Below are 72,089 nucleotides of genomic sequence, written 5' to 3' on the forward strand. Positions count from 1 at the left end.
ACTAGACCATGTTACTATATATAATGATCAACCTGTCTACCTAGAGACTAGACCATGTTACTATATATAATGATCAACCTGTCTACCTAGAGAGACTAGACCATGTTACTATATATAATGATCAACCTGTCTACCTAGAGAGACTAGACCATGTTACTATATATAATGATCAACCTGTCTACCTAGAGAGACTAGACCATGTTACTATAGATAATGATCAACCTGTCTACCTAGAGACTAGACCATGTTACTTCTCTGTAGCTCAGCTGGTGTAGAGCACGGCGCTTGTAACGCCAAGGTAGTGGGTTCGATCCCCGGGACCACCCATACACAAAAAAATAAAAATGTATGCACGCATGACTAAGTCGCTTTGGATAAAAGCGTCTGCTAAATGGCATATTATTACTATATATAATGATGATCAAAAGACTGGGTACAGTAGGCCTATAACTAAGTACTATAACTAAGCCCACAATAACTAAGTCTACTTTAACTAAGTACTATAACTAAGCCTACTATAACTAAGTACTATAACTAAGCCTACTATAACTAAGTACTATAACTAAGCCTACTATAACTAAGTACTATAACTAAGCCTACTATAACTAAGTACTATAACTAAGCCTACTATAACTAAGTACTATAACTAAGCCTACTATAACTAAGTACTATAACTAAGCCTACTATAACTAAGTACTATAACTAAGCCTACTATAACTAAGCCTACTTTAACTAAGTACTATAACTAAGCCCACAATAACTAAGTCTACTATAACTAAGTACTATAACTAAGCCTACTTTAACTAAGTACTATAACTAAGCCCACAATAACTAAGTCTACTATAACTAAGTACTATAACTAAGCCTACTTTAACTAAGCCCACAATAACTAAGCCCACAATAACTAAGTACTATAACTAAGTACTATAACTAAGTACTATAACTAAGCCTACTATAACTAAGCCTACTATAACTAAGCCTACTATAACTAAGCCTACTATAACTAAGCCTACTATAACTAAGTACTATAACTAAGCCTACTTTATAGCCTATAAGGGAGACAGTATTTTCTGTTTGTCGAGATTGACATTAGCTTGGTCAATTTGAATATTGAAAACGCAAACCATGATGTTGGTCGGTAAACGGTTATGCTTTGGTTATCGGTTCCGTGGTGCATTGGCACCTGCTGATGGAAGAGTATTTGTACATACTGTATTTTATACAAATATTTATCATGAAAATGAGTACCCCCCCTTGTCATGCGCCGGCTCTGCCTACATGACAGGAAAACAATAGACACACTAAAAAGAGAAGAACACAGAACTAAGAGAAAAGACAGAAAAAAAGGTATTCCATGAGAAACAATAACAGAGAGAGAAATAGAAGGAAGATGGAAGCCCTACTGACCCAGAGCAGCACAGCTTCCTGTTTGGGAGGAACTGGAGCAGTGCTGGACTTGGATGGGCCAACACACACACACACACACAAAGGGTAAAAGCCTGGATACAACCAAGTCTGACGGTACTACAGACATGAAAGCCTGCCCTGGATGCATTTGGTTTGCTAATTTAGTAGCTAGCCATCTAGTTTAGTGGTTAGCTTCTTGCAATCGAGCAACACTTGGTAAAAGCAGAGAATTCCCTCTTGGATCAAGAGCCTTGCCGTTAAATTTTTGTTTTGTGCGTGCAGCAAACTGCGAGAAGCATTGTTTTAGTTACTTGTAGAACATGATGAGCTGAGATGCCTGTCCTGCAAATAGTGTCAGAGACTATAAAAGTTTGCATGCGTTCGTTAGCATTTAGCTAGGATTCGCTATGGGACTTTACATGTAGTTGATACAATTGCTAACCTTCGGATTGAAAATAGCACCCCTTGTGTTCAGTGCTGGTATGACAATCTGGATACCACCCAAGCCTAAAGTTCAGCCAGGGAACCTCTCGCTCCCATCAGTGTTCTAGCAGTAGTGTAGCATAGTCACAGAGTTTCTAAACCCAGAGGTGCAACATCGCGGGACATCCGGGAACAGACGAGGCCAGGGTTTGGGATTTAGAGAAGTCAATGAGAGAAGTGAAAAATCCTTCCTTAGTTGTTAATTCTCTCAAAATCTAAAAGGCACAACCTGGATTAGAGCCAATGTCTTAAGTAGTTAAACATGGTTTTACTCCAACTTCGTGAAAGTGACAAACGTTTTATTGGAGAAGCAGTTTTTCCCCCCATCTTCATACTGTACTGTCTTTGGTGTAGAGTAGAGTAGGGCAGGGCTGGGCAATACGGCCAGAATATCATATCACAGTATTTTTCTAATTTGGCGGTATGACTATTTTGAGTTTTCTACATTCTAAGTGATTTCAATGTCTCTTTCTCCATTCGGATTGTTTTATACAATCCAACCAAAAATGATTTCATGCATTTCCATCAATTTCTGCATTCCCTCATTTGAGATCATTTCCACACTGCTACGTAGGGCTGTACGATATGGGCAAAGAACAGACGCCTTATTTTTAACCAAATGTGGCAATTGCGATTTGACTTCGGATTTACATCAAAACACTTCGGTGAACTGTTGGAATCATGGAAACAGAATGATGGATAAACCTGGCGCCCTCGCGACTAGCTCTTAGGAAACTTTGTGGTATTTTGTTTTTTTATGTTTTATTTTTTGCATTATTAGCTCAGAAAGTGTTTTGTATCATTACATACAGCCGGGAAACACTATTGGATATCAGAGCGGCGGTAACTCACCAGCATTACGACCAGGAATACGACTTTCCCGAAGCAGATCCTTTGTTTGCTCTCCCCAGGGCAACTGAACTGATTCCAGCGGCTGACCCAAAACATCGCCGGCGGAGGAGAGGCACTCGGAGCGGCCTGCTGGTTCGACTTAGGAGGCGCGCACACCACCCACCGCTTCCAAGTATACTACTCACTAATGTTCAGTCTCTGGTTAACAAGGTCGACGAGCTCCGGGCAAGGATTTCTTTCCAGAGAGACATCAAGGCCTGTAACACACTTTGTTTCACGGAAACATGGCGCTCTGGGGATACTGTTGAAATTGGTCCAGCCAGATGGGTTCTCAGTTCATCGCGCAGACAGAATTAAATCTCTCTCTGGGAAGCAGAAGGGCAGAGGTGTGTGTTTCATGATTAACGACTCATGGTGTAATTGTAGTAACATACAGGAAATCTGACTCCATTTTGCTCCTCCCTTCCTATAGGCAGAAACTCAAATAGGAAGTACCCGTACTAAGGACTATTCAACGCTGGTCTGACCAATCGGAATCCACACTTCAAGATTGTTTTGATCACGCGGACTGGGATATGTTCCGGGTAGCTTGCGAAAATAATTTTGACGAATACACTGAAAAGGTGACCATTTATCAGGAAGTGTTTAGGAGATGTTGTGCTGTGACTATTAAAACCTACCCTAACAAGAAACCGTGGATAGATGGCAGCATTTGTGCAAAATTGAAAGCGCGAACCACCGCATTTAACCATGGCAAGGTGACTGGGAATGTCTGAATACAACCAGTGTAGCTACTCACTCCGCAAGGCAATTAAACTGGCAAAACATCAGTATAGAAACAAAGTGGAGTCGCAATTCAACGGCTCAGACACGAAACGTATGTGGCAGGGTCTACAGACAATCACGGACTACAAAAGGAAAACCAGCCACGTCGCCGACACCAATGTCTCGCTTCCAGACAAGCTAAACACCTTCTTCGCCCGCTTTGAGGAGAACACAGTGCCGCCGACGCGGCCCACTACCAAGGACTGTGGCCTCTCCTTCTCTGTAGCCAACGTGAGGAAGACATTTAAGCACGTTAACCCCCGCAAGGCTGCCAGCCCAGACGGCATCCCTAGCCGCGTCCTCAGAGCATGCGCAGACCAGCTGGCTGGAGTGTTTACGGACATATTCAATCTCTCCCTTTCCCAGTCTGCTGTCCCCACATGCTTCAAGACGGCCACCATTGTTCCTGTCCCCAAGAAAGCAAAGGTAACTGAACTAACTGACTATCGCCCCGTAGCACTCACAACTGTCATCATGAAGTGCTTTGAGAGACTAGTCAAGGATCATATCACCTCTACCTTACCTGTCACCCTAGACCCACTTTAATTTGCTTACCGCACCAATAGATCCACAGACGATGCAATCGCCATCACACTGCACACTGCCCTATCCCATCTGGACAAGAGGAATACCTATGTAAGAATGCAGTTCATTGACTACAGCTCAGCATTCAACACCATAGTACCCTCCAAGCTCATCATTAAGCTCGAGGCCCTGGGTCTGAACCCTGCCCTGTGCAACTGGGTCCTGGACTTCCTGACGGGCCGCCCCCAGGTGGGGAATGTAGGAAACAACATCTCCACTTCGCTGTTCCTCAACACTTGGGCCCCACAAGGGTGTGTGCTCAGCCCCCTCCTGTACTCCCTGTTCACCCATGACTGCGTGGCCAAGCACGCCTCCAACTCAATCATCAGGTTTGCAGACAACACAACAGTAGTAGGCTTGATTACCAACAATGATGAGACAGCCTACAGGGAGGAGGTGAGGGCTCCGGGAGTGTGGTGTCAGGAAAATAACCTCTCACTCAACGTCTACAAAACAAAGAAGATGATCGTGGACTTCAGGAAACAGCAGCGGGTGCACCCCCCTATCCACATCGACGGGACAGCAGTGGAGAAGGTGGAAAGCTTCAAGTTCCTTGGCGTACACATCACTGACAAACTGAAATGGTCCACCCACGCAAACAGTGTGGTGAAGAAGCTGCAACAGAGCCTCTTCAACCTCAGGAGGCTGAAGAAATTTGGCTTGGCACCTAAAACCCTCACAAACCTTTACAGATGCACAATTGAGAGCATCCTGTCGGGCTGTATCACCGCCTGGTACGGCAACTGCACCGCCCGCAACCGCAGGGCTCTCCAGAGGCCGGTGCGGTCTGCCCAACGCATTACCGGGGGCAAACTACCCGCCCTCCAGGACACCTACAGCACCCAATGTCACAGGAAGGCAAAACAAAATCATCAAGGACATCAACCACCCGAGCCACTGCCTGTTCACCCCACGATCATCCAGAAGGCGAGGTGAGTACAGGTGCATCAAAGCTGGGACAGAGAGAATGAAAAACAGCTTCTATCTCAAGGCCATCAGATTGTTAAATAGCCATCACTAGCACACTAGAGGCTGCTGCTGCCTATTGAAATCACTGGCCACTTTAAGAAATGAAACACTAGTCACTTTAATAATGTTTACATATCTTGCATTACTCATTAGCGCTCTGGGCTATGGGGATTCTATAATATTCTACTGTATCTTAGTCCATGCCGCTCTGTCATTGCTCGTCCATATATGTATTCTTAAATTCCATTCCTTACTTAGATGTGTGTATTGGGTATATGTTGTGAAATTGTTAGATATTACTTGTTCGACAGTGCAGTAATATCTGAGCGAGAAGCACAAGCATTTTGCTACATCCGCAATAACATCTGCTAAACACGTGTATGTGACAAATACAATTTGATTTGATTGATTTGATTATTCTAATTCTATAGTTAGAATAATAAATAACATTGGGCGTTTTGAATCCAGTGTTGTTTGACATGACAATAAATAAAAATACCAGGGGAGGAGTTACTGTGACCGAGTAGGAACAAAAAGTAATGGTCAGTGTTTCCTAGGGGACCCTATAATCTTTGACTACATTAAAATGTTTCTTCATGTACCAAAACATATTCATGCGTCGCCTAGTCCTCTCTGATTTAGAAGATACTGTTGAACAAACAACATGCTGATTTAGGCCACTGGCATTAAGCTGTGGTAGCTAGCTACGTTTGCTCTGTATTAGCGCGAGAGAGAGGGTGAGCGATAACTCAAATAGCGGTGTAAACTTTAAAAAATTGACATTACACACAGCATATCACATTTAACAAACCAAAACATTCAAATACCGTTATAGAAGGTAAAGTAAAAACCCAAAGCGGTCTGTATACTGCCCAGCCCTAGGGTAGCTCAGCCAGGGAGCCCCCCTTGAGTGGGAGTGTTCCAAAAGGTATATACATGCGAAGGGGGTGGGGCTTACAGGGGCTGCGCTCTGGGCTATGGGGCTGCGCTCTGGGCTATGGGGCTGCGCTCTGGGCTATGGGGCTGTGCTATGGGGCTGCGCTCTGGGCTATGGGGCTGCGCTCTGGGCTATGAGGCTGCGCTCTGGCTCTGGGCTATGGGGATGCGCTCTGGGCTATGAGGCTGCGCTCTGGGCTATGGGGCTGCGCTCTGGGCTATGGGGCTGCGCTCTGTCTCTGGGCTATGGGGATGCGCTCTGGGCTATGGGGATGCGCTCTGGGCTATGGGGATGCGCTCTGGGCTATGGGGATGCGCTCTGGGCTATGGGGATACGCTCTGTCTCTGGGCTATGGGGATGCGCTCTGGGCTATGGGGATGCGCTCTGGGCTATGGGGATGCGCTCTGGGCTATGGGGATGCGCTCTGGGCTATGGGGCTGCGCTCTGGGCTATGGGGATACGCTCTGGGCTATGGGGATACGCTCTGGGCTATGGGGATACGCTCTGGGCTATGGGGATGCGCTCTGGGCTATGGGGATGCGCTCTGGGCTATGGGGCTGCGCTCTGGGCTATGGGGATACGCTCTGGGCTATGGGGCTGCGCTCTGGGCTATGGGGATGCGCTCTGGGCTATGGGGATACGCTCTGGGCTATGAGGATGCGCTCTGGGCTATGGGGATGCGCTCTGGGCTATGGGGATACGCTCTGGGCTATGGGGCTGCGCTCTGGGCTATGGGGCTGCGCTCTGGGCTATGGGGCTGCGCTCTGGGCTATGGGGCTGCGCTCTGGGCTATGGGGCTGCGCTCTGGGCTATGAGGGTGCGCTCTGGGCTATGGGGCTGCGCTCTGGGCTATGGGGCTGCGCTCTGGGCTATGGGGCTGCGCTCTGGGCTATGGGGCTGCGCTCTGGGCTATGAGGGTGCACTCTGGGCTATGAGGGTGCGCTCTGGGCTATGGGGATGCGCTCTGGGCTATGGGGCTGCGCTCTGGGCTATGGGGCTGCGCTCTGGGCTATGGGGATACGCTCTGGGCTATGGGGATACGCTCTGGGCTATGAGGATGCGCTCTGGGCTATGGGGCTGTGCTCTGGGCTATGGGGATACGCTGCTGAGGTCTATTGTGGAAACAGGTCGTCTGTATTGTGTTGGGACAAAGAGGCCACAACACAGTGACATCAGCCCAGGAGGAACAAAAGCCCAGCAGGGGACATGGGGAGAAGGCCAGAGGAGCTCAGTTCACAGATTTTGCATCCCAAATGGCACCCTATTCCCTATATAGTGCACTACTTTTGACCAGAGAAATGGCACCCTATTCCCTATATAGTGCACTACTTTTGACCAGAGCCCTACTGTCCATCTTCCTCCCTCCCTTTATGTCTGCCCATGTTATAATTCCTGGTTAAAAGTAGATTATATTAATTATTTAGATGTTTTATTAGATTTAATTTTATTTAGTCACATGCACAGGGTCACAGACGTTGTTGCAGTGTACAGTGAAGTGCCATGGGTCCTGGTTAAAAGTAGATTTAGATTTTTTATTCAATTTGTTTTAATTTAGTCACATGCACAGGGTCACAGATGTACACTACCGGTCAAAAGTTTTACAACACCTACTCATTCAAGGGTTTTTCTTAATTTTTACTATTTTCTTCATTGTAGAATAATAGTGAAGACATCAAAACTATGAAATAACACATGGAATCATGTAGTAACCAAAAAAAGTGTTAAACAAAATCAAAATATATGTTATATTTGAGATTCTTCAAATAGCCACCCTTTGCCTTGATGACAGCTTTGCACACTCTTGGCATTCTCTCAACCAGCTTCATGAGGTAGTCACCTGGAATGCATTTCAATTAACAGGTGTGCCTTCTTAAAAGTTAATTTGTGGAATTTCTTTCCTTCTTAATGCGTTTGAGCCAATCAGTTGTGATGTGACAAGGTAGGGGGGTATACAGAAGATAGCCCTATTTGGTAAAAGACCAAGTCCATATTATGGCAAGAACAGCTCAAATAAGCAAAGAGAAACGACAGTCCATCATTAATTTAAGACAAGGTCAGTCAATACGGAAAACCTCAAGAACTTTGAAAGTTTCAAGGGCAGTCACAAAAACCATCAAGCGCTATGATGAAACTGGCTCTCATGAGGACCGCCATAGGAATGGAAGACCCAGGGTTACCTCTGCTGCAGAGGATAAGTTCATTAGAGTTAACAGCCTCAGAAATTGCAGCTCAAATAAATGCTTCACAGAGTTCAAGTAACAGACACATCAACAGTTCAGAGGAGACTGCGTGAATCAGGCCTTCATGGTCGAATTGCTGCAAAGAAACCACTACTAAACTTGCTTGGGCCAAGAAACACGAGCAATGGACATTAGACCGGTGGAAATTTGTCCTTTGGTCTGGAGTCCAAATTTGAGATTTTTGGTTCCAACTGCCGTGTCTTTGTGAGACGCGATGTGGGTGAACGGATGATCTCCGCATGTGTAGTTCCCACCGTAAAGCATGGAGGAGGAGGTGTGATGGTGCTTTACTGGTGACGCTGTCTGTGATTTATTTAGAATTCAAAGCACACTTAACCAGCATGGCTACCACAGCATTCTGCAGCAATACGCCATCCCATTTGGTTTGGGCTTAGTGGAACTATCTTTTGTTTTTCAACAGGACAATGACCCAACACACCTCCAGGCTGTGTAAGGGCTATTTGACCAAGAAGGAGAGTGATGGAGCGCTGCATCAGATGACCTGGCCGCCACAATCCCCCGACCTCAACCAAACTGAGATGGTGTGGAATGAGTCGGACCGCAGAGTGAAGGAAAAGCAGCCAACAAGTGCTCAGCATATGTGGGAACTCTTTCAAGACTGTTGGAAAAGCATTCCAGGTGAAGCTGGTTGAGAGAAAGCCAAGAGTGTATAAAATAGTAAAAATAAAGGCAAACCCTTGAATTAGTAGGTGTTCTAAAACTTCTGACCGGTAGAGTAGTTGCAGTGTACAGTGAAGTTCCTAAGCTCTGAACTCCAACAACGCAGGTGTGAATGAAACAAATAAAAAAGTATATACACATATATACATACAGTGGGCAGAACAAGTATTTGATACACTGCCGATTTTGCAGGTTTTCCTACTTACAAAGCATGTAGAGGTCTGTAATTTTTCAGAAAATCACATTGTATGATTTTTAAGTAATTAATTTGCATTTTATTGCATGACATACAGTGGGGGAAAAAAGTATTTAGTCAGCCACCAATTGTGCAAGTTCTCCCACTTAAAAAGATGAGAGGCCTGTAATTTTCATCATAGGTACACGTCAACTATGACAAACAAATGGAGAAAATAAAATCCAGAAAATCACATTGTAGGATTTTTAATGAATATATTTGCAAATTATGGTGGAAAATAAGTATTTGGTCACCTACAAACAAGCAAGATTTCTGGCTCTCACAGACCTGTAACTTCTTCTTTAAGAGGCTCCTCTGTCCTCCACTCGTTACCTGTATTAATGGCACCTGTTTGAACTTGTTATCAGTATAAAAGACACCTGTCCACAACCTCAAACAGTCACACTCCAAACTCCACTATGGCCAAGACCAAAGAGCTGTCAAAGGACACCAGAAACAAAATTGTAGACCTGCACCAGGCTGGGAAGACTGAATCTGCAATAGGTAAGCAGCTTGGTTTGAAAAAAATTAACTGTGGGAGCAATTATTAGGAAATGGAAGACATACAAGACCACTGATAATCTTCCTTTGATCTGGGGCTCCACGCAAGATCTCACCCCGTGGGGTCAAAATGATCACAAGAACGGTGAGCAAAAATCCCAGAACCACACGGGGGGACCTAGTGAATGACCTGCAGAGAAATGGGACCAAAGTAACAAAGCCTACCATCAGTAACACACTACGCCGCCAGGGACTCAAATCCTGCAGTGCCAGACGTGTCCCCCTGCTTAAGCCAGTACATGTCCAGGCCCATCTGAAGTTTGCTAGAGTGCATTTGGATGATCCAGAAGAGGATTGGGAGAATGTCATATGGTCAGATGAAACCAAAATAGAACTTTTTGGTAAAAACTCAACTCGTTGTGTTTGGAGGACAAAGAATGCTGAGTTGCATCCAAAGAACACCATACCTACTGTGAAGCATGAGGGTGGAAACATCATGCTTTGGGGCTGTTTTTCTGCAAAGGGACCAGGACGACTGATCCGTGTAAAGGAAAGAATGAATGGGGCCATGTATCGTGAGATTTTGAGTGAAAACCTCCTTCCATCAGCAAGGGCATTGAAGATGAAACGTGGCTGGGTCTTTCAGCATGACAATGATCCCAAACACACCGCCCGGGCAACGAAGGAGTGGCTTCGTAAGAAGCATTTCAAGGTCCTGGAGTGACCTAGCCAGTCTCCAGATCTCAACCCCATAGAAAATCTTTGGAGGGAGTTGAAAGTCTGTGTTGCCCAGCGACAGCCCCAAAACGTCACTGCTCTAGAGGAGATCTGCATGGAGGAATGGGCCAAAATACCAGCAACAGTGTGCGAAAACCTTGTGAAGACTTACAGAAAACGTTTGACCTGTGTCATTGCCAACAAAGGGTATATAACAAAGTATTGAGAAACTTTTATTGACCAAATACTTATTTTTCCCCATAATTTGCAAATAAATTCATAAAAAACCCTACAATGTGATTTTCTGGAGAAACAAATTCTCATTTTGTCTGTCATAGTTGACGTGTACCTATGATGGAAATTACAGGCCTCTCATCTTTTTAAGTGGGAGAACTTGCACAATTGGTGGCTGACTAAATACTTTTTTTCCCCACTGTATGCCATAATATATATATATATATATATATATATATATATATATATATATATATATATATATATATATATACACAGTGTGGGAAAAAAGTATTTGATCCCCTGCTGATTTTGTACGTTTGCCCACTGACAAAGAAATTATCAGTCTATAATTTTAATGGTAGGTTTATTTGAACAGTGAGAGACAGAATAACAACAACAAAATCCAGAAAATTGCATGTCAAAAATGTTATAAATGTATTTGCATTTTAATGAGGGAAATAAGTATGACCCCCTCTCAATCAGAAAGATTTCTGGCTCCCAGGTGTCTTTTATACAGGTAATGAGCTGAGATTAGGAGCACACTCTTAAAGGGAGTGCTCCTAATCTCAGCTTGTTACCTGTATAAAAGACACCTGTCCACAGAAGCAAGCAATCAATCAATCAGATTCCAAACTCTCCACCATGGCCAAGATCAAAGAGCTCTCCAAGGATGTCAGGGACAAGATTGTAGACCTACACAAGGCTGGAATGGGCTACAGGACCATCGCCAAGCAGCTTGGTGAGAAGGTGACAACAGTTGGTGCGATTATTCGCAAATGGAAGAAACACAAAATAACTGTCAATCTCCCTCGGCCTGGGGCTCCATGCAAGATCTCACCTCGTGGAGTTGCAATGATCATGAGAACGGTGAGGAATCAGCCCAGAACTACACGGGAGGATCTTGTCAATGATCTCAAGGCAGCTGGGACCATAGTCACCAAGAAAACAATTGGTAACACACTACGCCGTGAAGGACTGAAATCCTGCAGAGCTCGCAAGGTCCCCCTGCTCAAGAAAGCACATATACAGGCCCGTCTGAAGTTTGCCAATGAACATCTGAATGATTCAGAGGAGAACTGGGTGAAAGTGTTGTGGTCAGATGAGACCAAAATGGAGCTCTTTGGCATCAACTCAACTCGCTGTGTTTGGAGGAGGAGGAATGCTGCCAATGACCCCAAGAACACCATCCCCACCGTCAAACATGGAGGTGGAAACATTATGCTTTGGGGGTGTTTTTCTGCTAAGGGGACAGGACAACTTCACCGCATCAAAGGGATGATGGACGGGGCCATGTACCGTCAAATCTTGGGTGAGAACCTCCTTCCCTCAGCCAGGGTATTGAAAATGTGTCGTGGATGGGTATTCCAGCATGACAATTAACCAAAACACACGGCCAAGGCAACAAAGGAGTGGCTCAAGAAGAAGCACATTAAGGACCTGGATTGGCCTAGCCAGTCTCCAGACCTTAATCCCATAGAAAATCTGTGGAGGGAGCTGAAGGTTCGAGTTGCCAAACGTCAGCCTCAAAACCTTAATGACTTGGAGAAGGTCTGCAAAGAGGAGTGGGACAAAATCCCTCCTGAGATGTGTGCAAACCTGGTGGCCAACTACAAGAAACGTCTGACCTCTGTGATTGCCAACAAGGGTTTTGCCACCAAGTACTAAGTCATGTTTTGCAGAGGGGTCAAATACTTATTTCCGTCATTAAAATGCTAATCAATTTATAACATTTTTGACATGCGTTTTTCTGGATTATTTTGTTGTTATTCTGTCTCTCACTGTTCAAATAAACCTACCATTAAAATTATAGACTGATCATTTCTTTGTCAGTGGGCAAACGTACAAAATCAGCAGGGGATCAAATACTTTTTTTCCCTCACTGTATATATATATTCTTTTTTTGCCACTGCTCGACAAAAAAAAAAAATATTGGTCAACCAACAGCCCATCAACCAAAACAATCGACTAAATGGAGTCAGCCCTACTCCACACACAGAACAACTAGCAAGTTGCAACTGGCAAGAGAACACAGACCACCCCCCTGCAGAGGTTATTAAAATACAAATAAAATATATGACCCTGCTCTCAACAGCTCAATTAAAGCTTTTGAATGAAAGTGCATATTCTTTCTTCCTGCGTGTTGAGCTGCCGGTCTGTAATCCTAACTCTAGCCAAACTACAGGCCTGCTGAGAAGGATTTGCTTCTGCTTAATCTAGGAAGGAATTTTTCAACCAGTCAGTATTGAAGCACGATTATGTGTTGATACAGCCATGAGGAGTGACTGTAGGGTAGGACTGTGGTAGGGCTTTCACGATACAATAATTCTGACTTCAATACCGATACCAGCTTTAGTACCACGATATCACAATGATACCATGGTCAAAAAAACAAAAGTGTATTAGCCACATAATGGCCATTTTGGATATTTGTATGCATTAATGAATCAATTACACCAGTCTCAACGTCAACAGTGAAGAGGCGACTCCGGGATGCTGACCTTCTAGGCAGAGGTGCAAAGAAAAAGCCATATTTCAGACTGGCCAATAAAAAGAAAAGATTAAGATGGGCAGTCTGAAATATGGCTTTTTCTTTGCAACTCTGACTAGAAGGTCAGCATCCCGGAGTCGCCTCTTCACTGTTGATGTTGAGACTGGTGTTTTGCGGGTACTATTTAATGAAGCTGCCAGTTGAGGACCTGTGAGGAGTCTGTTTCTCAAACTAGACATCTTAATGTATTTGTCCTCTTGCTCAGTTGTGCACTGGGGCCTCCCACTCCTCTTTCTATTCTGGTTAGAGACAGTTTGCGCTGTTCTGTGAAGGGAGTAGTACACAGTGTTGTATGAGATCTTCAGTTTCTTGGCAATTTCTCACATGGAATAGCCTTCATTTCTCAGAACAAGAATAGACTGACGAGTTTTAGAAGAAAGTTATTTGTTTCTGGCCATTTTGAGCCTGTAATCGAACCCACAATTGCTGATGCCCAAGATACTCAACAAGTTTCAAGAAGGCCAGTTTTATTGCTTCTTTAAATCAGCAAAACAATTTTCAGCTGTGCTAACATTCTTGCAAAAGGGTTTTTATAATGATCAATTAGCCTTTTAAAATGATAAACTTGGATTAGCAAACACAACGTGCCATTGGAACACAGGACTGATGGTTGCTGATAATGGGCCTCTGTACGCCTATGTAGATATTCCATAAAACGAATCAGCCGTTTCCAGCTACAATAGCCATTTACAACATTAATGTCTACACTGTATTTCTGATCAATTTGATGTTATTTTAATGGACAAAGAAATTGCTTTTCTTTCGAAAACAAGGACATTTCTAAGTGACCCAAAACTTTTGAACGGTAGTATATACACATTTTAGTCATTTAGCAGACGCTCTTATCCAGAGCGACTTACAGTTAGTGAGTGCATACACATATATACATACATACATACATACATACATACATATATATACACACACACACACACACACACACACACACACACACAGTACCAGTCAAAAGTTTGGACACACCTACTGCAAAGCTGTCATCAAGGCAAAGTGTGGCTATTTGAAGAATCTCAAATATAAAATACATTTTGATTTCTTTAACATTTTTTTCATTACTACATGATTCCATATGTGTTATTTCATAGTTTCGAGGTCTTCACTATTATTCTACAATGTAGAAAATAGTAAAAATAAAGAAAAACCCTTGAATGAGTAGATGTCCAAACATTTGACTGGTACTGTATATGTACACACATATTTTTAAAATATATTTTACTTTATTATTTGCCCCTAACCCCCCCCCCCCCCCTCCCCTAATTGGCGTAAACTAATGTACAACAACACTTAGGCTTCTACTTTCAGCTTATACATACTATATAAAAAAATATATTTTACTATCGAATGCATATTCAATAGGAGTGTGCATGCATTGAGTTATTGAGCTTGTTTTGGCTGAGTTCATGTGGCTACAGATGAAAAACAATCTGTTTCCATTTTGGGCTTATTTTAACGTACTGGTCAACATTTGCATAGAAGAAGCGGGGGACACCAAGGGAATGGATAACGTTTTTGGTGACAATCAGCTTTGTAATCAGCAATACCTTGCATACAAGGGTAGTGTACCGAACCGTCTATCAGTCACCGTTATCTGACCAGAGACAGTAGCTTAGGGGCTCAAGTATATCAGTCAACGTTATCTGACCAGAGACAGTAGCTTAGGGGCTCAAGTATATCAGTCACCGTTATCTGACCAGAGACAGTAGCTTAGGGGCTCAAGTATACCAGTCACCGTTATCTGACCAGAGACAGTAGCTTAGGGGCTCAAGTATATCAGTCACCGTTATCTGAACAGAGACAGTAGCTTAGGGGCTCAAGTATATCAGTCACCATTATCTGACCAGAGACAGTAGCTTAGGGGCTCAAGTATATCAGTCACCGTTATCTGAACAGAGACAGTAGCTTAGGGGCTCAAGTATATCAGTCACCATTATCTGACCAGAGACAGTAGCTTAGGGGCTCAAGTATATCAGTCACCGTTATCTGAACAGAGACAGTAGCTTAGGGGCTCAAGTGTATCAGTCACCATTATCTGACCAGAGACAGTAGCTTAGGGGCTCAAGTATATCAGTCACCGTTATCTGAACAGAGACAGTAGCTTAGGGGCTCAAGTGTATCAGTCACCATTATCTGACCAGAGACAGTAGCTTAGGGGCTCAAGTATATCAGTCACCGTTATCTGACCAGAGACAGTAGCTTAGGGGCTCAAGTATACCAGTCACCGTTATCTGACCAGAGACAGTAGCTTAGGGGCTCAAGTATATCAGTCACCGTTATCTGAACAGAGACAGTAGCTTAGGGGCTCAAGTATATCAGTCACCGTTATCTGAACAGAGACAGTAGCTTAGGGGCTCAAGTATATCAGTCACCGTTATCTGAACAGAGACAGTAGCTTAGGGGCTCAAGTATATCAGTCACCATTATCTGACCAGAGACAGTAGCTTAGGGGCTCAAGTATATCAGTCACCGTTATCTGACCAGAGACAGTAGCTTAGGGGCTCAAGTATATCAGTCACCGTTATCTGACCAGAGACAGTAGCTTAGGGGCTCAAGTATATCAGTCACCGTTATCTGAACAGAGACAGTAGCTTAGGGGCTCAAGTATATCAGTCACCATTATCTGACCAGAGACAGTAGCTTAGGGGCTCAAGTATATCAGTCACCGTTATCTGACCAGAGACAGTAGCTTAGGGGCTCAAGTATATCAGTCACCGTTATCTGACCAGAGACAGTAGCTTAGGGGCTCAAGTATATCAGTCACCGTTATCTGACCAGAGACAGTAGCTTAGGGGCTCAAGTATACCAGTCACCATTATCTGAACAGAGACAGTAGTACACAGGTCTTCCCTGATACTGTTTTAGGAACAAACTTAAGTTTCTCATCATCCGCATGCACTAAAGACGCAGCTCTCGACAGAACATCCAAAGGCGTCTCCATTCTTCACAACAACCTGAAAAGAAAGATTGCAGTTATTTTAAAATCTATATTTTATGGACTATGAAGAAAATGGACCGTATGCTCACTATAGCGTTTCACGTATAACCATTTTTTTTTTTTTACTGGGTTATAACATGCTTCAAGCGGGATACATTATTTACTAGTGTCTCGAAGAATGTGTAATTTGTACCCACTAACAGAACTCATGCGTCGGTTGGCGACGTTGCCCCTGCCAGAACTAAACTGACGAATGAAATAGTGGATTCAATGCTCCAGTGGAGGTTCCTCTGGGGATGGGGAGGACCACCCTACTCAGTGAAAATCTGAAATTTTTTACATTATGAAACATAAAAAGTTATCCTTTATAAATAAAACTATACTAAATATATTCACGTCACCAAATACCTGATTAAAACACAATGTTTTGCAATGAAGGTCTACAGTAGTCTCAACAGCACCCTCTAGGGTAGCACCATGGTATAGCCGGAGGACAGGACTTTCACATTCTCCTCTGGCTGCGATGAATCCAATAAAGTACTACGGAGGCTGGTGGTTCTAACTCCCATAGACCCTCCTCCCCTAGTACTACGCATGTATGATTTTGAAGCGTGTTTAAGTCAAACGTGACATTACACACTTTTTGCCTGCTGACTGGCTGCCTGGCTGGCAGCGCTACCACCAGAAAAATAGGGAAGGTTGCCCATTATTTCATTTTTGAAAGGACACAATAAAAACAGGAGGCAGAACATATTCAAGTAAGTAAATACAATTTGAAAATGTTTTAAAAAACGATGTGTTATTAGCTAGTTAGCTACCTAGCTACAGTAGGCCGCTTTGCAGGCTAACTCAAATAAGCCGCTAGCTAGCTAACTTTACACACTGTTTAGCTAAGTTATTTAAATATAAAATCAGCTAGCTAATTTCCTATTAGCTAGCCATCTTGATGTAATCATTGTAAATTACAAACACAGTCTCCAAATGCATTAGTAGATAACAGCCATGGAAGAGGGTGAAATTGCAGCTCCAGCTGTCAGGGAGAGTTCTAGTCCCTAGCATGGAAAGAGATAGAACAGCAACATAATATTCAGTGCTGTCTAATTTGAGTATAATGAATCCTGTTTCTTAGATTTTTCTGTCCTCATACATGGAAAGCCTGTTTGCAGATGGAGTGAGATCCCAATGAATGTCCCAAGACTGAGACTAAGGGTATAGCCTATACCCCATGGATTATGTGTACCTATGTTAGCACACGTTGTATACAAAAATACAGTTAATCACACAATGTATAAACCTATTACAACTGGAGCTGGCCAACCCTGCTGGAGGTCTGCTGGGTGCAGGGTTCTGTTTCAGCCCAGCAATAAACACACCCGATTCAACTTATCAAACCTAAATTGATAATCATGTGTGCTATTGCTGTGCTGGAATTCAAAGTCTGCTCACCCAGTAGATCAGGGATCAGTGGAGCGAGGTTGACCAACACTGGTATTTGTCACTGAGTTTTTGTTCACCTGAAATGACGCTTTAGTAATAATAACCTGCTGGCTACTACTCAGTGATCTGTTGTTTAGACTAAGATGGCTAATCTTTACATACCAGTTAGCTTATGTACATTTTGAAGTGATGAAGTGTTGATTCTTTGAAGTTAAGTGTTTAAAAACTTGTTTTAAAATGGTTAAACTATTATTCAAAATTAACTAGGGTCTATGTTGATTAATCACATATCACAATGTGTTGGGCTGTTTGGTCTAACTGCACATCTTTATCAGTACGATCCTGTCCTGCCCTAAGTGGATGAGTTGAGCTCTTCTCCATCAGTACGATCCTGTCCTGCCCTGAGTGGATGAGTTATAATAATAATAATAATAATAATAATAATAATAATAATAATAATAAGCCATTTAGCAGACGCTTTTATCCAAAGTGACTTACAGTCATTAGAGCTCTTCTCCAACACAATACATCCATGAAGAGCCTGTCCTGCACACTGCTATTACCTAGATGGATATTTTACTATAAAATACCTTTAAGAAAAGTTTTAGGTTCAAATAATTTGTCTTAGACGTTGTTGTTTTTTTCCAAACATGCTTTGCGGTCTGAGGTCCGCGCCTATACCGTCAGTCGCCCCCCGTCCTCCTCAATTTGTCAAGTCACCAGCCTACACTGCAATGCTCTAGCACGCACTTCTCCGTCGCCGTCTCTTTCTCTCGCTTCCCACACTCAACATTCCGAAGATACCTTTCTTGCGTTCGGTTTTTATTCTTCAGGAAAACGACTTTCGAACAGGCTACGCTATCTGACATTTCTCTCATGAGATTTTCAACGTTACAACTTTATCCCATTTTCCATGTAACTGAGAATAGTTAACACAGGAGGGTACATAAAACGTGTACGACTAATTATGGCACAGTTTTCTTCAACTTCTACTAATACTAAAGAAATAATGTTACTGATCGTCGCCCAATCATGAACTCATTAGTCACAATTAATTTAGCTTGGGAAACATTTCCCCCTCTATTTTCAGTTGTAAAACAATGTCATCCAATAATTATCACGCAACGAGCATGCATTGAAGGTTACTAAAATGTTTCCCCATCTAACTAGTATTATAGTAGCCCAGTCGCTACTTTGTACATACCACCTTCCTTCGAGCGCCACTTTGGAATCTTCCGAATTATATTCGCGCCGGTAATAATGAAATGAATCCTGGCTAAGTTTGAATCCACAGAAAAAGCAACGCACCAACTAAATTATTTTGTGTCCGAGGTTGAGTGGAAAACAACGGCTAAGCGGTCGGACAAACTTGGGACTTCGTTGTAAACGAAGGGGGAAGAATGTTTGGAATGATAGAATTCTCTTCCTAGCAGGTGGTGAAAGTGGAGAGCTCTCATTGGTCGAGCTCTATGAAATTATATCAGCATAAATTATGATAATTAGATTGCATCACATCCTTTGCAGGTACAAGACAAGGAAGTCGTTGTAAATAATGTGCCGGAGGGGCGGAAGTGGAATCAAGCGGCATGTCGAGCAAATTTGGTGTAGACGAATGTTCTGAATGCACAACAGTAGTATCGAAAACTGGAACAAAAATGAAATTGTCTAAAATTGAAGTGGAGGATATGTGTGTGAATGATAATGAATCGCTTCTTGTTGAGTAAGGATGCGTATGTGGGAAACCTGTTTGATGTGTCGAAAATTGTGAAGTATGCGCTTGGAAAAGTGGAGTCTGTCAGAGTGACCAGGAGTGGTCTTATTTTGATTCATTGTATTTCTGAAGATTGCAGTGGGCCTCCAAAATAATCCGGACAACAGAAGTTTTGAACTTTGAATACCTGAAGATAATTCCTGGTGTGGTTGGTGCCCGGTGTCTGACCTGCAGGGTGAATGGAGGAAAAGAAGAAAGACTGTCGGTCCTGTTGTTTTTTAATAAAGAGCAAATACCTACTTGCATGTGAAGCTTGTTTATGTAAGATACGCCGAAAGAGCTTTCGTCCCCAAACCACTGCAGTGTAAGAATTTGGCCGTTTCAAGTGTGTGCAGACGAACAGAGTATTCTGAAGAAGGGTGTGTAGAAGGACGACGGTGTTGCAATTGTGGTGGGGCTCATGATCCCGAGTTCCTGGAGTGCCCTGTAAGAGTGAAGGAGAATGAGGTGGCAAAAGTTAGAGCGGTCATTCCAACCTCTAATCTACTTACTATGCGGAGGCGATTTAAATAATTGAGAAAACAAATGATGCTAGGGAAGATATGGTAGTGGATCAGTTTTTTGGGGAATCCTGTTTCCATCCCACAAAGTAGGTGGCACATTTAAATTGTGTGATCACCAATATACCATAGAAGAAGAAATGTGCCCTAGCAGGACAGTCCCAGAGCGAAACCTATTTTCAATGTAATAAACTATGCTTAACTCTGCATTTCAATAGCATTGTCCATGTCCTTTGGAATAAGAATGCCTTTGTCAAGTAGTCCTTTTAAAAAGACATGACATCAGTCGAAACAAGACATGGTGTCAAGAACAAGATGAAACGAGCTACAAATGACTCTCCACATGGCAGCTTGTCGTCATGGTTGCTAGCTATTTGACCGATCAGAATAACAACACACTGCATTCTGGCGCATCGTTTTAGTTGTCAGCTAACCTGTCTATGATGTGAAAAACGTTCAGTTAAGTGCAGTGGGGGTGGAGAGAGAGAACACCTGGGAAACAATGATACTGAGAAGCAAGGTGATGACACTTTTATCCGTGCTCATAAAAACTGCAATTTTACAAAGATATGAGTGACATACTGTTTAATTCATTCTCTTTTTCAGTGCAATAAAAAGTCACACCTTACATCATTGTGGGTGACACACAATGTACCATGATGTTATCCAAGGGTGTATTCAGTCTGCCAAACAAAACGTTTTAGGTGCAAAAAATATTTTGTTTTGGCGAGAGTCTCTGTTAGACAAAATTCAGGTAGGTCCCTCCTAGTGCTGAGCAATGAGTGCTTTTTGAGGTCGTTTCGGTTCGACTATTAAAAAATAATAACGGTTTTCAATTTTGGTTTCAATTATTTTTGTAGACATTAAATGCATTATGTGAGTTGAATGCTGCAACGCAGAATAAAACGATAAGTCCCGTGATGGTAGTAACTGTCCATTACTGCTCATCACTTATTAACCATAATTTATTCACATTACTTTAATAAAGTATTTCCGTTGTGTATGTTTGTTCATGCAGTTGACATGCGGATTGCAAGAATTTCCACCAGAGCTGCCTCCAATGAAATTTCAGTTAATCGTTCAGATTAAATCAATCTGCACTCAAGGTTTTGTTCTGTTTGAAGAAAACGTTTTGCAACTAAAAAGTTTGGTTTGGCGGAATGAATACACCCCAGGTAATGGCCGATTACAACTGGCAACAGACCCTATAGACACGTAGATTAAGACGGGTGCAGGAAAACAGAGCTTCATTTTAAGGACGTCTTTGTGTAACTGGGTTGTATTCAGTTAGGTGAAACATTCACAACGTTGCAGATAAAAATGTAATAAAATGAGCCGAGACAATTCCCTATTGTGCATGATAGACAATCGTATCTGTTGTACACAACACATTTATATCTTAAACTTTCTGTAATGTTCCATCCTCCTGAACAATGATCCCAAGGGATCAAGTTGGTACATTAGTTTCATCCAGGTAGAAAGGGATCAGGGCGTCTTCCTTCTCCAGCCCTTCCACATCTTCTGGAGCTTCTTGGCGCTGTAGGACACGGACTTCAGCAGACCTGCACGAGGAGAACGGTCAGGTAAACCTGTACATCTGCACTGTAGGTTTTCACACATATGGAATTAGTGTTGATATCCTCAATTAATTAAATATAAAAATCATAAAAAGGCGAACTAATAATTATTTACCGGCCGTGGCGATTCCTTTGGCAGTCTGAGTTATGCTTGAAGACTTCACTATTGATGATATTCCTGTAGAAAAGAAACAGAAGGAAAGAGATGAGTCTGGGTCAATGATTTATATATACACTAGATGACTGATAGGGGGCGCTGTGTTGAAGCCTCCACGCCTCCATCTTGACACTCCCTTTACCATCGCAAAAAAATATTTGGAAGCATGCATTTATTAAAGTAAAGATTCACCCATTTTGAATATTCTATTGTTTTTGTGCATCTCTGAGCAGATGTTCTATCGATTCCTTGGGTCCTTTCATGTGTATCTGAGCTATTGCCGTTCAAGCAGGCAGAAATTTGGCCAGTATGACGTAGCATTGTGATAAACTTCAACCGAGTGCTGACTGGAGAGCTGGATGAAAGAGTAACCTCACATTGATATCAATGCAGAACTGACAGAAAAATAGTCTTATTGAATCTCAAGTCAATAGGAATACAACTTTTAGATCGCAAATATGTAATTTAACAAAAGGGTCTAACACATTTCTCCGATTTGTCTGCCTCTTCAGTCCAGGGTGTATTTTTATTTGATTTTTTAAACCTTTAGTCAGTTAAGAACAAATTCTTATTTACAATGACGGCCTACACCGGCCAAACCCGGACGACACTGGGCCAATTGTGCGCCGCCCTATGGGACTCCCAATCACGGCCGGTTGTGATACAGCCTGGAATCGAACCAGGGGGTCTGTAGTGACGCCTCAAGCACTGAGATGCAGTGCCTTAGACCGCTGCTCCACTCGGTCTGTAGTGACGCCTCAAGCACTGAGATGCAGTGCCTTAGACCGCTGCGCCACTCGGTCTGTAGTGACGCCTCAAGCACTGAGATGCAGTGCCTTAGACCGCTGCTCCACTCGGTCTGTAGTGACGCCTCAAGCACTGAGATGCAGTGCCTTAGACCGCTGCTCCACTCGGTCTGTAGTGACGCCTCAAGCACTGAGATGCAGTGCCTTAGACCGCTGCTCCACTCAGTCTGTAGTGACGCCTCAAGCACTGAGATGCAGTGCCTTAGACCGCCGCTCCACTCAGGAGGGTGCATTGCATGGTGCCGTTGTGAATGTCAGACTCCACTCTGTGAGGCACATCGATCTGCAGGTTGAACATGGTGAGATTGTAGACTCCTAAATAGATAGTGCAGTTTGTTTATAAATAACTAGCTCCTTCACATGCTGATATTGACTTTGGTGTTGTTGTGTGTAGCTACGTTTGCTACCTAGCTAGCCAGCCCAGAGAGAGAGCATTGCATTGTGGGATTTGTAGTAGACTTGAGCTGCAACAGATTTCCACATGTTGTTACCAACCTTATTATAAACGACAAAATGTTCACAAATAATATTGTTCTCACATATTAGTGTTATGTAACACTAAATTATAGGAATTAGTGGTTTTGGGTGGATTTTTCTTTTAATGTCTAGATTAATTTATGCCATGTTTATTCTATTACAGATGCATACTTAATAATTATATTATGTGCGCTAAACATAAAAAATAAAATAATAATAATAATTGTTTTTGTGAGATTACTAATGTCATTGGCCCCACTACAACAAAAAACTATAACATGGAAATATCACATTTATTAAGTATTCAGACCCTTTACTCAGTACTTTGTTGAAGCACCTTTGGCAGCGATTACAGCCTCGAGTCTTCTTGGGTATGATGCTACAAGCTTGGCACACCTGTATTTGGGGAGTTTCTCCCATTCTTCTCTGCAGATCCTCTCAGGTTGGATGGGGAGCGTCGCTGCACAGCTATTTTCAGGTCTCTCCAGAGATGTTCGATCGGGTTTCAAGTCCGGGCTCTGGCTGGGCCACTCAAGGACATTCAGAGACTTGTCCCGAAGCCAATCCTGCGTTGTCTTGGCTGTGTGCTTAGGGTCGTTGTTCTGTTGGAAGATTAACCATCGCCCCAGTCTGAGGTCCTGAGCACATTTTCATCAAGGATCTCTCTGTACTTTGCTCCGTTCATCTTTCCCTCAATCCTGACTAGTCTCCCAGTCCATGCCGCTGAAAGAAATCCCCACAGCATGATGCTGCCACCACCATGCTTCACCGTAGGTGTGGTGCCAGGTTTCCTCCAGACGTGACGCTTGGCATTCAGGCCAGAGTTAAATCTTGGTTTCATCAGAACAGAGAATCTTGTTTCTCATGGTCTGAGTGTCTTTGGGTGCGTTTTGGCAAACTCCAAGCGGGCTGGCATGTGCCTTTAACTGAGGAGTGGCTTCCGTCTGGCCACTGTACCTTCAGGCTCTGATCAGTCCCTACACCCAAACGAGGGCATTGCGTTCATCCACCTCTGGCCTGCTGGCCCCCCTACCTCTGCGGAAGCACAATTCCCGCTCAGCCCAGTCAAAACTGTTCGCTGCTCTGGCACCCCAATGGTGGAACAAGCTCCCTCACGACGCCAGGATAGCGGAGTCACTCACCACCTTCCGGAGACACTTGAAACCCCAGCTCTTTAAGGAATACCTGGGATAGGATAAAAGTAATCCTTCTACCCACCCCCTACCCCACCCCTCCAAAAACATAAAAATAAAATAATAATAATATATATATAGAGTAAAGTGGTTATCCCACTGGCTATCATAAGGTGAATGCACCAATTTGTAAGTCGCTCTGGATAAGAGCGTCTGCTAAATGACAAAAATGTAAAATGTAAAAATGTAAGGCCTGATTGGTGGAGTGCTGCAGAGATGGTTGTCTTTCTGGAAGGTTCTCCCATCTCCACAGAGGAACTCTAGAGCTCTGTCAGAGTGACCATCAGGTTCTTGGTCACCTCCCTGACCAAGGCCCTTCCCCCCCAATTGCTCAGTTTGGCCGGGTGGCCAGCTCTAGGAAGAGTCTTGGTGGTTCCAAACTTCTTCCATTTAAGAATGGAGGCCACTGTGTTCTTGGGGAACTTCAATGCTGCAGAAATCTTTTGGTACCCTTCCCCAGATCTGTGCCTCGACACAATCCTGTCTCGGAGCTCTACGGACAATTCCTTCGACCTCATGGCTTAGTTTTTGCTCTGACATGCACTGTCAACTGTGGGACCTTATATAGACAGGTGTGTGCCTTTCTAAATCATGTCCAATCAATTGAATTTACCACAGGTGGACTCCAATCAAGTTGTAAAAACATCTCAAGGATGATCAATGGAAACAAGATGCACCTGAGCTCAATTTCAAGTCTCATAGCAAAGGGTCTGAATACTTACGTAAATAAGGTATCTGTTTTTTAAATTTTTATAAATGTGCAAAAATTTCAAAAAGCCTGTTTTCGCTTTGTCATTATGGGGTAGTGTGTGTAGATTTGAGGACATGTTTTATTTATTTAATCAATTTTAGAATAAGGCTGTAACGTAACAAAATGTGGAAAAACTAAAGGGGTCCGAATACTTTCCGAAGGCGCTGTACATCATTGGTCTGGGTCCCACAGTACCTTGCAGCACCAGCTACCAGACCGATTCACCCTTTTGTTTCATCGCCTTGCCCAGAACCGGCGACCTTTGGCTACAGGTCCACCTCCTTAGCCACTGGACTACCTACCTTGCTGCACCACAGAGCCACAGTCTGGGTCCTGGGCCACCTGTAGTAGTATCTCCTCCACGTCCCTGTTCTTCCCTGGGGGGTCCACCAGCTGTGTGATCCTCTGCTGCAGGGTTCTGGGGAGGGCCATCAGCTGGACAAACTGACCCTCGGGACTCTTATCCACCTGGGAGATTGGTTTACATTTACACACAGCGTATTATACACTAGAACACACACACACACACGTTAGGGTCCTGGAGAGGGGCCATCAGCTGGTTATGGTCCTGGGGAGGGGCCATCAGCTCCTGGGGAGGGGCCATCAGCTGGTTATGGTCCTGGGGAGGGGCCATCAGCTGGTTATGGTCCTGGGGAGGGGCCATCAGCTGGTTATGGTCCTGGGGAGGGGCCATCAGCTGGTTAGGGTCCTGGGGAGGGGCCATCAGCTGGTTATGGTCCTGGGGAGGGGCCATCAGCTGGTTATGGTCCTGGGGAGGGGCCATCAGCTGGTTATGGTCCTGGGGAGGGGCCATCAGCTGGTTATGGTCCTGGGGAGGGGCCATCAGCTGGTTATGGTCCTGGGGAGGGGCCATCAGCTGGTTATGGTCCTGGGGAGGGGCCATCAGCTGGTTAGGGTCCTGGGGAGGGGCCATCAGCTGGTTAGGGTCCTGGGGAGGGGCCATCAGCTGGTTATGGTCCTGGGGAGGGGCCATCAGCTGGTTATGGTCCTGGGGAGGGGCCATCAGCTGGTTATGGTCCTGGGGAGGGGCCATCAGCTGGTTATGGTCCTGGGGAGGGGCCATCAGCTGGTTAGGGTCCTGGGGAGGGGCCATCAGCTGGTTAGGGTCCTGGGGAGGGGCCATCAGCTGGTTATGGTCCTGGGGAGGGGCCATCAGCTGGTTATGGTCCTGGGGAGGGGCCATCAGCTGGTTATGGTCCTGGGGAGGGGCCATCAGCTGGTTATGGTCCTGGGGAGGGGCCATCAGCTGGTTAGGGTCCTGGGGAGGGGCCATCAGCTGGTTATGGTCCTGGGGAGGGGCCATCAGCTGGTTATGGTCCTGGGGAGGGGCCATCGGCTGGTTATGGTCCTGGGGAGGGGCCATCAGCTGGTTATGGTCCTGGGGAGGGACCATCAGCTGGTTATGGTCCTGGGGAGGGGCCATCAGCTGGTTAGGGTCCTGGGGAGGGGCCATCAGCTGGTTATGGTCCTGGGGAGGGGCCATCAGCTGGTTATGGTCCTGGGGAGGGGCCATCAGCTGGTTATGGTCCTGGGGAGGGGCCATCAGCTGGTTATGGTCCTGGGGAGGGGCCATCAGCTGGTTATGGTCCTGGGGAGGGGCCATCAGCTGGTTATGGTCCTGGGGAGGGGCCATCAGCTGGTTATGGTCCTGGGGAGGGGCCATCAGCTGGTTATGGTCCTGGGGAGGGGCCATCAGCTGGTTAGGGTCCTGGGGAGGGGCCATCAGCTGGTTATGGTCCTGGGGAGGGGCCATCAGCTGGTTATGGTCCTGGGGAGGGGCCATCAGCTGGTTATGGTCCTGGGGAGGGGCCATCAGCTGGTTATGGTCCTGGGGAGGGGCCATCAGCTGGTTATGGTCCTGGGGAGGGGCCATCAGCTGGTTAGGGTCCTGGGGAGGGGCCATCAGCTGGTTAGGGTCCTGGGGAGGGGCCATCAGCTGGTTATGGTCCTGGGGAGGGGCCATCAGCTGGTTATGGTCCTGGGGAGGGGCCATCAGCTGGTTATGGTCCTGGGGAGGGGCCATCAGCTGGTTATGGTCCTGGGGAGGGGCCATCAGCTGGTTATGGTCCTGGGGAGGGGCCATCAGCTGGTTAGGGTCCTGGGGAGGGGCCATCAGCTGGTTAGGGTCCTGGGGAGGGGCCATCATTTTGCAAAAGAGCACTGGTGTGCAAAAAGGTACCATAAACGTAATTTTACTTCGGTAGCGTGATTGAATTTTCCAACAATCTGAATCATCCACACACATATACATCATCTTATCTACCAAGGTCAGGGCTCTCCAACCCTGTTCCTGGACAGCTATCCTCCTGTACGTAGGTTTGAACTCCAACCCCAGTTGTAACTAACCTGATTCAGCTCATCAACCAGCTGATTATTAGAATCAGGTGCGCTAGATTAGGTTTGGAGTGAAAACCTACAGGAGGGTAGCTCTCCATGAACAGGGTTGGAATTTAAAACCTACAGGAGGGTAGCTCTCCAGGAACAGGGTTGGAATTAAAACCTTCAGTAGGGTAGCTCTCCAGGAACAGGGTTGGAGTTAAAACCTACAGGAGGGTAGCTCTCCAGGAACAGGGTTTGAATTAAAACCTACAGGAGGGTAGCTCTCCAGGAACTGGGTTGGAATTAAAACATACAGGAGGGTAGCTCTCCAGGAACAGGGTTGGAATTAAAACCTACAGGAGGGTCTCTCTCCAGGAACAGGGTTGGAGTTAAAACCTACAGGAGGGTCCTCTCCAGGAACAGGGTTGGAATTAAAACCTACAGGAGGGTAGCTCTCCATGAACAGGGTTGGAATTAAAACCTACAGGAGTGTATCTCTCCAGGAACAGGGTTGGAATTAAAACCTACAGGAGGGTAGCTCTCCAGGAACAGGGTTGGAGTTAAAACCTACAGGAGGGTAGCTCTCCATGAACAGGGTTGGAATTAAAACCTACAGGAGGGTCCTCTCCAGGAACAGGGTTGGAGTTAAAACCTACAGGAGGGTAGCTCTCCAGGAACAGGGTTGGAGTTAAAACCTACAGGAGGGTAGCTCTCCAGGAACAGGGTTGGAGTTAAAACCTACAGGAGGGTAGCTCTCCAGGAACAGGGTTGGAATTAAAACCTACAGGAGGGTAGCTCTCCATGAACAGGGTTGGAATTAAAACCTACAGGAGGGTAGCTCTCCATGAACAAGGTTGGAATTAAAACCTACAGGAGGGTAGCTCTCCAGGAACAGGGTTGGAATTAAAACCTACAGGAGGGTGGCTCTCCAGGAACAGGGTTGGAGTTAAAACCCACAGGAGGGTAGCTCTCCAGGAACAGGGTTGGAGTTAAAACCTACAGGAGGGTAGCTCTGCAAGAACAGGGTTGGAATTAAAACCTACAGGAGGGTGGCTCTCCAGGAACAGGGTTGGAGTTAAAACCTACAGGAGTGTATCTCTCCAGGAACAGGGTTGGAGTTAAAACCTACAGGAGGGTATCTCTCCAGGAACAGGGTTGGAATTAAAACAAACAGGAGGGTATCTCTCCAGGAACAGGGTTGGAATTAAAACCTACAGGAGGGTAGCTCTCCAGGAACAGGGTTGGAGTTAAAACCTTCAGGAGGGTAGCTCTCCATGAACAGGGTTGGAATTAAAACCTACAGGAGGGTATCTCTCCAGGAACAGGGTTGGAGTTAAAACCTTCAGGAGGGTAGCTCTCCAGGAACAGGGTTAGAATTAAAACCTACATGATGGTAGCTCTCCAGGAACAGGGTTGGAGTTAAAACCTACAGGAGGGTAGCTCTCCAGGAACAGGGTTGGAGTTAAAACCTACAGGAGGGTAGCTCTCCAGGAACAGGGTTGGAGTTAAAACCTACAGGAGGGTAGCTCTCCAGGAACAGGGTTGGAATTAAAACCTACAGGAGGGTAGCTCTCCAGGAACAGGGTTGGAGTTAAAACCTACAGGAGGGTAGCTCTCCAGGAACAGGGTTGGAGTTAAAACCTACATGAGGGTAGCTCTCCAGGAACAGGGTTGGAGTTAAAACCTACAGGAGGGTAGCTCTCCAGGAACAGGGTTGGAGTTAAAACCTACAGGAGGGTAGCTCTCCAGGAACAGGGTTGGAGTTAAAACCTACAGGAGGGTATCTCTCCAGGAACAGGGTTGGAGTTAAAACCTACAGGAGGGTATCTCTCCAGGAACAGGGTTGGAGTTAAAACCTACAGGAGGGTAGCTCTCCAGGAACAGGGTTGGAGTTAAAACCTACAGGAGGGTAGCTCTCCAGGAACAGGGTTGGAGTTAAAACCTACAGGAGGGTATCTCTCCAGGAACAGGGTTGGAATTAAAACCTACAGGAGGGTAGCTCTCCATGAACAGGGTTGGAGAGCCCTGACCTAGAATGTATAAACATGATCATATGAACACTATTGGGATGGAGGCCGGGCCTCCTGTTGCCTCCTGCCTCCCCTGCTGAGGCTTGTTTGCAAACACACGTTTCTCACCTCCAGTTTCCCCTGCTGAGGCTTGTACACCACCTGAGGACACTCCTGCAGAATGCTGTTGTAGAGAATGCGGAATTGTTGCACGTTCTCCTTGACAATGTTAGCCACCTTCGACCGGTCTTCTCCAATCACCATCCTGAAATCCCCTTGGGGGCAGGACAACAGACCGTTTCACAACCAACCAAACAGCAGAACAGTAGACTAATAACCAATAACAGAGTGGGGGGGGGTTAACCAATATTCTACACCCTTCTCACGTGTGCGTTTTCACTCCCTGTCATGGATTTAAAAGCATATGATTGGTGTGGTCCTCTGTAGCTCAATTGGTAGAGCACGGCGCTTGTAACGCCAGGGTAGTGGGTTCGATCCCCGGGACCACCCATACGTAAAAAATGTATGCGCACATGACTGTAAGTCGCTTTGGATAAAAGCGTCTGCTAAATGGGATATTATATATTATTTATATTTAGCATTGGGTGAAGGGAGTTTCCACCATTTTTAAATCCATATAAATTAAGTGTTCAAGCACACACACGTCGGGAGAAGGGTGGTGAATCGGGACGCAACATAGGGCTAGAGTTACAGCGTACTATCTTCGCCGAACAACAACATAGGGCTAGAGTTACAGCGTACTATCTTCGCCGAACAACAACATAGGGCTAGAGTTACAGCGTACTATCTTCGCCGAACAACAACATAGGGCTAGAGTTACAGCGTACTATCTTCGCGAACAACAACATAGGGCTAGAGTTACAGCGTACTATCTTCGCGAACAACAACATAGGGCTAGAGTTACAGCGTACTATCTTCGCCGAACAACAACATAGGGCTAGAGTTACAGCGTACTATCTTCGCCGAACAACAACATAGGGCTAGAGTTACAGCGTACTATCTTCGCCGAACAACAACATAGGGCTAGAGTTACAGCGTACTATCTTCGCTGAACAACAACATAGGGCTAGAGTTAAGGCGTACTATCTTCGCCGAACAACAACATAGGGCTAGAGTTAAGGCGTACTATCTTCGCCGAACAACAACATAGGGCTAGAGTTCAAGCGTACTATCTTCGCCGAACAACAACATAGGGCTAGAGTTCAAGCGTACTATCTTCGCCGAACAACAACATAGGGCTAGAGTTAAAGCGTACTATCTTCGCCGAACAACAACATAGGGCTAGAGTTAAGGCGTACTATCTTCGCCGAACAACAACATAGGGCTAGAGTTACAGCGTACTATCTTCGCCGAACAACAACATAGGGCTAGAGTTAAGGCATACTATCTTCGCCGAACAACAACATAGGGCTAGAGTTACAGCGTACTATCTTCGCCGAACAACAACATAGGGCTAGAGTTCAAGCGTACTATCTTCGCCGAACAACAACATAGGGCTAGAGTTAAAGCGTACTATCTTCGCCGAACAACAACATAGGGCTAGAGTTACAGCGTACTATCTTCGCCGAACAACAACATAGGGCTAGAGTTAAGGCGTACTATCTTCGCCGAACAACAACATAGGGCTAGAGTTACAGCGTACTATCTTCGCCGAACAACAACATAGGGCTAGAGTTAAGGCGTACTATCTTCGCCGAACAACAACATAGGGCTAGAGTTACAGCGTACTATCTTCGCCGAACAACAACATAGGGCTAGAGTTAAGGCGTACTATCTTCGCCGAACAACAACATAGGGCTAGAGTTAAGGCGTACTATCTTCGCCGAACAACAACATAGGGCTAGAGTTAAGGCGTACTATCTTCGCCGAACAACAACATAGGGCTAGAGTTAAGGCGTACTATCTTCGCCGAACAACAACATAGGGCTAGAGTTCAAGCGTACTATCTTCGCCGAACAACAACATAGGGCTAGAGTTCAAGCGTACTATCTTCGCCGAACAACAACATAGGGCTAGAGTTAAGGCGTACTATCTTCGCCGAACAACAACATAGGGCTAGAGTTCAAGCGTACTATCTTCGCCGAACAACAACATAGGGCTAGAGTTAAAGCGTACTATCTTCGCCGAACAACAACATAGGGCTAGAGTTACAGCGTACTATCTTCGCCGAACAACAACATAGGGCTAGAGTTAAGGCGTACTATCTTCGCCGAACAACAACATAGGGCTAGAGTTACAGCGTACTATCTTCGCCGAACAACAACATAGGGCTAGAGTTAAGGCGTACTATCTTCGCTGAACAACAACATAGGGCTAGAGTTAAGGCGTACTATCTTCGCCGAACAACAACATAGGGCTAGAGTTAAGGCGTACTATCTTCGCCGAACAACAACATAGGGCTAGAGTTAAGGCGTACTATCTTCGCCGAACAACAACATAGGGCTAGAGTTACAGCGTACTATCTTCGCCGAACAACAACATAGGGCTAGAGTTAAGGCGTACTATCTTCGCCGAACAACAACATAGGGCTAGAGTTAAGGCGTACTATCTTCGCCGAACAACAACATAGGGCTAGAGTTACAGCGTACTATCTTCGCCGAACAACAACATAGGGCTAGAGTTAAGGCGTACTATCTTCGCCGAACAACAACATAGGGCTAGAGTTACAGCGTACTATCTTCGCCGAACAACAACATAGGGCTAGAGTTAAGGCGTACTATCTTCGCCGAACAACAACATAGGGCTAGAGTTAAGGCGTACTATCTTCGCCGAACAACAACATAGGGCTAGAGTTAAGGCGTACTATCTTCGCCGAACAACAACATAGGGCTAGAGTTAAGGCGTACTATCTTCGCCGAACAACAACATAGGGCTAGAGTTCAAGCGTACTATCTTCGCCGAACAACAACATAGGGCTAGAGTTCAAGCGTACTATCTTCGCCGAACAACAACATAGGGCTAGAGTTAAGGCGTACTATCTTCGCCGAACAACAACATAGGGCTAGAGTTCAAGCGTACTATCTTCGCCGAACAACAACATAGGGCTAGAGTTAAAGCGTACTATCTTCGCCGAACAACAACATAGGGCTAGAGTTACAGCGTACTATCTTCGCCGAACAACAACATAGGGCTAGAGTTAAGGCGTACTATCTTCGCCGAACAACAACATAGGGCTAGAGTTACAGCGTACTATCTTCGCCGAACAACAACATAGGGCTAGAGTTAAGGCGTACTATCTTCGCTGAACAACAACATAGGGCTAGAGTTAAGGCGTACTATCTTCGCCGAACAACAACATAGGGCTAGAGTTAAGGCGTACTATCTTCGCCGAACAACAACATAGGGCTAGAGTTAAGGCGTACTATCTTCGCCGAACAACAACATAGGGCTAGAGTTACAGCGTACTATCTTCGCCGAACAACAACATAGGGCTAGAGTTAAGGCGTACTATCTTCGCCGAACAACAACATAGGGCTAGAGTTACAGCGTACTATCTTCGCCGAACAACAACATAGGGCTAGAGTTACAGCGTACTATCTTCGCCGAACAACAACATAGGGCTAGAGTTACAGCGTACTATCTTCGCCGAACAACAACATAGGGCTAGAGTTAAGGCGTACTATCTTCGCCGAACAACAACATAGGGCTAGAGTTACAGCGTACTATCTTCGCCGAACAACAACATAGGGCTAGAGTTACAGCGTACTATCTTCGCCGAACAACAACATAGGGCTAGAGTTAAGGCGTACTATCTTCGCCGAACAACAACATAGGGCTAGAGTTACAGCGTACTATCTTCGCCGAACAACAACAAGATAAATCAAGAAATCTGTAATTAATGTTGACGTTTTTTTTTGCTAAGGAGATCTTAGTCGCGCAATTTTACATCTAACTAAGATGTTTGGTGCAGTATTTTTCAAGTGAAAAAATTTGCATGAAAACTTGTGGTCTCTCGTTGAACGACAAAAAACACTTAATTGAAGAATCCCTACTGTGGACCAATCACTGAAGAAGGGGAGTAGACTTCGGCTACCGCACTTCAGCTTGCCTCAAGACATTTTTTTTAGTGCGCTCGAACAGCTGAAAAATAAAAACCTGCCGAACGTTGCCAAACACCAAAACTAACAAAAACGTAACAACATTTGGAGTGGGAAGCATACGGTAAGCTTTAGTAATGTTAGCCTATTCACCAGAGTAGGGAGAAAGAGGACAAGTCGTTGTGCTTAACATCGACTTTGCAGATAGCAGCTACTTTAAAAGGTTTTACTTTCGATTGTAGTTATAGGTGTTTGTTTCCTTTATTTTAAATGAAGTAATGGTAAGTTGCCCTAAATAATTCAAATGTAACTAAAGTCTAGTCACCGGCGTAGGAGAGGCCAGCGATCTGCAGGAACAGGTCCTCTTCAGAGAAGCTCTCAGGCAGCATAAGGAAGGAGGCAGTCACAGCACTCTTCAGGTTCCCCACCAACGCACCACGCATCTTCCCGTTCTCACCCTGCACTAGGATCTTCACCTACACAACAACAACATAGTCAGCTTCCTGTTCTCACCCTGCACCAGGATCTTCACCTACACAACAACAATAACATAGTCACCTTCCTGTTCTCACCCTGCACTAGGATCTTCACCTACACAACAACAACAACATAGTCAGCTTCCTGTTCTCACCCTGCACTAGGATCTTCACCTACACAACAACAACATAGTCAGCTTCCTGTTCTCACCCTGCACTAGGATCTTCACCTACACAACAACAACAACATAGTCAGCTTCCTGTTCTCACCCTGCACTAGGATCTTCACCTACACAACAACATAGTCAGCTTCCTGTTCTCACCCTGCACTAGGATCTTCACCTACACAACAATAACATAGTCAGCTTCCTGTTCTCACCCTGCACTAGGATCTTCACCTACACAACAACAACATAGTCAGCTTCCTGTTCTCACCCTGCACTAGGATCTTCACCTACACAACAACATAGTCAGCTTCCTGTTCTCACCCTGAACTAGGATCTTCACCTACACAACAACAACATAGTCAGCTTCCTGTTCTCACCCTGAACTAGGATCTTCACCTACACAACAATAACATAGTCAGCTTCCTGTTCTCACCCTGAACTAGGATCTTCACCTACACAACAACAACAACATAGTCAGCTTCCTGTTCTCACCCTGCACTAGGATCTTCACCTACACAACAATAACAGTCAGATACCAAAACCATGGTGCATGACTGATATGTAACTAAACTTATACTGCCATCACATGGTTCTATCTGTAATTGCATTACTGACATAATGTGTTTTATATATACACACAATCATCTCTGTTCTATATACAGTCACCTCTGCTACGGGGACTAACAGTCACCTCTGCTACGGGGACTAACAGTCACCTCTGCTACGGGGACTAACAGTCACCTCTGCTACGGGGACTAACAGTCACCTCTGCTACGGGGACTAACAGTCACCTCTGCTACGGGGACTAACAGTCACCTCTGCTACGGGGACTAACAGTCACCTCTGCTACGGGGACTAACAGTCACCTCTGCTACGGGGACTAACACTCACCGGTTTGTGTAGTCTGCCAGCAATATACATGGTCTTCCAGTGGAGCAGGTCATCAATCAGAGAGTCAGTACTGATCACGCCATACTTAATTATCTGTCAAGAGAGAAAAACCTTTAGGTTATAGAAGAGAACAAGCAGATTTTTAAAAAGTAGTACGGCAGCCCTGGAGCAAATCAGGCTTAAGTGCCTTGCTCAAGAGCACGTCGACAGGTTTTTTAACTAAGCTCTCTACAAGTTTACTTGTTTTTCTATATTGTAGAAACTTTGTCCCCAGACGATTGCACACAGCGCATATAAGCCTGGGACATCAACCATTCTAAGTTGGCCTTAGTGGGAGTGACAATAGAATTCTATGGGAGTGACCTACTGGCCAAAGTATTTGTCATCATTTAATTTTAGCCAATCGGTTCCCTTGGCAGCTTCTCCCCATGAATCTCAGCATGTTACCTAGCAACAACACTACACCCTCAACTTGTCAGAATAGGTCAACATAACTCAAGAAATCTGTAATTTTGACGTTTTGCCCGAGCAATTGTACAGTGGGGAGAACAAGTATTTGATACACTGCCGATTTTGCAGGTTTTCCTACTTACAAAGCATGTAGAGGTCTGTAATTTTTATCATAGGTACACTTCAACTGTGAGAGACGGAATCTAAAACAAAAATCCAGAAAATCACATTGTATGATTTTTAAGTAATTCATTTGCATTTTATTGCATGACATAAGTATTTGATACATCAGAAAAGCAGAACTTAATATTTGGTACAGAAACCTTTGTTTGCAATTACAGAGATCATACGTTTCCTGTAGGTCTTGACCAGGTTTGCACACACTGCAGCAGGGATTTTGGCCCACTCCTCCATACAGACCTTCTCCAGATCCTTCAGGTTTCGGGGCTGTCGCTGGGCAATACGGACTTTCAGCTCCCTCCAAATATTTTCTATTGGGTTCAGGTCTGGAGACTGGCTAGGCCACTCCAGGACCTTGATATGCTTCTTATGGAGCCACTCCTTAGTTGCCCTGGCTGTGTGTTTTGGGTCGTTGTCATGCTGGAAGACCCAGCCACGACCCATCTTCAATGCTCTTACTGAGGGAAGGAGGTTGTTGGCCAAGATCTCGCGATACATGGCCCCATCCATCCTCCCCTCAATACGGTGCAGTCGTCCTGTCCCCTTTGCAGAAAAGCATCCCCAAAGAATTATGTTTCCACCTCCATTCTTCACGGTTGGGATGGTGTTCTTGGGGTTGTACTCATCCTTCTTCTTCCTCCAAACACGGCGAGTGGAGTTTAGACCAAAAAGCTAAATTTTGGTCTCATCAGACCACATGACCTTCTCCCATTCCTCCTCTGGATCATCCAGATGGTCATTGGCAAACTTCAGATGGGCCTGGAAATGCGCTGGCTTGAGCAGGGGGACCCTGCGTGCGCTGCAGGATTTTAATCCATGACGGCGTAGTGTGTTACTAATGATTTTCTTTGAGACTGTGGTCCCAGCTCTCTTCAGGTCATTGACCAGGTCCTGCCGTGTAGTTCTGGGCTGATCCCTCACCTTCCTCATGATCATTGATGCCCCACGAGGTGAGATCTTACATGGAGTTCCAGACCGAGGGTGATTGACCGTCATCTTGAACTTCTTCCATTTTCTAATAATTGCGCCAACAGTTGTTGCCTTCTCACCAAGCTGCTTGCCTATTGTCCTGTAGCCCATCCCAGCCTTGTGCAGGTCTACAATTTTATCCCTGATGTCCTTACACAGCTCTCTGGTCTTGGCCATTGTGGAGAGGTTGGAGTCTGTTTGATTGAGTGTGTGGACAGGTGTCTTTTATACAGGTAATGAGTTCAAACAGGTGCAGTTAACACAGGTAATGAGTGGAGAACAGGAGGGCTTCTTAAAGAAAAACTAACAGGTCTGTGAGAGCCGGAATTCTTACTGGTTGGTAGGTGATCAAATACTTATGTCATGCAATAAAATGCAAATTAATTATTTAAAAATCATACAATGTGATTTTCTTGATTTTTGTTTTAGATTCCGTCTCTCGCAGTTGAAGTGTACCTATGATAAAAATTACAGACCACTACATGCTTTGTAAGTAGGAAAACCTGCAAAATCGGCAGTGTATCAAATACTTGTTCTCCCCACTGTACATCTAGCTAAGGAGTTTAGTGGTTGAAGGAGCGGTATTTCTGACGTTTGATAATGTACACCAACACTTGTCCATTATATCTCTAAGCCTGAGCCAGCCACTTCATATGAAACCAAAGAGAAGCTAACCAGCTTGTGCTACAATAAACGCAATGTTCCTTCAATAAGCTAGCTACTGTAGTAACATTATTTTATCACACCAACCTTTTAAACGCAAGTAAAGTACGTCAGATAAAACAGTGTCAGGACAGGCCTGATGGAAACAGAACATTTGTCTGTGAACTTTCCAAACGTCGACAAAACAAAACACGCTAGACACGGTGGGATCTTTTTGTGTCTGTAAAATGTATTATGAGAGAAATGACGGTGGAAACGCTGTTACGCGCAAATATCGATCTAATAACAATCATATCACTGTTTCCTATAGCAACATGTGGGTTGGGCCTCTTCATCTGTGAGGCGAGAGCAACATGCTCTCTTGTTTATTTATAAAGCACTTCTTCTAAAACTACTTCCATATATATCATCATTCATTTCCACTAGATATACTAATTTTAAAACCAGATCACAGATGTGGATTACATTAGAGACTCCTGTGGTCTCCACAGAGTTGGGTAGGACTGCCTTCAGTTCCTTTGCACCTTTTATTTATGGAACAAACTGCAGATCCAACTTAAGTTAGACACTCTGGTGTCCCTTGCCCATTTTAAAAATGTTATGGAGGATCAATATGATGTTGTCTGTGATTGTTTCTGTTGAATTGTGTTTTTTGTTTTGTATGTTTGAAATGTTCTTGTCTGTATGTCTAAAACTGTACATGTCAACATGTTTACACAGGGCACAGCCGTAAAAGAGACCCAGGTCTCAGTCTGTTTTTCCCTGTTAAAATAAAGATAAAATAAAAATATTGAAGTAAACATGGAGTCACCCGATGATATGGTGTGTGGCACTAAGACTCAGGAAAGCATGCAGTTCATTAGGCTACAGATGAAATAATTTATGATGAACGTCACAGGGTGGTGAAAGTGTAGTTATCTTGATGCTCCTTTACAATAAATAGAGGGTCTTATTCTGGTGACATGATGATCGATGCTTGACTGTCGTTTGACAAATAAAAATAATATCGCTATTTTGTCATCACGTAGGCTATAATGTCATCACGTAGGCTATACCGTCATCACGTAGGCTAAACCGTCATCACGTAGGCTATAATGTCATCACGTAGGCTATACCGTCATCATGTAGGCTATAATGTCATCATGTAGGCTATACCGTCATCATGTAGGCTAAACCGTGATCACGTAGGCTATACCGTCATCATGTAGGCTATAATGTCATCACGTAGGCTATAATGTAGGCTATACCGTCATCACGTAGGCTATACCGTCATCACGTAGGCTATACCGTCATCATGTAGGCTATAATGTCATCATGTAAGCTATACCGTCATCATGTAGGCTATAATCTCATCACGTAGGCTATAATGTCATCATGTAGGCTACAATGTCATCATGTAGACTATAATGTCATCATGTAGGCTATACCGTCATCATGTACGCTATACCGTCATCATGTAGGCTATACCGTCATCATGTAGGCTATACCGTCATCACGTAGGCTATACCGTCATCACGTAGGCTACAATGTCATCACGTAGACTATAATGTCATCATGTAGGCTATACCGTCATCATGTAGGCTATACCGTCATCATGTAGGCTATAATGTCATCACGTAGGCTATAATGTCATCATGTAGGCTATACCGTCATCATGTAGGCTATACCGTCATCATGTAGGCTATACCGTCATCACGTAGACTATACCGTCATCACGTAGGCTATACCGTCATCACGTAGGCTATACCGTCATCACGTAGGCTACAATGTCATCATGTAGACTATAATGTCATCATGTAGGCTATACCGTCATCATGTAGGCTATACCGTCATCATGTAGGCTATAATGTCATCACGTAGGCTATAATGTCATCATGTAGGCTATACCGTCATCATGTAGGCTATACCGTCATCATGTAGGCTACAATGTCATCATGTAGACTATAATGTCATCATGTACGCTATACCGTCATCATGTAGGCTATACCGTCATCATGTAGGCTATACCGTCATCATGTAGGCTATACCGTCATCATGTAGGCTATACCGTCATCATCTAGGCTATAATGTCATCATGTAGGCTATACCGTCATCATGTAGGCTATAATGTCATCATGTAGGCTATAATGTCATCATGTAGGCTATAATGTCATCATGTAGACTATAATGTCATCATGTAGGCCATACTGTCATCATGTAGGCTATAATGTCATCATGTAGGCTATAATGTCATCATGTAGACTATAATGTCATCATTACATTTACATTTACATCATGTAGGCTATACTGTCATCATGTAGGCTATACTGTCATCATGTAGGCTATACCGTCATCATGTAGGCTATACAGTCATCATGTAGGCTATAATGTCATCATGTAGGCTATAATGTCATCATGTAGGCTATAATGTCATCATGTAGGCTATACCGTCATCATGTAGGCTATACCGTCATCATGTAGACTATAATGTCATCATGTAGGCTATAATGTCATCATGTAGACTATAATGTCATCATGTAGGCTATACCATCATCATGTAGACTATAATGTCATCATGTAGGCTATACAGTCATCATGTAGGCTATAATGTCATCATGTAGGCTATAATGTCATCATGTAGGCTATACCGTCATCATGTAGGCTATACCGTCATCATGTAGACTATAATGTCATCATGTAGACTATAATGTCATCATGTAGGCTATACAGTCATCATGTAGACTATAATGTCATCATGTAGGCTATACCATCATCATGTAGACTATAATGTCATCATGTAGGCTATAATGTCATCATGTAGGCTATACCATCATCATGTAGACTATAATGTCATCATGTAGGCTATACCATCATCATGTAGGCTATACAGTCATCATGTAGGCTATACAGTCATCATGTAGGCTATAATGTCATCATGTAAGCTATAATGTCATCATGTAGGCTATACCGTCATCATGTAGGCTATACCGTCATCATGTAGACTATAATGTCATCATGTAGACTATAATGTCATCATGTAGGCTATACAGTCATCATGTAGACTATAATGTCATCATGTAGGCTATACCATCATCATGTAGACTATAATGTCATCATGTAGGCTATACAGTCATCATGTAGGCTATAATGTCATCATGTAGGCTATAATGTCATCATGTAGGCTATACCGTCATCATGTAGGCTATACCGTCATCATGTAGACTATAATGTCATCATGTAGACTATAATGTCATCATGTAGGCTATAATGTCATCATGTAGGCTATACAGTCATCATGTAGACTATAATGTCATCATGTAGGCTATACAGTCATCATGTAGACTATAATGTCATCATGTAGGCTATACCGTCATCATGTAGGCTATAATGTCATCATGTAGACTATAATGTCATCATGTAGGCTATACCGTCATCATGTAGGCTATAATGTCATCATGTAGGCTATAATGTCATCATGTAGGCTATACCGTCATCATGTAGGCTATACCGTCATCATGTAGGCTACAATGTCATCATGTAGACTATAATGTCATCATGTACGCTATACCGTCATCATGTAGGCTATAATGTCATCATGTAGGCTATACCGTCATCATGTAGGCTATAATGTCATCATGTAGGCTATAATGTCATCATGTAGGCTATAATGTCATCATGTAGGCTATAATGTCATCATGTAGGCTATACCATCATCATTACATTTACATTTACATCATGTAGGCTATACTGTCATCATGTAGGCTATACTGTCATCATGTAGGCTATACCGTCATCATGTAGGCTATACTGTCATCATGTAGGCTATACCGTCATCATGTAGGCTATACAGTCATCATGTAGGCTATAATGTCATCATGTAGGCTATACCGTCATCATGTAGGCTATACAGTCATCATGTAGGCTATACCGTCATCATGTAGGCTATACCGTCATCATGTAGGCTATACAGTCATCATGTAGGCTATAATGTCATCATGTAGGCTATAATGTCATCATGTAGGCTATAATGTCATCATGTAGGCTATACAGTCATCATGTAGACTATAATGTCATCATGTAGGCTATACCGTCATCATGTAGGCTATAATGTCATCATGTAGACTATAATGTCATCATGTAGGCTATACCGTCATCATGTAGGCTATAATGTCATCATGTAGGCTATACCGTCATCATGTAGGCTATAATGTCATCATGTAGGCCATAATGTCATCATGTAGGCTATAATGTCATCATGTAGGCTATAATGTCATCATGTAGGATATACTGTCATCATGTAGGATATAATGTCATCATGTAGGCTATACCGTCATCATGTAGGCTATACCGTCATCATGTAGACTATAATGTCATCATGTAGGCTATACCGTCATCATGTAGGCTATACTGTCATCATGTAGGCTATACCGTCATCATGTAGGCTATAATGTCATCATGTAGACTATAATGTCATCATGTAGGCTATACAGTCATCATGTAGGCTATAATGTCATCATGTAGGCTATAATGTCATCATGTAGGCTATACCGTCATCATGTAGGCTATACCATCATCATGTAGACTATAATGTCATCATGTAGGCTATACAGTCATCATGTAGGCTATAATGTCATCATGTAGGCTATACCGTCATCATGTAGGCTATACTGTCATCATGTAGGCTATACTGTCATCATGTAGGCTATACCGTCATCATGTAGGCTATACAGTCATCATGTAGGCTATAATGTCATCATGTAGGCTATAATGTCATCATGTAGGCTATACCGTCATCATGTAGGCTATACCGTCATCATGTAGACTATAATGTCATCATGTAGGCTATACCGTCATCATGTAGGCTATACTGTCATCATGTAGGCTATACCGTCATCATGTAGGCTATAATGTCATCATGTAGACTATAATGTCATCATGTAGGCTATACAGTCATCATGTAGGCTATAATGTCATCATGTAGGCTATAATGTCATCATGTAGGCTATACCGTCATCATGTAGGCTATACCATCATCATGTAGACTATAATGTCATCATGTAGGCTATACAGTCATCATGTAGGCTATAATGTCATCATGTAGGCTATACCGTCATCATGTAGGCTATACCGTCATCATGTAGGCTATACCGTCATCATGTAGGCTATAATGTCATCATGTAGGCTATACCGTCATCATGTAGGCTATAATGTCATCATGTAGACTATAATGTCATCATGTAGGCTATACCGTCATCATGTAGGCTATAATGTCATCATGTAGGCTATACCGTCATCATGTAGGCTATAATGTCATCATGTAGGCTATAATGTCATCATGTAGGCTATAATGTCATCATGTAGGCTATAATGTCATCATGTAGGCTATACCATCATCATTACATTTACATTTACATCATGTAGGCTATACTGTCATCATGTAGGCTATACTGTCATCATGTAGGCTATACCGTCATCATGTAGGCTATACTGTCATCATGTAGGCTATACCGTCATCATGTAGGCTATACAGTCATCATGTAGGCTATAATGTCATCATGTAGGCTATACCGTCATCATGTAGGCTATACAGTCATCATGTAGGCTATACCGTCATCATGTAGGCTATACCGTCATCATGTAGGCTATACAGTCATCATGTAGGCTATAATGTCATCATGTAGGCTATAATGTCATCATGTAGGCTATAATGTCATCATGTAGGCTATACAGTCATCATGTAGACTATAATGTCATCATGTAGGCTATACCGTCATCATGTAGGCTATAATGTCATCATGTAGACTATAATGTCATCATGTAGGCTATACCGTCATCATGTAGGCTATAATGTCATCATGTAGGCTATACCGTCATCATGTAGGCTATAATGTCATCATGTAGGCCATAATGTCATCATGTAGGCTATAATGTCATCATGTAGGCTATAATGTCATCATGTAGGATATACTGTCATCATGTAGGATATAATGTCATCATGTAGGCTATACCGTCATCATGTAGGCTATACCGTCATCATGTAGACTATAATGTCATCATGTAGGCTATACCGTCATCATGTAGGCTATACTGTCATCATGTAGGCTATACCGTCATCATGTAGGCTATAATGTCATCATGTAGACTATAATGTCATCATGTAGGCTATACAGTCATCATGTAGGCTATAATGTCATCATGTAGGCTATAATGTCATCATGTAGGCTATACCGTCATCATGTAGGCTATACCATCATCATGTAGACTATAATGTCATCATGTAGGCTATACAGTCATCATGTAGGCTATAATGTCATCATGTAGGCTATACCCGTCATCATGTAGGCTATACTGTCATCATGTAGGCTATACTGTCATCATGTAGGCTATACCGTCATCATGTAGGCTATACAGTCATCATGTAGGCTATAATGTCATCATGTAGGCTATAATGTCATCATGTAGGCTATACCGTCATCATGTAGGCTATACCGTCATCATGTAGACTATAATGTCATCATGTAGGCTATACCGTCATCATGTAGGCTATACTGTCATCATGTAGGCTATACCGTCATCATGTAGGCTATAATGTCATCATGTAGACTATAATGTCATCATGTAGGCTATACAGTCATCATGTAGGCTATAATGTCATCATGTAGGCTATAATGTCATCATGTAGGCTATACCGTCATCATGTAGGCTATACCATCATCATGTAGACTATAATGTCATCATGTAGGCTATACAGTCATCATGTAGGCTATAATGTCATCATGTAGGCTATACCGTCATCATGTAGGCTATACCGTCATCATGTAGGCTATACCGTCATCATGTAGGCTATAATGTCATCATGTAGGCTATAATGTCATCATGTAGACTATAATGTCATCATATAGGCTATACCATCATCATGTAGACTATAATGTCATCATGTAGGCTATACAGTCATCATGTAGGCTATAATGTCATCATGTAGGCTATAATGTCATCATGTAGGCTATACCGTCATCATGTAGGCTATACCGTCATCATGTAGGCTATACCGTCATCATGTAGACTATAATGTCATCATGTAGGCTATACCGTCATCATGTAGGCTATAATGTCATCATGTAGGCTATACCGTCATCATGTAGGCTATAATGTCATCATGTAGGCTATAATGTCATCATGTAGGCTATAATGTCATCATGTAGGATATACTGTCATCATGTAGGCTATAATGTCATCATGTAGGCTATAATGTCATCATGTAGGATATACTGTCATCATGTAGGCTATAATGTCATCATGTAGGCTATAATGTCATCATGTAGGATATACTGTCATCATGTAGGCTATAATGTCATCATGTAGGCTATAATGTCATCATGTAGGCTATAATGTCATCATGTAGGCTATAATGTCATCATGTAGGCTATAATGTCATCATGTAGGCTATAATGTCATCATGTAGGATATACTGTCATCATGTAGGCTATAATGTCATCATGTAGGCTATAAGAGCACTGTTCTATAGCGCCTATAGAGAGCACGTGCCAAGACCACAGTGGGCACACATTCGCTATATAACACAAAACTTGTGATGGAAACCCATTTAACTTGTATGTTTTATTCGGTACCTGGGAATCTAACCACATATTGTTGTTCTGCAGATTTTAGAATATTCACACGAAAATCAGTTGCCAATTGGATGGAAACCTAGCTACTGAACGAGTTTTAATGAAGCAGCAACTGCCTGTTCTGCCCCGAGTCAGAGCAGTATGGAGTCAGCTCAGCTGCTGAACGTAAACAGAGGTGCCCAAGACACGTGGGGGGAAGGTGTTGTGGGAGATGATTGGTTGGTAGATTTAAGACGATTACGCCAATGCCTATCGCGCCGGGAGTTTCTCACGTCTTTCTTATTGGCTAACGAAGGCCAGGTTTGACGCACTGGTCCACCAGACTCTCCACGCATCTGGGTGGAAGTGAGTCTGGGAACAAGATTAATATTGTAGTGACCCTAAAACCAATGGTGTCAAACTCATTCTATGGGAGGGCCTACTGTCTGCTGGTTTTTGGTTTTTCCTTTCAATTAAGACCTAGACAACCAGGTGAGGGTCAGTGTGTTTAATTCATCAAACAAGTAGAAGGGAGGAGAGAACAGCTGCAGACACTCGGCCCTGCAGACACTCGGCCCTGCAGACACTCGGCCCTGCAGACACTCGGCCCTGCAGACACTCGGCCCTGCAGACACTCGGCCCTGCAGACACTCGGCCCTGCAGACACTCGGCCCTGCAGACAGGGTGGTGCTATTGCCATACCAGGCAGTGATGCAGCCAGTCAAAATGCTCTCAAATGGTACAGCTGAGGATTTGAGGGGCCCATGCCAAACTTTTTCAACCTCCTGAGAGGGAAAAGAGGCTCTGTCGCTCCTCCTTCACGAGCGCGTGTGATTGGACCATTTTAAGTCTTCGGTGTCCGAGGTAACTTGGAAGATCTCGACCCGCTCCTCTGCTGCCCTGTCGATGTGGATGGGGGCGTGCTCGCCCCCCCCCCGCCCCGTCCCGCCCCGTTTTCTGCAGTCCACGATCAGCTCCTTGGTCTTGCTGACGTGGAGGGAGTACCCAGAACACCCAAACACAAACACTTACCCTTCCATCCACAGGTACCAAGGTGTTGTAGTAAACCCCAGCCCCATGTTCGTCCTGTATCCGGCTGATCTTCCTAGGACCCAGGAACTTTAATACAGAGTAATGTCTTCTGTTCTGCATCAGGTTCATGGTATGCCAGGTGACTGGATCATCTACAGTGAACACAAAATCCAGCATGTTTTTCTGGGGGAGAGAAGAGATGTTCTTGTCAGTTACATTCATTGATTGCATGATCAGTGTCATGTTACACATTGTTTTATTTCAACAACTGCGGTATCGATATCTACACTACATGACCAAAAGTATGTGGACACCTGCTCGTCGAACATCTCATTCCAAAATCGTTGGCATTAATATGGAGTTGGTCCCCCCTTTGCTGCTAATAACAGCCTCCACTCTTCTGGGAAGGCTTTCCACTAGATGTTGGAAAATTGCTGCAGGGACTTGCTTCCATTCAGCCACAAGAGAATTAGTGAGGTCGGGCACTGATGTTGGGCGATTAGGCCTGGCTCGCAGTCTGCGTTCCAATTCATACCAAAGGTGTTCGATGGGGTTGAGGTCAGGGCTCTGTGCAGGCCAGTCAAGTTCTTCCATACTGATTTCGACAAACCATTTCTGTATGGACCTCGCTTTGTACACAGGGGCATTGTCATGCTGAAACAGGAAAGCGCCTTCCCCAAACTGTTGCCATAATATTGGAAGCCCAGAATTGTCTAGAATGTCATTGTATGCTGTAGCGTTAAGATTTCCCTTCACTGGAACTAAGGGGCCTAGCCCGAACCATGAAAAACAGCCCCAGACCATAATTCCACCTCCACCAAACTTCACATTTGGCACTATGCATTGGGACAGGTAGCGTTCTCCTGGCATCCACCAAACCCAGATTAATCCGTCGGACTGCCAGATGGTGAAGCGTGATTCATCACTCCAGAAAACGCGTTTCCACTGCTCCAGAGTCCAATGGCGGCGAGCTTTACACCACTCCAGCCGATGCTTGGCATCGCGCATTGTGATCTTAGGCTTTCTAGACGCAGTTTGGAACTCGGTAGTGAGTGTTGCAACCGAGGACAGACAATTTTACGCGCTACGCGCTTCAACACTCAGTGGTCCCGTTCTGTGAGCTTGTGTGGCCTACCACTTAGCAGCTGAGCCGTTGTTGCTCCTAGACGTTGCCACTTCACAATAACAGCACTTACAGTTGACCAGGGCAGCTCTAGCAGGGCAGAAATTTGACAAACTGACTTGCTGGAAAGGTGGCATCCTATGACGGTGCCACGTTAAAAGTCACTGAACTCTTCAACAAAGCCATTCTATCGCTAATGTTTGTCTATGGAGATTGTATGGCTGTGTGCTCGATTTTATACACCTGTCAGCAACGGATGTGGCTGAAATAGCCGAATCCACTCATTTGAAGGGGTGTCCACATATACACATATATACATACATACATATAGTGTATTTCTGCGCTCTTGCTAGTCGTGCATGCTGTCCTCTTACAAAGTTTGGCATGACAGACGGTTCCCTAAGTTGGCAAGAGAGCAGACTGTCACCCAGGCTTTTTAGCCTACTGCCGATGTCTGTATACCTTCGTCTAATGCCATGCAGATAGTACTAAAGAATATATTAATGTCTCATCACTTACCCCCATTTGACCTTGGCTAGTTCCATTTTGTTTAAATACGCCAGATCCATAGGCAAATGCGAGGCTGATGTCTTGAGGGAACTGCGACAGTATTCTTCGATAGAGCACACTTGTGTTCTGCAAAGTTGGAAGCGTCATGATTGCAAGGCGCTTTCATTAGATCAATGGAGCTACAACAAGACTGAGAAGGACATTTCAGCTAACTGGCCATGCAAAGTATATTCAACGGCTCTGCTATTTCTTATCTAACAATTACAAACACGACAAAAGTGAAGCAGCAAACGGTCAAGTAAGCCTACGCAATAGCATGGCACATCATTTCTCTTTGACCATGGTTTCTATCTTTAATGCATAGCTAGCTGTGCTAATATTAGCTGCACTGTTGTTTTTTTTAGATCAGCGTCTCGTCTTCCGGGTCAGGGTATTTCAGAAAATTTCTAAATAAAAGTCCCTCACGTAATTGTAGAAAAGTGTCAATAACCTGTATTTATTCATGATATGAAAACGAATTATCTAAACACTAACAATTATTCATATTTGTTCATATTTAAGTGACATTTGGGTTTTACAACATGTTCCAAGGTCAAATAAATGCCACCAATGCAAATCACGGTATATGAAATACATATTGGCTTATAGAGCAAAAACTATTCTAGGTGCCACAGTAAAAGCATTGTAGGGAATACTCAGTAGGGTCTGTAGAATGTATATATGGTGTCTTTTCATGGGGCTCTGAATAATACGTGTTGCTGGCCTTTTACACCACCCATTCCATTGGCCACAATGTGAATCACTGTATATGGAATACAGTACATATTGGCTTATAGAGCAAAAACTAGGTTAGGTCAGGGGGAGAAGGGGCAGGCAGCAGGGTTAGGTCAGGGAGGGGTCAGGGAGGGGTCAGGGGGAGAAGGGGCAGGCAGCAGGGTTAGGTCAGGGAGGGGTCAGGGAGGGGTCAGGGAGGGTCAGGGGAGAAGGGGCAGGCAGCAGGGTTAGGTCAGGGAGGGGGCAGGCAGGGGATAGGTCAGGGAGGGGTCAGGGAGGGGTCAGGGAGGGGTCAGGGGGAGAAGGGGCAGGCAGCAGGGTTAGGTCAGGGAGGGGGCAGGCAGCAGGGTTAGGTCAGGGAGGGGTCAGGGAGGGGTCAGGGAGGGGTCAGGGGGAGAAGGGGCAGGCAGCAGGGTTAGGTCAGGAAGGGTCAGGGAGGGGTCAGGGGGAGAAGGTGGCAGGCAGCAGGGTTAGGTCAGGGAGGGGTCAGGGAGGGGTCAGGGAGGGGTCAGGGAGGGGTCAGGGGGAGAAGGGAGCAGGCAGCAGGGTTAGGTCAGGGAGGGGTCGGGGAGGGGTCAGGGGGAGAAGGTGGCAGGCAGCAGGGTTAGGTCAGGAAGGGTCAGGGAGGGGTCAGGGGGAGAAGGGGCAGGCAGCAGGGTTAGGTCAGGGAGGGGTCGGGGGGTCAGGGGGAGAAGGGAGCAGGGTTAGGTCAAACACAAAGAGGACACAGAGACCTCTATAATCATCCTGCTACTTCCATTCATTCTGTTATGCAGCACAATGAAAAGATTGATCATGCATTTTGGAAGGAAGTTGCCCAAATTCTGCAATGTCCAACTGCTACAAAAAACACAGAAATTATTAGTGTCAGGCGGCTTAAGTGGCTATGGAAAAGATAAGAATGGTGCTATGAAGGCCTCGTGTTATGAAGCTAAAGGATGGAGTAGACAGGGATAGTACGGTGATGAGGAAGGAGTAGATAGGGATAGTACGGTGGTGGTGAGGAAGGAGTAGACAGGGATAGTACGGTGATGAGGAAGGAGTAGACAGGGATAGTACGGTGATGAGGAAGGAGTAGGCAGGGATAGTACGGTGATGATGAGGAAGGAGTAGACAGGGATAGTACGGTGGTGGTGAGGAAGGAGTAGACAGGGATAGTACGGTGATGAGGAAGGAGTAGACAGGGATAGTACGGTGATGAGGAAGGAGTAGACAGGGATAGTACGGTGATGAGGAAGGAGTAGGCAGGGATAGTACGGTGATGAGGAAGGAGTAGACAGGGATAGTACGGTGATGAGGAAGGAGTAGACAGGGATAGTACGGTGGTGAGGAAGGAGTAGACAGGGATAGTACGGTGATGATGAGGAAGGAGTAGACAGGGATAGTACGGTGGTGGTGAGGAAGGAGTAGGCAGGGATAGTACGGTGATGAGGAAGGAGTAGACAGGGATAGTACGGTGATGAGGAAGGAGTAGACAGGGATAGTACGGTGATGAGGAAGGAGTAGGCAGGGATAGTACGGTGATGAGGAAGGAGTAGACAGGGATAGTACGGTGATGATGAGGAAGGAGTAGACAGGGATAGTACGGTGATGAGGAAGGAGTAGACAGGGATAGTACGGTGGTGATGAGGAAGGAGTAGGCAGGGATAGTACGGTGGTGAGGAAGGAGTAGACAGGGATAGTACGGTGATGATGAGGAAGGAGTAGACAGGGATAGTACGGTGATGAGGAAGGAGTAGACAGGGATAGTACGGTGGTGAGGAAGGAGTAGGCAGGGATAGTACGGTGATGAGGAAGGAGTAGGCAGGGATAGTACGGTGATGAGGAAGGAGTAGACAGGGATAGTACGGTGATGATGAGGAAGGAGTAGACAGGGATAGTACGGTGGTGAGGAAGGAGTAGGCAGGGATAGTACGGTGATGATGAGGAAGGAGTAGACAGGGATAGTACGGTGATGAGGAAGGAGTAGACAGGGATAGTACGGTGATGAGGAAGGAGTAGGCAGGGATAGTACGGTGATGAGGAAGGAGTAGACAGGGATAGTACGTGATGATGAGGAAGGAGTAGACAGGGATAGATACGGTGATGAGGAAGGAGTAGACAGGGATAGTACGGTGATGAGGAAGGAGTAGACAGGGATAGTACGGTGACGAGGAAGGAGTAGACAGGGATAGTACGGTGGTGATGAGGAAGGAGTAGACAGGGATAGTACGGTGGTGAGGAAGGAGTAATTAATTAATTAATTTAATTAATTATTAATTAATTAATTAACTTATTTAGCAGACGCTCTTATCCAGAGCGACTTGAGTAGGCAGGGATAGTACGGTGGTGATGAGGAAGGAGTAGACAGGGATAGTACGGTGGTGATGAGGAAGGAGTAGACAGGGATAGTACGGTGATGAGGAAGGAGTAGGCAGGGATAGTACGGTGGTGATGAGGAAGGAGTAGACAGGGATAGTACGGTGATGAGGAAGGAGTAGACAGGGATAGTACGGTGGTGATGAGGAAGGAGTAGGCAGGGATAGTACGGTGATGAGGAAGGAGTAGGCAGGGATAGTACGGTGGTGATGAGGAAGGAGTAGACAGGGATAGTACGGTGATGAGGAAGGAGTAGGCAGGGATAGTACGGTGGTGATGAGGAAGGAGTAGACAGGGATAGTATGGTGGTGATGAGGAAGGAGTAGACAGGGATAGTACGGTGGTGATGAAGGAGTAGACAGGGATAGTATGGTGGTGATGAGGAAGGAGTAGACAGGGATAGTACGGTGGTGATGAAGGAGTAGACAGGGATAGTACGGTGATGAGGAAGGAGTAGACAGGGATAGTACGGTGATGAGGAAGGAGTAGAAAGGGATAGTACGGTGGTGATGAGGAAGGAGTAGGCAGGGATAGTACGGTGATGAGGAAGGAGTAGACAGGGATAGTACGGTGGTGATGAGGAAGGAGTAGGCAGGGATAGTACGGTGATGAGGAAGGAGTAGACAGGGATAGTACGGTGGTGATGAGGAAGGAGTAGACAGGGATAGTACGGTGATGAGGAAGGAGTAGACAGGGATAGTACGGTGGTGATGAGGAAGGAGTAGGCAGGGATAGTACGGTGATGAGGAAGGAGTAGACAGGGATAGTACGGTGATGAGGAAGGAGTAGACAGGGATAGTACGGTGATGAGGATGGAGTAGACAGGGATAGTACGGTGGTGAGGAAGGAGTAGGCAGGGATAGTACGGTGATGAGGATGGAGTAGACAGGGATAGTACGGTGATGAGGAAGGAGTAGACAGGGATAGTACGGTGATGAGGAAGGAGTAGACAGGGATAGTACGGTGGTGAGGAAGGAGTAGGCAGGGATAGTATGGTGATGAGGAAGGAGTAGACAGGGATAGTACGGTGATGATGAGGAAGGAGTAGACAGGGATAGTACGGTGATGAGGAAGGAGTAGACAGGGATAGTACGGTGATGAGGATGGAGTAGACAGGGATAGTACGGTGGTGAGGAAGGAGTAGGCAGGGATAGTACGGTGATGAGGATGGAGTAGACAGGGATAGTACGGTGATGAGGAAGGAGTAGACAGGGATAGTACGGTGATGAGGAAGGAGTAGACAGGGATAGTACGGTGGTGATGAGGAAGGAGTAGACAGGGATAGTACGGTGATGAGGAAGGAGTAGACAGGGATAGTACGGTGGTGAGGAAGGAGTAGGCAGGGATAGTACGGTGATGAGGAAGGAGTAGACAGGGATAGTACGGTGATGAGGAAGGAGTAGACAGGGATAGTACGGTAATGAGGAAGGAGTAGGCAGGGATAGTACGGTGGTGATGAGGAAGGAGTAGACAGGGATAGCACGGTGGTGATGAGGAAGGAGTAGACAGGGATAGTACGGTGATGAGCAAGGAGTAGACAGGGATAGTACGGTGATGAGGAAGGAGTAGACAGGGATAGTACGGTGATGAGGAAGGAGTAGACAGGGATAGTACGGTGATGAGGAAGGAGTAGACAGGGATAGTACGGTGGTGATGAGGAAGGAGTAGACAGGGATAGTACGGTGATGAGGAAGGAGTAGACAGGGATAGTACGGTGGTGAGGAAGGAGTAGGCAGGGATAGTACGGTGATGAGGAAGGAGTAGACAGGGATAGTACGGTGATGAGGAAGGAGTAGACAGGGATAGTACGGTGATGAGGAAGGAGTAGACAGGGATAGTACGGTGATGAGGAAGGAGTAGACAGGGATAGTACGGTGATGAGGAAGGAGTAGACAGGGATAGTACGGTGATGAGGAAGGAGTAGACAGGGATAGTACGGTGATGAGGAAGGAGTAGACAGGGATAGTACTGTAATTAGGAAGGAGTAGACAGGGATAGTACGGTGGTGATGAGGAAGGAGTAGACAGGGATAGTACGGTGATGAGGAAGGAGTAGGCAGGGATAGCACGGTAATTAGGAAGGAGTAGACAGGGATAGTACGGTGGTGATGAGGAAGGAGTAGACAGGGATAGTACGGTGATGAGGAAGGAGTAGACAGGGATAGTACGGTGATGAGGAAGGAGTAGACAGGGATAGTACGGTGGTGATGAGGAAGGAGTAGACAGGGATAGTACGGTGATGAGGAAGGAGTAGACAGGGATAGTACGGTGATGAGGAAGGAGTAGGCAGGGATAGTACGGTGATGAGGAAGGAGTAGACAGGGATAGTACGGTGATGAGGAAGGAGTAGGCAGGGATAGTACGGTGATGAGGAAGGAGTAGGCAGGGATAGTACGGTGGTGAGGAAGGAGTAGGCAGGGATAGTACGGTGATGAGGAAGGAGTAGGCATGGATAGTACGGTGGTGAGGAAGGAGTAGACAGGGATAGTACGGTGATGAGGAAGGAATAGACAGGGATAGTACGGTGATGAGGAAGGAGTAGACAGGGATAGTACGGTGATGAGGAAGGAGTAGACAGGGATAGTACGGTGATGAGGAAGGAGTAGGCAGGGATAGTACGGTGATGAGGAAGGAGTAGACAGGGATAGTACGGTGATGAGGAAGGAGTAGACAGGGATAGTACGGTGGTGATGAGGAAAGAGTAGACAGGGATAGTACGGTGATGAGGAAGGAGTAGACAGGGATAGTACGGTGATGAGGAAGGAGTAGACAGGGATAGTACGGTGATGAGGAAGGAGTAGGCAGGGATAGTACGGTGATGAGGAAGGAGTAGACAGGGATAGTACGGTGGTGATGAGGAAGGAGTAGACAGGGATAGTACGGTGATGATGAGGAAGGAGTAGACAGGGATAGTACGGTGATGAGGAAGGAGTAGACAGGGATAGTACGGTGATGAGGAAGGAGTAGGCAGGGATAGTACGGTGATGAGGAAGGAGTAGACAGGGATAGTACGGTGATGAGGAAGGAGTAGGCAGGGATAGTACGGTGATGATGAGGAAGGAGTAGACAGGGATAGTGCGGTGGTGAGGAAGGAGTAGACAGGGATAGTACGGTGGTGATGAGGAAGGAGTAGACAGGGATAGTACGGTGGTGATGAGGAAGGAGTAGACAGGGATAGTACGGTGATGAGGAAGGAGTAGACAGGGATAGTACGGTGGTGATGAGGAAGGAGTAGACAGGGATAGTGCGGTGGTGAGGAAGGAGTAGACAGGGATAGTACGGTGGTGATGAGGAAGGAGTAGACAGGGATAGTACGGTGGTGATGAGGAAGGAGTAGACAGGGATAGTACGGTGGTGATGAGGAAGGAGTAGACAGGGATAGTACGGTGATGAGGAAGGAGTAGACAGGGATAGTACGCGGGATGAGGAAGGAGTAGACAGGGATAGCACGGTGGTGATGAGGAAGGAGTAGACAGGGATAGTACGGTGATGAGGAAGGAGTAGACAGGGATAGTACGGTGATGAGGAAGGAGTAGACAGGGATAGTATGGTGGTGAGAAGGAGTAGACAGGGATAGTACGGTGATGAGGAAGGAGTAGACAGGGATAGTACGGTGATGAGGAAGGAGTAGGCAGGGATAGTGCGGTGGTGAGGAAGGAGTAGACAGGGATAGTATGGTGGTGAGGAAGGAGTAGACAGGGGATAGTATGGTGGTGATGAGGAAGGAGTAGACAGGGATAGTCACGGTGATGAGGAAGGAGTAGACAGGGATAGTACGGTGATGAGGAAGGAGTAGACAGGGATAGTACGGTGATGAGGAAGGAGTAGACAGGGATAGTACGGTGGTGATGAGGAAGGAGTAGACAGGGATAGTACGGTAATGAGGAAGGAGTAGACAGGGATAGTACGGTGATGAGGAAGGAGTAGACAGGGATAGTACGGTGATGAGGAAGGAGTAGACAGTGATAGTACGGTGGTGATGAGGAAGGAGTAGGCAGGGATAGTACGGTGATGAGGAAGGAGTAGACAGGGATAGTACGGTGATGAGGAAGGAGTAGGCAGGGATAGTACGGTGATGAGGAAGGAGTAGGCAGGGATAGTACGGTGATGAGGAAGGAGTAGACAGGGATAGTACGGTGATGAGGAAGGAGTAGACAGGGATAGTAAATGCAGTGATGAGGAAGGAGTAGGCAGGGATAGTACGGTGATGAGGAAGGAGTAGACAGGGATAGTACGGTGATGAGGAAGGAGTAGACAGGGATAGTACGGTGGTGAGGAAGGAGTAGACAGGGATAGTAATCGGTGATGAGGAAGGAGTAGGCAGGGATAGTACGGTGGTGATGAGGAAAGGAGTGAGACAGGAGATAGTACGGTGATGAGGAAGGAATAGACAGGGATAGTAACGGTGGTGATGAGGAAGGAGTAGACAGGGATAGTACGGTGATGAGGAAGGAATAGACAGGGATAGTACGGTGGTGATGAGGAAGGAGTAGGCAGGGATAGTACGGTGATGAGGAAGGAGTAGACAGGGATAGTACGGTGATGAGGAAGGAGTAGACAGGGATAGTACGGTGATGAGGAAGGAGTAGACAGGGATAGTACGGTGACGAGGAAGGAGTAGACAGGGATAGTACGGTGATGAGGAAGGAGTAGACAGGGATAGTACGGTGATGAGGAAGGAATATACAGGGATAGTACGGTGATGAGGAAGGAATAGACAGGGATAGTACGGTGGTGATGAGAGAAGGAGACAGGGATAGATACGGTGATGAGGAAAGAGTAGACAGGGATAGTACGGTGATGAGGAAGGAGTAGACAGGATAGTACGGTGATGAGGAAGGAGTAGACAGGGATAAAGTACGGTGATGAGGAAAGGAGTAGACAGGGATAGTACGGTGATGAGGAAGGAGTAGGCAGGGATAGTAACGGTGATGAGGAAGGAGTAGGCAGGGATAGTACGGTGGTGATGAGGAAGGAGTAGACAGGGATAGTACGGTGGTGATGAGGAAGGAGTAGACAGGGATAGTACGGTGGTGATGAGAAGGAGTAGACAGGGATAGTACGGTGATGAGGAAGGAGTAGACAGGGATAGTACGGTGGTGATGAGGAAGGAGTAGACAGGGATAGTACGGTGGTGATGAGGAAGGAGTAGACAGGGGATAGTACGGTGATGAGGAAGGAGTGACAGGGATAGTAATGCGGTGATGAGGAAGGAGTAGACAGGGATAGTACGGTGGTGATGAGGAAGGAGTAGACAGGGATAGTACGGTGGTGATGAGGAAGGAGTAGACAGGGATAGTACGGTGATGAGGAAGGAGTAGACAGGGATATGCACGGTGGTGAGGAAGGAGTAGGCAGGGATAGTAACGGTGATGAGGAAGGAGTAAGGCAGGGATAGTACGGTGATGAGGAAGGAGTAGACAGGGATAGTACGGTGGTATGAGGAAGGAGTAGACAGGGATAGTACGGTGGTGATGAGGAAGGAGTAGACAGGGATAGTACGGTGGTGATGAGGAAGGAGTAGACAGGGATAGTACGGTGATGAGGAAGGAGTAGACAGGGATAGTACGGTGATGAGGAAGGAGTAGACAGGGATAGTACGGTGATGAGGAAGGAGTAGACAGGGATAGTACGGTGGTGATGAGGAAGGAGTAGACAGGGATAGTACGGTGATGAGGAAGGAGTAGACAGGGATAGTACGGTGGTGATGAGGAAGGAGTAGACAGGGATAGTACGGTGATGAGGAAGGAGTAGACAGGGATAGTACGGTGATGAGGAAGGAGTAGACAGGGATAGTATGGTGGTGAGGAAGGAGTAGACAGGGATAGTACGGTGATGAGGAAGGAGTAGACAGGGATAGTACGGTGATGAGGAAGGAGTAGGCAGGGATAGTGCGGTGGTGAGGAAGGAGTAGACAGGGATAGTATGGTGGTGAGGAAGGAGTAGACAGGGATAGTATGGTGGTGATGAGGAAGGAGTAGACAGGGATAGTACGGTGATGAGGAAGGAGTAGACAGGGATAGTACGGTGATGAGGAAGGAGTAGACAGGGATAGTACGGTGATGAGGAAGGAGTAGACAGGGATAGTACGGTGGTGATGAGGAAGGAGTAGACAGGGATAGTACGGTAATGAGGAAGGAGTAGACAGGGATAGTACGGTGATGAGGAAGGAGTAGACAGGGATAGTACGGTGATGAGGAAGGAGTAGACAGGGATAGTACGGTGGTGATGAGGAAGGAGTAGGCAGGGATAGTACGGTGATGAGGAAGGAGTAGACAGGGATAGTACGGTGATGAGGAAGGAGTAGGCAGGGATAGTACGGTGATGAGGAAGGAGTAGGCAGGGATAGTACGGTGATGAGGAAGGAGTAGACAGGGATAGTACGGTGATGAGGAAGGAGTAGACAGGGATAGTACGGTGATGAGGAAGGAGTAGGCAGGGATAGTACGGTGATGAGGAAGGAGTAGACAGGGATAGTACGGTGATGAGGAAGGAGTAGACAGGGATAGTACGGTGGTGAGGAAGGAGTAGACAGGGATAGTACGGTGATGAGGAAGGAGTAGGCAGGGATAGTACGGTGGTGATGAGGAAGGAGTAGACAGGGATAGTACGGTGATGAGGAAGGAATAGACAGGGATAGTACGGTGGTGATGAGGAAGGAGTAGACAGGGATAGTACGGTGATGAGGAAGGAATAGACAGGGATAGTACGGTGGTGATGAGGAAGGAGTAGGCAGGGATAGTACGGTGATGAGGAAGGAGTAGACAGGGATAGTACGGTGATGAGGAAGGAGTAGACAGGGATAGTACGGTGATGAGGAAGGAGTAGACAGGATAGTGCGGTGACGAGAAGGAGTAGACAGGGATAGTACGGTGATGAGGAAGGAGTAGACAGGGATAGTACGGTGATGAGGAAGGAATATACAGGGATAGTACGGTGATGAGGAAGGAATAGACAGGGATAGTACGGTGGTGATGAGGAAGGAGTAGACAGGGATAGTACGGTGATGAGGAAGGAGTAGACAGGGATAGTACGGTGATGAGGAAGGAGTAGACAGGGATAGTACGGTGATGAGGAAGGAGTAGACAGGGATAGTACGGTGATGAGGAAGGAGTAGACAGGGATAGTACGGTGATGAGGAAGGAGTAGGCAGGGATAGTACGGTGATGAGGAAGGAGTAGGCAGGGATAGTACGGTGGTGATGAGGAAGGAGTAGACAGGGATAGTACGGTGGTGATGAGGAAGGAGTAGACAGGGATAGTACGGTGGTGATGAGGAAGGAGTAGACAGGGATAGTACGGTGATGAGGAAGGAGTAGACAGGGATAGTACGGTGGTGATGAGGAAGGAGTAGACAGGGATAGTACGGTGGTGATGAGGAAGGAGTAGACAGGGATAGTACGGTGATGAGGAAGGAGTAGACAGGGATAGTACGGTGATGAGGAAGGAGTAGACAGGGATAGTACGGTGATGAGGAAGGAGTAGACAGGGATAGTACGGTGATGAGGAAGGAGTAGACAGGGATAGTACGGTGATGAGGAAGGAGTAGACAGGGATAGTACGGTGGTGAGGAAGGAGTAGGCAGGGATAGTACGGTGATGAGGAAGGAGTAGGCAGGGATAGTACGGTGATGAGGAAGGAGTAGACAGGGATAGTACGGTGGTGATGAGGAAGGAGTAGACAGGGATAGTACGGTGGTGATGAGGAAGGAGTAGACAGGGATAGTACGGTGGTGATGAGGAAGGAGTAGACAGGGATAGTACGGTGATGAGGAAGGAGTAGACAGGGATAGTACGGTGATGAGGAAGGAGTAGACAGGGATAGTACGGTGATGAGGAAGGAGTAGACAGGGATAGTACGGTGGTGATGAGGAAGGAGTAGACAGGGATAGTACGGTGATGAGGAAGGAGTAGGCAGGGATAGTACGGTGATGATGAGGAAGGAGTAGACAGGGATAGTACGGTGGTGAGGAAGGAGTAGACAGGGATAGTACAGTGGTGATGAGGAAGGAGTAGACAGGGATAGTACGGTGGTGATGAGGAAGGAGTAGACAGGGATAGTACGGTGGTGATGAGGAAGGAGTAGACAGGGATAGTACGGTGATGAGGAAGGAGTAGACAGGGATAGTACGGTGGTGATGAGGAAGGAGTAGACAGGGATAGTACGGTGGTGATGAGGAAGGAGTAGACAGGGATAGTACGGTGATGAGGAAGGAGTAGGCAGGGATAGACCCGCCGATCCTACACGACTGGTCTGCCGACGAAATCGTCTGATGTGGTTACGACGTAACCACGAAGATTCCATCCATCTGCTAGCCCTGGCCCGTTAGCACACGCTTACTCACTAAACTGAACTAGCTACTGAACTAGCTACTTGCTATTGGCCACAGCTGGCGGTGTTTCACCCAGAACATTTGATTTTTTTTTCCGCGGGATTGGTTTTAATCACTGGACATTGATCGCCGGATATTCGGACAGTCAGCACTGCGCGTTGTCGACCCAGAACATATCAGTTTTTCCGTCGCTACCAGCTGGCTACAACAAAACGGACGTAGCACACGCTAGCCGTGGCCTCTTGCTCACTGGCGCTTCACCACCGGACCTTGTGATAACTCAGCTATACAGCTGATATCTGCTGGACTGTTCCTTTTTACGGTACTACATCCTGTTTATGTTTAGCCTCAGCCCAAACATGGTTAGTTTATTGTTGTTTCGGTTATTTCTAATTGTACTATATCACTGTAGACCCCCCAGCCTAGCTGAACCTGCCTTGGTTAGCCCCTTTGTCCCTCCACCCATACACTCAGAGACCGAATCAATTTATGCCTCTAGAGATACTATCTCTTTCATTGTTACCCAACGCTTAGGTTTACCTCCACTTTACTCATATCCTTCCATATCCTTGTCTGTTCATAATGCCCTGAATCTTTTCTATAACACCCGGAAATCTGCCCCCCTTTATTCTATGTACCCAACGCACTAGAAGACCAGTTCTTAAAGCCTTTAGCCGTATCCTTATTCTAGTCCTCCTCTGTTCCTCTGGTGATGTAGAGGCTAACCCAGGCCCTGTAGCCCCCAGTATCACTCCTACCCCCAGGAGCTATCATTTGTTGACTTCTGTAATCGCAAAAGTCTGGGTTTCTTGCACATAAATATCAGAAGTCTACTTCCTAAGTTTGAGTTATTCACTGCGTTAGCACACTCTGCCAACCCTGATGTTCTAGCAGTGTCTGAATCCTGGCTCAGGAAGGCCACCAAAAATTCTGAAATTTCCATCCCCAACTATAACATTTTCCGTCTAGATAGAACTGCCAAAGGGGGTGGAGTTGCAATCTACTGTAGAGATAGCCTGCAGAGCTCTATCATACTATCCAGGTCTGTGCCCAAACAGTTTGAGCTTCTACTTCTAAAAATCCACCTTTCCAGAAATAAGTCTCTCACTGTTGCCGCTTGCTACAGACCCCCCCTCAGCCCCCAGCTGTGCCCTGGACACCATATGTGAATTGATTGCCCCCCATTTATCCTCTGAGTTTGTACTGCTTGGTGACCTAAATTGGGATATGCTTAATACCCCAGCCATCCTACAATCCAAGCTAGATGCCCTCAACCTCACGCAAATTATCAACGAACCTACCAGGTACAACCCTAAATCCTTAAACATGGGTACCCTCATAGATATCATCCTGACTAATATACCCTCTAAATACACCTCAGCTGTCTTCAACCAGGATCTCAGCGATCACTGCCTTATTGCCTGCGTCCGTAACGGGTCCGCGGTCAAACGACCACCCCTCATCACTGTCAAACGCTCCCTAAAACACTTTAGCGAGGAGGCCTTCCTAATTGACCTGGCCCAGGTATCCTGGATGGATATAGATCTCATTCCGTCAGTAGAGGATGCCTGGTTGTTCCTTAAAAGTAATTTCCTCTCAATCTTAAATAAACATGCCCCATTCAAAAAATACAGAACTAAGAACCGATATAGCCCCTGGTTCTCCTCAGACTTGACTGCCCTTGACCAGCACAAAAAACATCCTGTGGCGTACAGCATTAGCATCAAATAGCCCCGCGATATGCAACTTTTCAGGGAAGTTAGGAACCAATATACACAAGCAGTCAGGAAAGCAAAGGCTAACTTTTTCAAACAGAAATTTGCATCCTGTAGCACTAACTCCAAAAAGTTTTGGGACACTGTAAAGTCCATGGAGAATAAGAGCACTTCCTCCCAGCTGCCCACTGCACTGAGGCTAGGAAACACTATCACCACCGATAAATCTACAATAATCGAGAATTTCAACAAGCATTTTGCTACAGCTGGCCATGCTTTCCATCTGGCTACCACTAACCCGGCCACCAACTCTGCACCCTCTGCTGCAACTTGCCCATGCCCCCCGCTTCTCCTTCACACAAATTCAGACAGTTGATGTTTTGAAAGCGCTGCAAAATCTGGACCCCTACAAATCAGCTGGGCTAGACAATCTGGACCCTTTCTTCCTAAAACTAGCCGCCGAAATTGTCGCAACCCCTATTACTAGTCTGTTCAACCTCTCTTTCATAACGTCTGAGATCCCCAGAGATTGGAAAGCTGCCGCGGTCATCCCCCTCTTCAAAGGGGGTGACACTCTAGATCCAAACTGCTACAGACCTATATCCATCCTGCCCTGCCTTTCGAAAGTATTCGAAAGCCAAGTTAACAAACAGATCATCGACCATTTCGAATACCACCGTACCTTCTCCGCTATGCAATCCGGTTTCCGAGCTGGTCACGGGTGCACTTCAGCCACGCTCAAGGTCCTAAACGATATTATAACCGCGATTGATAATAGACAGTACTGTGCAGCCGTCTTCATCGACCTGGCCAAGGCTTTCGACTCTGTCAACCACCGCATTCTTATTGGCAGACTAAATAGCCTTGGTTTCTCAAATGACTGCCTCGCCTGGTTCACCAACTACTTCTCAGATAGAGTTCAGTGTGTCAAATCGGAGGGCCTGTTGTCTGGACCTATGGCAGTCTCTATGGGGGTGCCACAGGGTTCAATTCTTGGGCCGACACTTTTCTCCGTGTATATCAATGATGTCGCTCTTGCTGCTGGTGACTCTCAGATCCACCTCTACGCAGACGACACCATTTTGTATACATCTGGCCCTTCATTGGACACTGTGTTAACAAACCTCCAAACGAGCTTCAATGCCATACAACAATCCTTCAGTAGCCTTCAACTGCTCTTAAACACTAGTAAAACTAAATGCATGCTTTTCAATCGAACGCTGCTAGCACCCGCCCACCCGACTAGAATCACCACTCTCGACGGGTCTGACCTAGAGTATGTGGACAACTACAAATATCTAGGTGTCTGGTTAGACTGTAAACTCAACTTCCAGACTCACATAAAGAATCTCCAATCCAAAGTTAAATCTAGAATCGGCTTCCTATTTCGCAACAAAGCCTCCTTCACTCATGCTGCCAAACATGCCCTCGTAAAACTGACTATCCTACCGATCCTTGACTTCGGTGATGTCATTTACAAAATAGCCTCAACACTCTACTCAGCAAATTGGATGTAGTCTATCACAGTGCCATCCGTTTTGTCTCCAAAGCCCCATACACTACCCACCACTGTGACCTGTACGCTCTTGTTGGCTGGTCCTCACTACATGTTCGTCGTCAAACCCACTGGCTCCAGGCCATCTATAAATCACTGCTAGGCAAATCCCCGCCCTATCTTAGCTCATTGGTCACCATAGCAGCACCCACCCGTAGTCTGCGCTCCAGCAGGTATATCTCACTGGTCATTCCCAAAGCCAACACCTCCTTTGGCCGCCATTCCTTCCAGTTCTCTGCTGCCAATGACTGGAACGAATTGCAAAAATCTCTGAAGCTGGAGACTCTTATCTCCCCCAATAACTTTAAGCATCAGTTGTCAGAGCACCTTACCGATCACTGCACCTGTACACAGCCCATCTGAAATTAGCCCACCCAACTACCTCATCCCTATATTGTTATTTAATTTGCTCTTTTGCACCCCAGTATCTCTATTTGCACATAATCTCTTGCACATCTAGCATTCCAGTGTTAATACTATTGTAATTATTCTGCACTATAGCCCATTTATTGCCTTACCTCCATAACTTGCTACATTTGCACACACTGTATATATATTTTCTGTTGTATTTTCTGACTTTATGTTTTTTTTTTTTTTCTTTACCCCATATGTAACTCTGTGTTGTTTTTATTGCACTACTTTGCTTTATCTTGGCCAGGTCGCAGTTGTAAATGAGAACCTGTTCTCAACTGGCTTACCTGGTTAAATAAAGGTGAAATAAAAAAATAAATAAAAATAGTACGGTGGTGATGAGGAAGGAGTAGGCAGGGATAGTACGGTGATGAGGAAGGAGTAGACAGGGATAGTACGGTGATGAGGAAGGAGTAGACAGGGATAGTACGGTGATGATGAGGAAGGAGTAGACAGGGATAGTATGGTGGTGAGGAAGGAGTAGACAGGGATAGCACGGTGGTGATGAGGAAGGAGTAGACAGGGATAGTACGGTGGTGATGAGGAAGGAGTAGACAGGGATAGTATGGTGGTGAGGAAGGAGTAGACAGGGATAGTACGGTGATGAGGAAGGAGTAGACAGGGATAGTACGGTGATGAGGAAGGAGTAGACAGGGATAGTACGGTGATGAGGAAGGAGTAGACAGGGATAGTACGGTGGTGAGGAAGGAGTAGACAGGGATGAGTGCGGTGGTGAGGAAGGAGTAGACAGGGATAGTACGGTGATGAGGAAGGAGTAGACAGGGATAGTACGGTGATGAGGAAGGAGTAGACAGGGATAGTACGGTGATGAGGAAGGAGTAGACAGGGATAGTACGGTGGTGAGGAAGGAGTAGACAGGGATAGTACGGTGGTGAGGAAGGAGTAGACAGGGATAGTACGGTGATGAGGAAGGAGTAGACAGGGATAGTACGGTGGTGATGAGGAAGGAGTAGACAGGGATAGTATGGTGGTGAGGAAGGAGTTGACAGGGATAGCACGGTGGTGATGAGGAAGGAGTAGACAGGGATAGTACGGTGATGAGGAAGGAGTAGACAGGGATAGTACGGTGGTGAGGAAGGAGTAGACAGGGATAGTACGGTGATGAGGAAGGAGTAGACAGGGATAGTACGGTGATGAGGAAGGAGTAGGCAGGGATAGTACGGTGATGAGGAAGGAGTAGACAGGGATAGTACGGTGGTGATGAGGAAGGAGTAGACAGGGATAGTACGGTGATGAGGAAGGAGTAGGCAGGGATAGTACGGTGATGAGGAAGGAGTAGACAGGGATAGTACGGTGATGAGGAAGGAGTAGACAGGGATAGTGCGGTGGTGATGAGGAAGGAGTAGGCAGGGATAGTACGGTGATGAGGAAGGAGTAGACAGGGATAGTACGGTGATGAGGAAGGAGTAGACAGGGATAGTACGGTGGTGATGAGGAAGGAGTAGACAGGGATAGTACGGTGATGAGGAAGGAGTAGGCAGGGATAGTACGGTGGTGATGAGGAAGGAGTAGGCAGGGATAGTACGGTGATGAGGAAGGAGTAGACAGGGATAGTACGGTGGTGATGAGGAAGGAGTAGGCAGGGATAGTACGGTGGTGATGAAGGAGTAGGCAGGGATAGTACGGTGGTGATGAGGAAGGAGTAGACAGGGATAGTACGGTGGTGATGAGGAAGGAGTAGGCAGGGATAGTACGGTGGTGATGAGGAAGGAGTAGACAGGGATAGTACGGTGATGAGGAAGGAGTAGGCAGGGATAGTACGGTGGTGAGGAAGGAGTAGACAGGGATAGTACGGTGATGAGGAAGGAGTAGGCAGGGATAGTACGGTGGTGAGGAAGGAGTAGACAGGGATAGTACGGTGATGAGGAAGGAGTAGACAGGGATAGTACGGTGGTGATGAGGAAGGAGTAGACAGGGATAGTACGGTGATGAGGAAGGAGTAGGCAGGGATAGTACGGTGATGAGGAAGGAGTAGACAGGGATAGTACGGTGGTGATGAGGAAGGAGTAGACAGGGATAGTACGGTGGTGATGAGGAAGGAGTAGACAGGGATAGTACGGTGGTGATGAGGAAGGAGTAGACAGGGATAGTACGGTGATGATGAAGGAGTAGACAGGGATAGTACGGTGGTGATGAGGAAGGAGTAGACAGGGATAGTACGGTGATGAGGAAGGAGTAGGCAGGGATAGTACGGTGGTGAGGAAGGAGTAGGCAGGGATAGTATGGTGGTGAGGAAGGAGTAGACAGGGATAGCACGGTGGTGATGAGGAAGGAGTAGACAGGGATAGTACGGTGGTGATGAGGAAGGAGTAGGCAGGGATAGTATGGTGATGAGGAAGGAGTAGGCAGGGATAGTACGGTGGTGATGAGGAAGGAGTAGGCAGGGATAGTACGGTGATGAGGAAGGAGTAGACAGGGATAGTACGGTGGTGATGAGGAAGGAGTAGACAGGGATAGTACGGTGATGATGAGGAAGGAGTAGACAGGGATAGTACGGTGATGAGGAAGGAGTAGACAGGGATAGTACGGTGATGAGGAAGGAGTAGACAGGGATAGTACGGTGATGATGAGGAAGGAGTAGACAGGGATAGTACGGTGATGAGGAAGGAGTAGACAGGGATAGCACGGTGGTGATGAGGAAGGAGTAGACAGGGATAGTACGGTGGTGGTGAGGAAGGAGTAGACAGGGATAGTACGGTGGTGATGAGGAAGGAGTAGACAGGGATAGTACGGTGGTGATGAGGAAGGAGTAGACAGGGATAGTACGGTGGTGATGAGGAAGGAGTAGACAGGGATAGTACGGTGGTGATGAGGAAGGAGTAGACAGGGATAGTACGGTGGTGGTGAGGAAGGAGTAGACAGGGATAGTACGGTGGTGATGAGGAAGGAGTAGACAGGGATAGTACGGTGGTGAGGAAGGAGTAGACAGGGATAGTACGGTGGTGATGAGGAAGGAGTAGACAGGGATAGTACGGTGATGAGGAAGGAGTAGACAGGGATAGTACGGTGGTGAGGAAGGAGTAGACAGGGATAGTACGGTGATGAGGAAGGAGTAGACAGGGATAGTACGGTGATGAGGAAGGAGTAGACAGGGATAGTACGGTGATGAGGAAGGAGTAGACAGGGATAGTACGGTGATGAGGAAGGAGTAGGCAGGGATAGTACGCGGTGATGAGGAAGGAGTAGACAGGGATAGTACGGTGGTGATGAGGAAGGAGTAGGCAGGGATAGTATGGTGGTGAGGAAGGAGTAGACAGGGATAGTACGGTGGTGATGAGGAAGGAGTAGACAGGGATAGTACGGTGATGAGGAAGGAGTAGACAGGGATAGTACGGTGGTGAGGAAGGAGTAGACAGGGATAGTACGGTGATGAGGAAGGAGTAGACAGGGATAGTACGGTGATGAGGATGGAGTAGACAGGGATAGTACGGTGATGATGAGGAAGGAGTAGACAGGGATAGTACGGTGATGAGGAAGGAGTAGACAGGGATAGTACGGTGATGATGAGGAAGGAGTAGACAGGGATAGTACGGTGATGAGGAAGGAGTAGACAGGGATAGATACGGTGATGAGGAAGGAGTAGGCAGGGATAGTACGGTGATGAGGAAGGAGTAGACAGGGATAGTACGGTGATGAGGAAGGAGTAGGCAGGGATAGTACGGTGGTGATGAGGAAGGAGTAGGCAGGGATAGTACGGTGATGAGGAAGGAGTAGGCAGGGATAGTACGGTGGTGATGAGGAAGGAGTAGGCAGGGATAGTACGGTGATGAGGAAGGAGTAGGCAGGGATAGTACGGTGATGAGGAAGGAGTAGGCAGGGATAGTGCAGTGGTGAGGAAGGAGTAGACAGGGATAGTACGGTGGTGATGAGGAAGGAGTAGACAGGGATAGTACGGTGGTGAGGAAGGAGTAGACAGGGATAGTACGGTGGTGATGAGGAAGGAGTAGACAGGGATAGTACGGTGATGAGGAAGGAGTAGACAGGGATAGTACGGTGGTGAGGAAGGAGTAGACAGGGATAGTACGGTGATGAGGAAGGAGTAGACAGGGATAGTACGGTGATGAGGAAGGAGTAGACAGGGATAGTACGGTGATGAGGAAGGAGTAGACAGGGATAGTACGGTGATGAGGAAGGAGTAGGCAGGGATAGTACGGTGATGAGGAAGGAGTAGACAGGGATAGTACGGTGGTGATGAGGAAGGAGTAGGCAGGGATAGTATGGTGGTGAGGAAGGAGTAGACAGGGATAGTACGGTGGTGATGAGGAAGGAGTAGACAGGGATAGTACGGTGATGAGGAAGGAGTAGACAGGGATAGTACGGTGGTGAGGAAGGAGTAGACAGGGATAGTACGGTGATGAGGAAGGAGTAGACAGGGATAGTACGGTGATGAGGATGGAGTAGACAGGGATAGTACGGTGATGATGAGGAAGGAGTAGACAGGGATAGTACGGTGATGAGGAAGGAGTAGACAGGGATAGTACGGTGATGATGAGGAAGGAGTAGACAGGGATAGTACGGTGATGAGGAAGGAGTAGACAGGGATAGTACGGTGATGAGGAAGGAGTAGGCAGGGATAGTACGGTGATGAGGAAGGAGTAGACAGGGATAGTACGGTGATGAGGAAGGAGTAGGCAGGGATAGTACGGTGGTGATGAGGAAGGAGTAGGCAGGGATAGTACGGTGATGAGGAAGGAGTAGGCAGGGATAGTACGGTGGTGATGAGGAAGGAGTAGGCAGGGATAGTACGGTGATGAGGAAGGAGTAGGCAGGGATAGTACGGTGATGAGGAAGGAGTAGGCAGGGATAGTGCAGTGGTGAGGAAGGAGTCTTATGGCTTGGGGGTAGAAGCTGTTGAGAATCTTTTGGACCTAGACTTGACGCTCCTGTACCGCTTTCTTTGCGGTAGCAGAGAGAACAGTCTATGACTAGGGTGGCTGGAATCTGACAATTTTTAGGGCCTTCCTCTGACACCGCCTGGTATAGAGGTCCTGGATGGCAGGAAGCTTGGCCCCAGTGATGTACTGGGCCGTACACACTACCCTCTGTAGTGCCTTGCGGTCGGAGGCCGAGCAGTTGCCATACCAGGCGGTGATGCAACCAGTCAGGATGCTCTCGATGGTGCAGCTGTATAACTTTTTGAGAATCTGAGGACCCATGCCAAATCTTTTCAGTCTCCTGAGGGGGAATAGGCTTTGTCGTGCCCTCTTCACGACTGTCTTGGTGTGTTTGGACCATGATAGTTTGTTGGTGATGTGGACTCCAAGGAACTTGAAGCTCTCAACCTGTTCCACCACAGCCCCGTCGATGAGAATGGGGGCGTGCTCAGTTCTCTTTTCTTTCCTGTTGTCCACAATCATCTCCTTTGTCTTAATCACGTTGAGGGAGAAGTTGTTATCCTGGCACCACACGGCCAGGTCTCTGACCTCCTCCCTATAGAATGTCTCATCGTTGATGGTGATCAGGCCTAGCACTGTTGTGTCGTCGGCAAACTTAATGATGGTGTTGGAGTCGTGCCTGGCCATGCAGTCATGGGTGAACAGGGAGTACAGGAGGGGACTGAGCACGCACTCCTGAGGGGCCCCTGTGTTGAGGATCAGTGTGGCAGATGTGTTGTTACCTACCCTTACCACCTAGGGGCGGCCCGTCAGGAAGTCCAGGATCCAGTTGCAGAGGGAGGTGTATAGTCCTCGGATCCTTAGCTTAGTGATGAGCTTTGAGGGCACTATGGTGTTGAACGCTGAGCTGTAGTCAATGAATAGCATTCTCACGTAGGTGTTCCTCTTGTCCAGGTGGGAAAGGACAGTGTGGAGTGCAATAGAGATTGCATAATCTGTGGATCTGTTGGGGCGGTATGCAAATTGGAGTGGGTCTAGGGTTTCTGGGATAATGGTGTTGATGTGAGCCATGACCAGCCTTTCAAAGCACTTCATGGCTACAGACATGCTACGGGTCGGTAGTCATTTAGGCAGATTATTTTAGTGTCCTTGGGCACAGGGACTATGGTGGTCTGCTTGAAACATGTTGGTATTACAGACTCAGTCAGGGACATGTTGAAAATGTCAGGGAAGACACTTGCCAGTTGCTCAGCACATGCTCGGAGTACACGTCCTGGTAATCAGTCTGGCCCTGCTGAATGTTGACCTGCTTAAAAGTCTTACTCACATCGGCTACGGAGAGCGTGATCACATAGTCATCCGGAACAGCTGATGCTCTCATGCATGCTTCAGTGTTGCTTGCCTCGAAGCGAGCATAGAAGTGATTTAGCTCGTCTGGTAGGCTTTTGTCACTGGGCAGCTCGCAGCTGTGCTTCCCTTTGTAGTCTGATTCAATCTTAGTCATGTATTGACTCTTTGCCTGTTTGATGACTCGTCGGAGGGCATAGCGGGATTTCTTATAAGCGTCCGGGTTAGAGTCCCGCTCCTTGAAAGCGGGACGGATGTCAGTGCGGATGTTGCCTGTAATCCATGGCTTCTGGTTGGGGTTTGTACGTACGGTCACTGTGGGGACGACGTTATCGATACACTTATTGATGAAGCCAGTGACTGATGTGGTGTACTCCTCAATGCTATCGGAAGAATCCCAGAACATATTCCAGTCTGTGCTAGCAAAACAGTCCTGTAGCTTAGCATCTGCGTCATTTGACCACTTTTTTATTTACCAAGTCACTGGTGCTTCCTGCTTTAGTTTTTGCTTATGAGCAGGAATCAGGAGGATAGAGTTATGGTCAAATTTGCCAAATGGAGGGCGAGGGAGAGCTTTGTATGCGTCTCTGTGTGTGGAGTAAATGTGGTCTAGAGTATTTTTTGCTCTGGTTGCACATTTAACATGCTGGTAGAAATTAGGTAGAACGGATTAAAGTTTCCCTTCATTAAAGTCCCCGGCCACTAGGAGCGCTGCCTCTGGATGAGCGTTTTCTTGTTGACTTATGGCCTTATACAGCTCATTCAGTGCAATCTTAATGCCAGCATTGGTTTGTGGTGGTAGATAGACAGCTACGAAAAATATAGATAAACTCTCTTGGTAAATAATGTGGTCTACAGCTTATCATAAGATACTCTACCTCCGGCGAGCAAAACCTCGAGACTTCCTTAGTATTAGATTTGACCTTTATGAATTATGAAGCCTTTATGTGCTTTTTTTTATTACATAAATGCTTCAACATTCACAAAAAGTGATGTTAGCTGATGAAGATGATCTCATTGAACAACATGTATAACATCTCCCGAGCCTGTGTTGACCACGTTCGTTATTTTCGGCGTTTATCCAAACACCCTACAAAAACGCCATTCATATTTCCCATAGGCTTTGTCCAACGAACCAGAGTTATAGTCTATTACTATTTCTCTATACATCTCAAGCAAACCGGAAACAAATTAAAACTGTGAAAAGATCTGTAAGAAACACTTTTACACAACATACAATTACATTAAAAACGTATCAACTTCTCAATGTAATATTCTTTATCTTATGCAAAGTAGTAATTTTCCTTAGTTTAGATTTTTCCCCGATGTAATTATAATTGTGTAACATAATTGTAACATTATGCACTGACTATAAAAAGCTGCAAAAAAAATATCGATTTCGTATTATACACGTACCGTTTTACCGCACTTTTATTTTGAAGGCAAAATCGGAAAAATCCGGACGTTTTAATGTTGCTGCAGGGATGCTAATGCTGCTCTCGTAACACTAATGTTTTTTTAATGTTCAACGTTTCACATCAACAGTGCAGGACCTTTCAATATGTTCACTGCCACCGTGTGGCTCGGAGGAGAACAATTTTCAATAACTTCGTAAATGTGAAACACAGTACATGCCAAGTAGTGTTAATCATAGCTATGTGTGTGTATGTGTGTGTGTGTGTGTGTGTGTGTATGTGTGTGTGTGTGTGTGTGTGTGTGTGTGTGTGTGTGTGTGTGTGTGTGTGTGTGTGTGTGTGTGTGTGTGTGTATGTGTGTGTTCTAGGTAGATACATTATATTACAACACCTTAGTGCCTGCCGGAACCTCACACAGGTTCTTCAGCCATGATGGGGAGAGGAAATTAATTCCTTTTTCGGATATTTTCCTGCAAACGTTTTGCTATCTGGGACATCACTGGGGCCGAACTTCCTGCCATCCAATGATGATGATCCTCTATACTAGGCGGTGTCAGAGGAAGGCCCTAAAAATTGTAAAAGACTCCAGCCACCCAAGTCATAGACTGTTGTCTCCGTTATCGCCACGGCAAATGGTACCGGTGCGCCAAGTCTAGGTCCAAAAGGCTCCTTAACAGCTTCAACACCCAAACCATAAGACTGCTAAACAGTTAATCAAATGGCTACCCGGACTATTTGCATTGACCCCTTTTTTACGTTGCTGCTACTCGCTGTTTATTTTTCGATATATAGTCACTTTAGCCCTACCTACATGTACATACAATATAACTTCAATTACCTCGATTAACCTGTACCCCCGCACATTGACTCGGTACCGCTAACCCCTGTATATAGTCTACTTATTGTTATTTTATTGTGTTGCTTTTTTTTTTTTTTACTTAAAGGGTTGTAAGAAGGCATTTCACCGTAAAGGTCTACACCTCTTTTATTCGGTGCATGTAACAAATACAATTTCAATTGATTTCATTTATGAGTTTGAAGCCCACACGGTTTGTGTTTTACAGACGATTTCGTGAAGGTTTTCTTGTCCGGATTCTTCTCATGTGTAGAAAAAGGCCGCTTTCACAAGTCCCATGTTATGGAGAAGGCACAAACTATTATATTGGTGGACAGAAGGGATTGAGCTGCAGGCTGTACCAGGCACCGTGAGTCTCTAGCATAAACACATGGGGGAGCAATTCAATATTATAAAATGGCGTCACTGTGTGACTCATGGGTGCGTAAATCGACTCTAGGGGATTCTTTCTCACGGATGAAAGATGTGTAAAAATGTTCCATAAAAACTAGTTGAGCCTTCTTTGGCTTTCATAAACCAACAGTCTAGCTTGCTAGTTAACTAGCTAGCTAACATAGATGGTGAAGCTAGGGCTAGGTGTTCTTGATAATGTTTGTGTCTGTGGGTGGGGGGTGGCGGTCGCCTACTTCAAGTACTACTTGACTTGTAGCTACCCTAGCTAGCTGTATTTTCCTGGTCTGGCATTTTGAGAGGTTTCTTAGATGGACTGATCTCGAGTCAACAGTGTGCTTACTTTACTGTGGGAAGACATTGATCCGTTTGCTGTTACCCTCTGGACAGCCGATCATTAGTATAGCTAGTAGGCTATGGTGGGTTTAAAATGAATTGGTATTCACACGTTTGTTTTTGAGGTAGAATTACTGTCGTCATGCCAAATTGCAAACCTTATTTTCACCTTCTGTATTCCAGAACCAATGGATGTTCCTGAGTCTTCTCACCTCTCAACTAGGTCAGCCGTTTCAACCTGGAACACTATTGTGAGTCTCATCACCTCTCAACTAGGTCAGCCGTTTCAACCTGAAACACTATTCTGAGTCTCATCACCTCTCAACTAGGTCGGCCGTTTCAACCTGGAACACTATTCTCCTGCTTTGGTCTGTTTCAGTCAATGCAGGAAGTCCTGGAAAAGCAGGAGTGTGTGAAGGGGGTTATTGACATATAAGGCATGCTCCACTCTCGAGA

At 45.7% G+C, this 72,089-nt stretch overlaps 1 protein-coding gene across 1 annotated transcript; it reads right to left on the reverse strand.

Annotated features, from left to right (window-relative positions):
* Positions 1-20,445: 20,445 nt before the first annotated feature.
* tamm41 (TAM41 mitochondrial translocator assembly and maintenance homolog) lies at positions 20,446-47,706 on the reverse strand. Its single transcript, XM_041891864.1, has 8 exons — positions 47,300-47,706; positions 45,658-45,840; positions 34,778-34,870; positions 33,569-33,719; positions 29,315-29,460; positions 25,139-25,304; positions 21,568-21,630; positions 20,446-21,437 (listed from the first exon to the last, which is right to left on the reverse strand). The coding sequence occupies exons 1-8, from the start codon at positions 47,435-47,437 to the stop codon at positions 21,361-21,363; spliced, it is 1,017 nt and encodes a 338-aa protein (XP_041747798.1). The 5' UTR covers positions 47,438-47,706; the 3' UTR covers positions 20,446-21,360.
* Positions 47,707-72,089: the final 24,383 nt, after the last annotated feature.

Source organism: Coregonus clupeaformis, chromosome 12 (genome assembly GCF_020615455.1).
Source record: "Coregonus clupeaformis isolate EN_2021a chromosome 12, ASM2061545v1, whole genome shotgun sequence".
NCBI lineage: Eukaryota > Metazoa > Chordata > Actinopteri > Salmoniformes > Salmonidae > Coregonus > Coregonus clupeaformis.

Excerpts from the sequence above, each read along its gene's own strand:
- tamm41 (XM_041891864.1), bottom strand. The coding sequence starts at position 47,437 with ATGACGCTTCCAACTTTGCAGAACACAAGTGTGCTCTATCGAAGAATA. Across the intron at positions 29,461-33,568 it reads CGCTGGCCTCTCCTACGCCG|GGGATTTCAGGATGGTGATT; the intron begins GTGACTAGACTT and ends CCTGCCCCCAAG. Across the intron at positions 21,631-25,138 it reads TGGCTCTGTGGTGCAGCAAG|GAATATCATCAATAGTGAAG; the intron begins GTAGGTAGTCCA and ends TCTTTTCTACAG.